This window comes from Colias philodice, chromosome 15, assembly GCF_061535455.1.
Source record: "Colias philodice isolate Cphi_HAF_F1 chromosome 15, ilColPhil1 Martin Lab GWU primary, whole genome shotgun sequence".
NCBI classification, from domain to species: domain Eukaryota; kingdom Metazoa; phylum Arthropoda; class Insecta; order Lepidoptera; family Pieridae; genus Colias; species Colias philodice.
Genome location: NC_143100.1, coordinates 8378962 through 8451050, shown reverse-complemented (window position 1 = coordinate 8451050; position 72089 = coordinate 8378962). Strand labels below are relative to the sequence as shown.

The following is a 72089-nucleotide window of genomic DNA, read 5'->3' as shown; positions in this document are numbered from 1 at the left end:
TCTGTGCTTTAGCTAGGTAATTTCAGTAGGTAGGAACTTGTAACATCTATTGAAAATGAAAGTTTTCATAAATTCAATGGAATTATCTAAATATATATAACTCAAAGGTGACTGATATAGTGATCTATCAACGCACAGCCCAAACCACTGGACGTATCGGGCTGAAATTTGGCATGCAGGTAGATGTTAGGACGTAGGCATCCGCTAAGAAAGGATTTCCCGAAATTCTTGCGGGAACGGGGAAAAACGGGGATGCACGTACAAAGTCGTGGGCGGAAGCTAGTTTATAATAAAAGTATCAACATAATCGCAAATGGTATAAGAGAAAATATAGGAACCAACGTGTATTCTGGAAAATATTTTATACTTTCTCGTGCAGTTTTAACCAAAAGGGTTGTGATTTATAGAGAAGGCAAATACATTTATTTCAGTTAATTACGAGCCAGCTGACAGTGAACTTGCGTGATATAGGAATATCAAAAAAGTTATAAGAAAATAATCTATGGAATTATGAGACAGAAAATATAGAAAAAAAAACATTGCTTTATGATAGGTTCTTAATGTATGAAAATACGGTATCAATAATTATAATATGAAATCTCTACTACTATACTAATATTAAAACCCACTGTTGTTTGTTATCTTGTTCCAAAATATACCATATTTTAATCATGAGTAAAATAATATGGACTTACATTAGGATACAAGCTACGGCCTATGGGTAATTTCACATGTTTCTCAAAGTATAATAATTTCAGTAGTAAATTTTCAAAAAAAAATAAATAGATAAAAGCTATGCAATAGCTTAAAAACTGTCCTAAGTTTGAAAATAATTGCTCCTTTAAGAATGTACAGAATCTTATAAAAATATCAATGATTGTAAAGGACCTAACAATAAAAAGTAAAGCTACGCACTATAACCTAATTACTCTATTTGCTAAAAAGATATGGGAATAAAGGGCCGTAAATAAACCGTCGCCAAGGCAATGAAACAAAACGTTTAATATCCCCATAACACAAATTTGTCACGAGCATAATAGCTTGTTATAACTAGAAACTCCGTATCTAACCACAACAAAAATATTGTCCCAACTAAGGCAATAAGGGGCCGTTAGTTAGAACTTTCCGAACTTTGCCCGACAATTTTTGTCCATCATAATAGCACAGATAATAGCTTAAGTTTGCGACGCCGAGACATACAATCTGTTTCTATTTTCAATGGCGATATCTTCAGTCTACAGCAGTAATAGGCGAGCTTTATAGGCATATTTATCTCGTGTCTAGGTATGTATTTATTTAATTTTATTTGCAGTTTTTAACTGAGGCTCCTACCAATTTTAAATGTAATAAGAAAAATACCGTTACATTTTTAAGGTGTATAACAAATGATGTAAATGTTATAGGTACATAGGTACTCGTTTATTATAAAACTCTTATTAATGGTCTAACGGTACCGTAACGATAATAAAAACAAAACAAAACCCAAAAAGTCTATTACCTTCGATTTCCTTCCATACAATTGAACATAGAAGTTAGGAAATCTATAAAAATTGCACAATGTCGTCTTTCCGCAGTCCACAATCGTGAATGGCTTCTTAGCCATAACCGTTCCGCTTTCTTCTATTGGAAGCAATCAAATAAAGATTTACTTGACCGAACATATTACTCGATATTTATTTTCAATTATTATTAGGGATTTCATTTATCCATCCGTGATTTATAGTTTTGTGGCTTTTGTTTTATAATGAATGAATACAAGACGTTGAAAGATAGGATTAGAACCTACCTACAACCTGAAAGATAGGATTAGAACCTACCTTCAACGCATATTTACTTTTAGTTTACTTAATGCAATTTGTCATTATTGAAGAGTCATTGAATCAACACCTAACTTTCTTCCTATTTCTAGATGTTTCTATTTTAACTAGGATTCAATATCACAACACATTACCAAATTATAAATTACCTAATCTTCTAAATGGAAAGCATAAAATTGTTAAAGAGCTTTCGCTATCATCCCAAAGCCCTTCATTAGAGGATTAAAATATATGTCATCCATCACAAAATTTAGTTGTAAGAATAATAATTGTGTCTACTGTTAAATCCAAGCTCTTGATTTATCGCACAGAATCCTTTTTCGACCCGCGTCACTCAATTTGTACTATAAATAATCGCTCACAGCGTAGCAGCCATCGCTCTCCGGATATTTGCTTATGTGACTCGAATATATTATTAGACAAAATAAACGTAGTATTTTCCCAACTTTCTATTGCGTAATTCTATTTCTATTGTAGGGCAGGAACAACACAGGCAAAGGTAATAGAGACCGTTTTATATCATATCTAAAGCAATTTTAGAAGTTAATTTTTATACACGATCTCGACCACTATCTCGTTATTCTGCCCTAGATAGAATCTAGCCGGAGTTATCTATATTCTTTATAGATTGCTCTTGTGCTCGAAAACATGGAAAGCTTTGAAATTAAAAGATAAACGCAACAGTATTCAGAATTTTTATTTATATTTACGAAGAGTTTAATAATAATTTAGCTGTGTGTAGATAATATTTATATAATTTACCTGTGTGAAAATAATCAAGTATGTTTCTTATATTAACTAAGTCTAAGCTGTATATAAGAGTCTTATCTTGTATCGATTCTTCAAAATAAAGCGATTGCACAGAAACATCACGTCTCGCAAATTAATCAATTACGAATAGTCACAAAACTGCAAAGTCAAAGTCAAGTGCTCTCCACCGTTTTCACTGTTTCCACGTTTTATGCTTAAGCACGTTCCTCTCCCATTATAATCTCTTTAAGACAATACACAAACACAACTGCTTCATCCCTTGATGAATAAATAAGTATGCCATCTCCATATTTCTACCGCATGGTAAAGAACGCAATGCTAATCCCTCCGCCGCTATTATTTTCTCATTGTGAACCGTTTTTGCTTATTTCTTCTCGTATATCGATAGATAATTAAAATGCTCGCAATAGCAGACTGACGTCAGACAGGCAAAAAGTTCCTTTGCGTTTTAATGGGTGTTTTTATTGGAAGGACTTTTCAACTGTGATTGTAAATTGGTCCAAACCTAGCTATAGATGGTAGATATAACAGCATCTTTTGAAATCCTTCTCACAATGCGGCAACGACGTGCTTTGTTGAATTTGCCAAGAGTTTATCATGCATCTGTAATTTCGCACATACGAATTTTTGAGATCTCTTTGTAGGAAAGAATAAAGTTATTCAAATAAAACAATCAAACTTCTTGTAATTTAATTTTTATTGAAAAAAAAGATGTTCGAATGCCAATATTACAAGATATTTTGTTTCATTTAAGACATAGAAAAAGTCCATATTCTTACTCCTCCGAAATATTGATTTAAGTAAAACTGACGTCACTAAACACATTGCTTGTTGGGTAGGTATATGAGTTGGTAACACAGCAAAGTAAAGAAGAAAAGCAATCGCAGAAGTTTTACCAATTTGCTAGAATAAAGCGAGTTTCAATCAAAGTTACTGGCAACACAAACTAAAAGAGTTGCGGCACACCTTCGGCAAACACTGTCGCACTCCTGCCGAAGATTGGCGTGTTCCAGGCCGAACTTCTGACAGCTTTATACGGCTTGTAATTTTTTACTGAAATCAACAAGTAACTTTCGATAGCGTGTTTTACATTTTATTGCACTTTACAACTAAGTATATAATTATGTAGTAGATATCAAAATGTTCTTATCTTCCATTCAAACAAGAGATGGCAATCTGTAACGTATAAATCAATAAAATATTAATGTGCTACGACAGGTTTTGAAATGTTATCAGTCTATTTGTTTTTTTTTAATAAAATGTATATGTTACCGGAAATGTATGTAATCCGTCATTGTATACAATTCCTAGGAAATGTATATAATTCCTAAAATCGCACGGAAATGTGTGAAATAAATTATTTTATACACATTTCCTAGGAAATCTATACGTTTCCTAAATAGCTATCGGAAATGTAAAACATTTTAGATATTGATATGTCGCAGGCAAATTATATTATATATAATCTGGCCGTTTACAAACGGTCGGCATTTTGTAGTAACTATGCCGATAATTCGTAATCAGAAATTTTTGGTTTGGATAAGGGGGTGTTCGTGTTTTTTAAAACTACACAGAAATAGGAGCCCCACGAAGTGGGGTACCGTCGGCTCGCGACCGTCTTTTTGTAGAATTTTGGAAAAAGACGAATTTTCGGCATATTAAAACAGCTAGCCGTAATATAATACGGCGGATTATACAATCCGACTGCGCCAAATATACGCGGGGACAGCGGGACGAGGGGACTGATTACTTGCCAAATGAAAATTTGATTTTATAAGAATAAATATAAGTTGATTTTGTGATATTTGCGTTAAAAGTTAGATACTTAGTTGATTTTTAAAATGTTAATTACATAGTAAGATAATAATATGAATATAATATTATTACAATTTTACGGTATCACTGTTACCCGATTGTATCAATAAGAGCTATAATTAAAAAAAAATAACAACGTGCTTAATTACAGAATTTACTTTACACATTTCCTAATACTATATTGGAATTGTATACAATTCCTAGGAAGATTATACATTTCCTAGGATATGCATGCATTAAATAGTTTTTTAAACAATATTTTATACATTTCCTAAATGGTATCGGAATTGTACACATTTCCTAGGAATTGTATACAATTCCTTGATTTCATACATAAGGCCTTTGTATCCACAAGGATTTTAGGTATTTCACGAAATTCTCTTTGAAATGATCTCATCCTACATTGATGAAAACCAATTAAACGCCTAATTAATCTTACCATCTAATGAAATTTCATTCAAACGAAGAGCTATGCATATTCAGCTACTCAAGGATACGCATAAGCATATTTTAGGTATCTATTATGTCTAATTTGTAACATATATGATCGAATCAATTAATCGAGATCTCTTATCAAAGCGACTAGCGTGTATTCACGTCAAAAGCAATTAATTACATCGATTACTCGATTGATTACGGACGTACGGTTTGTAACCGATATTAAATTAATTAAGGTATTTCATGTGATACTAAGACGTATGGGATGTTTCCCTGGCATGTCTTATATATCGGTATGAGAGTTTGAACTGTAGACTGTAATCAATTAGCTCTTATAGAACATTTATTAGACTTCCTTTGTTTGAATTCTAAACATACAATAACAATTAATTTGCTTCTTTAGTTTTTGCTAAAAATTTTAAAGTTACTTATACAGTTTCTTTATTCGTTACAAACAAATATTCTCGATAAGATTTATTTAACAATATATAATTATTATAAGGAAAATCCAAGATGGCTCAAGCCTCTTACGTGCCTCCAGGCTCCATGCCTGCTTGCTTATTAAAAAAATAGGTAGGTATTGTATCGAAAAATATCGCATTCGATCATCTAGTACTTAAGCAGATACTAATGTTACATAAGCCAGTATAATATATCATTAAATCCCATTCATCTACCTAAACGTACAGACACATTGATTATCACCGGTGTTCAGAGTTCGCTCGATTTGCCGTTTATTACCCTGGCAATACAGCTCCATACTCATATACTGAACGCACAGGCTAGTCGCGCCAGTCTTCATTTTCCGCGGCCGGCGCCACGCGACGCCCGGAAGTGTTTATTTTTCATTTCCTCCCGCTCTGACCGACGCCCGAGGGTTCCGAGCCAGACCAAGTAACACGCAATAGCGTTCCGCTCGTTATAAACTCGTAAATTACTAGCGGAGATAATTGGTAGTTTATAAGAACGTAATAATGTACCAATTTTCTCCAAAATACGATAATAAGGTGTGAGTATAACACCATATTCGATTGAAATTGAATTTCATAAAACTCGAAAAAATCATGATATTATTTAGCTATCAATTGTTACCTTTGAAAAAATGTAGGTAGGTATATTTGTCTTAAAAATCTTCATTTTCTTGCATAAATTAAATCAAAGCAAATAATTAATGAAATCAATAAACATAATATTAATTAAAAATACCCTGATAGCCCCCGAACCTCGTAGATAACGCGTTTTGCTTCTACACGGTCCCCTTTTAGCGTTTATTTGTTTACGCCGACGTTGTTTGTGGGATGTTATCAATTATTTTTAAACCTACCCTCTTCATCACTCGTTAAAGGCGAAATTAATTGCTGATATCCCGCTATCTTTAAAAATACGGATGATTATTTTTCCTTCCCTTTTTTAAACGTTCAATTAATTAAATGTGCTTAATATTTTCTTTTGGTTTGGCGTCTATTATACGCTCATAAAAAATCTAATGACGAAGTAATTGGCGGTGGTAATTTTTTTTTTCATAAATGACTAATAGTTAACTTACAGTACAATTGCAACTTAAAACTAATATTTCATCACATCGTACACTACCTACCTATAAAGATTTTATGGACGAGCTGCGCGACACATCTGCGAACTGTGAAAAATTAAAGTCCTCGGAGTGTCGAAGCAAACTTTGTTATTCAACACATAACTTGGTATCTGCAGTGCAAAAGGAAATGGAATACAAAAACATTGCAAAGTTAATCTCTTTGAACGTTTTTTCAATCTGAATTTAATCTAGAAAATTATTAGGTACTGAATACTAATAAGGAAAGTTTTACAGTCTAATATGTTACCTGTAGGAACAAACATAAATTCCGTACATTTACCCATAGGTACTCCCCTATTGCACCTGAAAACAGTTCAATTTTCCAATAACTACAGCCCCAAATTTTTTTTTCCTGTAGGTAAATAACTTTTAATATAAAATTTAGGTTTTGGTACTTACCTATCTCCCACTCCAAATAACAAATCCCTAAGCTCTACCGAAAAAATAAAATAACAATATCACCCTCAAAATAAAGATTTCCTATAAGATTTTTCTTTGATTAATACGTCGTACGTAGGTACATCTGTGTACGAGATAGAATAATAGGTAGGTGCTAGGAATTTTATTGGAATGTGACGGTTCGTTTATCTCAATATCTCAGACGGACCGTACGTGCGACCCCTGAAATAAATGTTAGCCTCCGAGCAGACTGTACACGTATGCAATAATCTTTGTGTCTAAGGTTTATTTTGTACATCGACGCTATGGATTTTCTTGTTTTGGTATTTAGTTTCCAAATGTATCCTATCCATGAATAAATTAATAAAATGTATATGAATACAATGAACTAAATAAAAATTGTGTGTTGTCGTGATTTTCTTGTAAATCTGCATTTATGCAATTTATCATATTGCAATGTTGTAACATCAGCCTACTATTAAATAGGTATACAAATCATAATAATTGTAAATACTTACCTAATTATAGATGGTTACTATCGCGAATAAAACGAGCCTTCAATAGCAGTTATGTCATATAAGATCGCGGTTTATAATCGTGAAATAAATAATATCGTACTAATGGTAATAGCGCTTAAATAATTTTATTTAAATTACGCATGATTTGCGCTGATAAAAAAACCAACTGAATAGCATATGTACGAAATAAAACAAAACAAGCTTTAAAATATCGTCTTTATTCACATAGAAACAGCCTTAAAACTACAGTTAACAGATTTGGGCTTAGAAGATAAGGAATGAGAATCTACGTCATCGTCCGAATGACACGCAAAATAAAATTCTTTAGGAAATGTTTTTGTACAATTATTACGTAGACTCCCATCTACTATCACAGTCCAAAAGCTTATGTTATATTGATAGTGAGATAATGTCAGGAAGAAATTTCACTACCGAAATTAAAGCAGTCAAGGAAATCGCTTATTTATATTAAAATAATACACTTCTTGTACACTTTTCAATAGCATTTGGAAAAAAAATCTTTTAAAGTTTATGAATGTGATGGAATGTTAAACAAATATTTGGTCATGTATGGAGATTATCACTTTCGCTGTACCTTATTTTAGACTCATTAAGTTATAAACATTATCATTTAATATTAAAATCAAATAACTAGTCAGCACTTGCCAGCAATGCATATAAAGTAACAGGAAGTAGTAAATCTTCTTGTGTGTATTGTATTCGTGTATTTTCACTTTTTCTGATTTACAACAAATATGTCTTTGTTTTATATACTGATGTTAGAGTTTTTCTTTATTTTTCCACAATCCTATCCAAAATATTATATTGTTTAGCTAACCACTGAGCCACAACACATTATTGCTTTAACAAAAAACATTGTTTTTGTTTTGTGATCATATCATATTGTGAAGATATTTAACAATATTAATTTTGTGAAAAAAAAATAATATGTTCATATTATGTTTGTTACAATTATTTCCAGAAAATTATTAATATTATATAAAATATTTGTAATCTTGTATGATTTTTACCTTAAATATTATTTTAGCATATTATTACTATTTCGAACAAATAAAAAAATATATTCTATATCACTCAAAGCAAACTAATCATCAGAGACTCAATATTAGAATATTTTTAAATAAAATTTATCAAATTACTGGAAAATTACTTAAACTAAATTTGTAAACAAAAATGAGAGAGAGTGTATGCCGAGCACACGTGTCAGAAGTGAAACTTCTTTAGCAAGATTCAAAAGATACCAAAATCGTCAAATCACTCCTTGACGTGACAGTATTGCCATGACGCGACCTAGAAATTTTACTCTCAACGCGTCTTTAGAAGTTTCACATTAAAATCAAAGTATTTTATTATAAATGTATCTAATGCTTTGAGTGAAATATTTGAATTGAAATATTGTAAAGTAATTTTTTTGAATACAAACATTTTTTCGCAAGACTTAATTAACTAATGCCATATTATAAATTAGTTATTAAAAACACAACACAAATAAATACAACAAAAGATTATAAGCTTTTTAAATGCAATAGTATTGTTAAGAATGTCAACTTAAATAGTTTTGGTATCAACCGTAAGTATAAGTAAGTATTTGAGAGCATTTTACACATAGTGCACTTTTAACAAAAATAATGATAAAAAATAATTTAGTCCGTTACAATAACTGCAGTTATATTTATTTATGTATTTGCAAATGACTAGAATTTTTAGCCACTGGTATGCAATTTTTTCAACAACACATTATGGATACAAAGCTCTCAAATTCAATTTCAAATCATAAAATGACGAATTTTTTTACTACAAAAGTTGAAAAAAAAATGGTATTTGTTGACTCGATCAACGAAATGATTAAGTTAACTCAGTATATCAAACTAAAAATGTTCAATTACAAATACATAAGTCTCTTAGGCTATACTTAATTCATAGCATAAAATTCGTTAGCGATAGAATAGGCTTTTAAGAAATACAAAATATTAAGCTTTTCTGTAATTATTTCTATCAGTGTGAATTAGAAAAATATGTATATGTATGTACTCATAATATTCATGCCATTTTCTGAATTCTTGATCATCAAAACATTGGGCTTCGTTCTAAAAATAACATGTTCTTACAGGCTTAAAATTGTTTAACAAAATAGTTCTGGAACCTACCTTTTTAAATATTGCTTGAATGTTGAGAAACTCAATATTTAATATGAGTTTTTACACATTGCAAAAATAAGGGAGTTTCTTACAATGTTTTTCCATACTTTGTGCCTCACTTTAAATCCTTCAAAAATTGTATTTTGATCTGTTTGCGTGATATATTACAGTATAGACTTACTTCCACTACTTGACCAATTAATGAGCTGATCTGGCGAGCCATCTTCTATATCTAGTAACAAGTTGTTCTTAGATTCGTCTTTAGACGAACGTAAAACAATATCTTCGTCGTTTGTTTGAAGATTTACATATGACAGAGATTTCCTTTTCTGTTCCAGGTCGAATATTTCAAGGTCTTCATCATCGTCATCATCGGATTCCATTGTGAGCGGTATTCTAGAGAGTTCCAGATTCTCCCGTCGGTCATCGGAATGAAGAACACCGTATCTGAATTGGTTTGATTCACCGGTACCATGGTTGTTACTGGCGTCAAACTTTTTGTGCTTGTTTCTGGAAAATAGGGATTATGTATTATTGAATGTTACATGTTTATGTAAATAGGCTTAAATAGTATGTATTATTGTTGTTTTACATGAATTAAAAAATAATTTGGAAAATCCAAAAGGGCACGCCTCATAATTTTTTTTTAATAAATATTTATTAATTATTATTTTTGTTTATTTAATAACAATTAAACCACATCGAATCAGACCCTGAAAAATGAAAGGGTTCTATTCCTGAGCATACTCAAGCGTAAGAGAAAAAAAAAGACTCGATTAGTAAAGTATTTCGGTCGCTATCGTGTTAACAAGAAAAAGGATCCGCACATACAGACACACGGACGTCCAAGACAGAACTTTTTTAAACTGTTTTTTAACTAGTTTAAATAACAAAAATGACATCAAAAATATCATGAACGTTAAAAATAGTGTTTTTTCTTAATATGTGTGTGTATGTATTATCTTACAAGTGCAATGTATGATACATAAAGACATTTTAAGTTTGAAAAATCAGATGTTTCGCGCGAAGTGACAGTAGTACCCACCTCAACGCTTCGCTTATGAGGCGTGCAAAATAGGATGTTCTCAATCCAACTGTTCTTTTTAAGAATTTGTTACTTGAGCATCATTTAAAATGTTGATTTAGCTACAAAATTACAAATATATTTTATTGTATTATAATTCAACATTTTCCTTAAGTTTGCCATTAGTTTTGAGTGTGTAATGTTAATAAGAATATTTTATTGTAACCCCAATAATATGGATACTATATATTTTAAAAAAAGGCAAGAGCTGGATGTTTTCTTTGATTTTTGCATATAGGATCTCATTAACATGGGGCTTCAAAAGAAGGAAATGAAAAGAAGTTCCCTTGATAATATTTCCTTCATCTTAAAACTTCCATTTGAAAAATTTATCATTAATAGAAATTTTTCAATGCAAATAAATACTTGCATAATCATTGTGTAATGAGGATATCAATTTCATACATTATGAAGATATTAGCTTTCCACCCGCAGCTTCATTCGCGTTTTAAAGAAAAACCCGCATAGTTCCCGTTCCCATGGGATTTCCGGGATAAAACCTATCCTATGTGTTAATCCAAGTTACCCTCTATATGCATGCTAAATTTCATTGTAATCGGTTCAGTTGTATTTGTGTGAAAGAGTAATAAACATACAGATACACATCCATCCTCACAAACTTTGGCATTTAAAATATTAGTAGGATAGGATAGGATTAGTAGGAAGTAGCATACACATATACAGAGATTAGAATGTAATACTTCATTTAGTGACATAATGTACAAATTATCAGTGATATATACCTGTAAAATATAAGGTAAGCCACAGCAAGCAGCGTCAAGCCTCCAAATACTATTAAGGCTCTCTTGATAACACCAGGGCTGTTAACATCAATAGTTGTCGAGTCATCTTTTGTATTATTCTTGCTTGGGGCTGGATCACTGAGCTTTGAAATTGTTGGTGCTATGGTTGTGACATTTTCTTTTGCTTTATCAGGAATATCTGAAACATTGAAATAATATTTAAATAAATACAGATATAAATGCACCGTTATACAGCATTAATTCAATAAAATAGAAACTTACTTTTTACAGGAATTGTATTTGTTTTATTACTTTGCTCTTGCTTATCATTATGGTTAATATTGATTGGAACTGGTGCAGGAACCGAATTATTTTGAGATGATGCAACTTCTTGCTTTACACTTCCGCCTTCACTTTGTGCAATAATTGTTTGTTCTGGTTCATCCTTTTTAACAGATTGTTGAGGTTCGTTATCACTTGTTAACTGTTCAGATACAACTTTAGATAAAATTCCATCAGCTTCACGTTTCTTAACCCCCATAAAGTGCGGCACATTATGTACGTATGGTATAACACGATACCCGTTGTCTAACTTAAAATAATTGAATTCATCTTGTAAATAATTCGACTTTTCTTCAATTGTTCGTACACAGTTCACAAATAGAATTAACAGCACACACCGCACAATCATGATTGAACGTAATTTCTAATACAAAGAACTACTGTTTGTTATTATTACACTCTAGTCTCTATCATATTTTAAAACAATTTTCCTCGTTCACTTTGTACTCTTCCCGTGATAGCATGAATGTATGATGAGTTTGGAAAAGAAATCAGATATTTTAGACGTCTTAGTAATTCTTCTCTGAAGTATGATCTAACGCTAGTTAAATTTCAACAATTTTTAACTAAAATATTGCAAATCGCTATCGCAAACAATTCAACTTTTTATTTTTTAGTTATGTATATGTCACGATTGTGACGTTTGACAGTCTATGACATTTGATTTATTTTGTCTATGGTATGTTAAGCACAGACTGAATATAAAATTATTATAGTTATCAGTAATGCCTAGCATTCACTACAATAATTGTCCGTATTTATCACAGAACAGTAAAGTAGATAGAAGTGTGATGTGGGCGTGGCCCACGTGTCACTTGTAAGGTAAGATCACCTAACTTGCTCTCAGTTGTGCGCAGAAAAATATTCGAGTCGGTTGTCAGCTGTCAAACCTTTTTTCCGTATTTATTCATTAATTAGGACGTGTTGTTCGGTATAAGAGTGCAAAAATGATAGCAGACGAAATAATATCAGCAATGGAGGCATTTCATACCATCGGTAAGTCTTATTTTTATTTATTTTACATATAATATTTTATGTTATATCTTCGCTTGTAATATGTCAAAATTGTATACAAATATCTAGTCAAAATGAACCTTAATCCGTAAGAAATTAGTACTATTATAGATTGAACAGCAAACAAGAATTTCTGGAATATTATTGCAATAAACAAACGAATGTCGCTTTAGTGATGCTTGTGGCGCATATCGACAGTATCGATACTTTAGAAAAGACAAACATTATAAATATTAAATTTTATTTTATTTTTCCTTAGCTTTCATTTGTCCAATTTATTTACAGATTTCCCAAAGAGGCTAATTTAAAAGAGAAATGGATAAATGCAACGTGACGAGTTAACTGAATGCCGAACAGCACTAAGCAGTCTAACAAAGGCCATCGATACAGCAAACCTACGGCAGTTCCAAGATTTAAAATAATGTATATAATTTTCTGTTTGTATTTTGTAAATATAGATTAATACTATTCTATTCCGTTTTTTATTTAATAATAATAATATAAAAAGACGTACTTAGTAGTAATAAACATACTCCAAAATGTGACACATTATACTATACTCGTTAGAAAGAAAAAAAAATACACAAAAAATATTTATTTTTGAATTATCGATATCTCGATATCGATAACAAGGCTGACATCCCTCAGGGCATAGCATCAGATAAATATCAAGTTAATGTCATTAATGTTGAGTGACACAAATTTCAACCTTATCTCTATGTGTTGAGGTTCAAAGTTATATCTATCGAAAACTAACGCCCTCTGTTGTGGAGTAGCTGAATGTTTTTCGAATTTGGAATTTCTGTGCAATGAGAAACAAAACAGCTAATATACCTAGAGATGTTATACTAAAATAAACCGTAACATGGTGCGTTAGGGTACATATTGAAATGCTGAATTTATAACCTAAGTCAGTTTTTACTCAAATTAAGCTGTCCAATCAAAGGCATAGTTTACTTGTAGTGTACTGTATAACTATCGGTTTAAATGTGTGGGTTTGGCGACACTGGTTTTCATACTAATTATGACATTATCGCACTTCTATTTGTTTTTATTGTTCTGTGGTATTTATGCAAAATGGAACCACTCGACAAATTTCGTTTTTTACTTTTATTGAAGAATACTCATTCAAAAGTGGTCTAAATTCTTATACAAACAAGAACCACATGATTTTTACGTTGGAAACAAGGTATACTAAAAGCAGAAAGGAACCACCAGCAACAACGAATAATACCATATTAAGCAAAACCGAACCACAGCACCACGGGACTGCTTTGTTCAAACAAATAAACGATATTACTATCATGTCATTTTATACAAAACAGATCCACACCTACTTGGTACCATTATACATTACACATATTTCTATTAATAACAATTATTTTTAATACACAAAATGGAACCAGGTTTCTGTGGTATGGTTATGCGTAAAATAAATACATAATTTAATTGTAATTTTTTATTGCAAAATAAAACCACAAGCATTCGGTTCTATTATGCATAAATAAATATTGTAAAACATTCTGAAACCCATCATCGCTATATGGAACCAAATGCCTTGACTTGTTACAATGCTTCTCATCTTTAAACAACGTATTTCATTACTTAAGTGCAAAACTCCAATTTTTTAAGTAAAACGTCGAACATCTGTCAATATAGGTGACATTCAGCGAAGTAGTTCGAATACGTGACGGTGTTTTTTTCCTCCGCGAAGTAAGTTCTATTGTTTTTGTTAATTATCTTTAAAATTAAATGTGAAAATGTTTAGTAATAAATAAATAAGCAAGCAATTGGTAAGAAAAGCATTGGAGACGAACACCGAAGATAATAATGAAGATACAACGGGTAAGTAGTTTTATTTAATGCATTTAAGTACATACTTATTGAATCTGAGATTAGCAGGTACGCTTTATCCACTTTTGATTCATTCCCGATTGTGGTGTGATTTTAAGAAGATAGTTCATTAATGTAAGTACAAGAGGAATCCTCTGTGGATTTACGAATTTTAACGACAATGTCGTTGTTCACGAAGGCGCGGCGAGTCGAATTAAGAGATCATTTTGTTACGATTCATCTGTCATTGTGAGATAAAACTACTAAAGTCTAAACCCTGTTTTAAAAATAACTGTCGATGATCTAGGTACCTACCTACTATTTTGGTAAAATACGTTTAGATTCAGATTTAGTACAGTACATTCAGCCACATCATTCAGCGCATATAATTATTTGTTTGATTTTAAAACTCGCGCGGCTACTTTTTTGACCGGAACAAGGCCCTAGCCTGCGAAATTCAAAATTTTAACAAGTTTATTTAATTTTTTGCTAGGGTTGCCACTGTTGCGTATGATTTTTAGGGTTCCGTACCCAAAGGGTAAAACGAGACCCTATTACTAAGACTCCGCTGTCCATCTGTCTATCCCTCTGTCTCATGAACCGTGACAGTTAGATAGTCGAAATTTCATATGATGTATTTCTGATGCCGCTGTAACAACAAATACTAAAAAACAGAATAAAAAAGACGTGTGGCACTCGGGGACTGCCGCGGTAAAGCTATTGCATAGCATGCCTTCAAGCCACACCTCCAAGCCCGTCGGAGTGGAGAGCGTGAGGTTTTTTCGTAACGGAATTTCTCGATTCGGTCCCCGCGCTCAAGGCCCGCGATAGAAGCTATGCAATAGCTTAATAAATATTTAAGAAGCTCCCATACAATAAGCCGTGATTTTTTTGGCGGTTTTATAGACAATGGTACGGAACTCTTCGTTGCGCGAGTCCGACTCGCACTTAGCCAGTTTTTTTGTACATGGCGCATGTACATACAACATACTTAGTCGTCTAGTAGGGACACGGCTTTATAAGAACTAATAATATTTTGCTGTCGCCATATACCTACCTACGTATAAAAGCTACGCGGCTTTATTATTTTGATTTAAAGCTTTTTTCTTTTTATTACAGAAGATAACGAAGAACCTTATACGTCGCTGCCTCTGAAGAAGCTTTCTTCACCTTCTAGCGATATTCAGTCCATATTACATCTCATTCCACAAGATGCACAGTTTTTATAACGGTCTCATTAGTGATGATGCAATAGAAGACCACATAGATGGACTAGACACGGTGGATTTCGAAATCCAATTTGATGATAACGTCGAATAAACGTCCTATATAAGTATTATTTTATATATTTTATTAATTAAAGCTTTAATTACGATATTATAAATACATAGTTTCATTTATATCATTAAATCCCTGGGATGTGGTTCCTTTTTGTATAAGAGAAAACCTATCAATTGATAAATGTTAAAAGGAACCACATGCACATTTTCTTAATTATCTAGAAAGTTTAAGAATATTCAGAGCAAATTTATATACACATACTTAAATAAGTAATTTATCAATGAATTTAAATAAAATAAATTTTAATTTTACTTCATCTAACAGAGCTGCAAATGTTTTTGTAAATCCTTTGATATCTCAGAAGTGCGTTTTTGCTGGGTGGTTCCTTTTTGCTTAAATACGGACAATTATGGTACGGGAGCTATTAACGTTAAAAAAAAAGTCATTTTAGTATAGTTGGTTTTTTGATATACTGTTCCTCTTGCTATTTCGGTTAGAGTCCGGGCTGTCTGGCTGGTCGCAGTGGTTGCGTTTTTTAGTGCGCATCTCATCTGCACAGGATAATTTCCTTAACCTCGTAACGCCCAGGCTATTTTTACCAAACATTGGCTTGCAGCCCAAGTACCTTTTAAAAGGTTCACATGGTGCGGACCCGGAGGTAATGAAATCTAAAAAAAGTGCCTTATTATTTCCGTATGAGCGTGGGATTTTTTCTGCATGTAAATGTATGTCAGTGGAAGGTTTTGAGACGTGACATATCACACTAGCGGATTGCGAGCGGTTTCAAAGCGGAGCGGGTGCGCAACGAATACGTTGCGGTTGCGCAGCGAATTCGTTGCGGACGCGTGGCAGATGCGCAACGTTTACGTCGCAGTCATGTACACTCATTAACAAAATGGAATCCGTGCTGGTTGTTACTTATAACTTGTGATAGTATAATAATTATGAGATCATTATTTTTTACGAGTTTCATAACATGTTAATGTTTAGGGTATTGTTTTATCTATTAAATCTTGGTCGAAATGCAATCAGATAACTTAATTGCTCATTAAGAAAGTTCATTAGTGAAATAAATGTTAAAGCTCCTTAACTAAAACAGGGCTATCTTATTATTAGATAAATAGCAGTGAATAGAAAATTTTATCAAGCAACCAGCAACTCACTATCACTTTGCTCATAATTAGGTTCACAAAATCTCTTTATAACATACGTTGCTATGGGAGAGATTATACTGGTCAGTCGTTACATACTTTTGGAATGTATGGTACATTCTAAAAGTCCTAGTAATTCAATTTTATAGCACCTTTTTTTAACAACTCCAGTTGTTATTACATCTTTAGTTAACTGTTAAGTAAGTGCATTTCCACAGTACGGTTAAAAAATTGAGTGCTACAGAAACGATGGAAATATTGAATGGAAGTTAGGCAAGGCGGAAGGGCTGGCTTTTGTGCGAGAGTATACAAAATGACGCGTCCGCAACGAATTCGCTGCGCAACCGCGGCGTGTTCGTTGCGCGCCCGCAACGTATTCGTTGCGCACCCGCTCCGCTTTGAAACCGCTCGCAATCCGCTAGTGTGATATGTCACTAAATAACCCCAAATTCGTTATTCTTTATTTAGGCATATGGGCTTTAATGTATTACAAAACCCGATTTCGCAAAATTCGTATTTTTTAAATTATTGATTAGCGGTAGACAATATAGGGTTTATTTTATATTACAAAAAACAATGAACATAAATATTTGGATTAATACATGTCTTCCAAAATTTTAATGACCAAAAAGATATCTCACACTAACAATCTGAGAAAAAAATATCAATTTTTGAACAATATGATCATTATTTTCTGTACTTATTATTTTTAAAGGCTAGTTTATCACGTGTTTTAGGATTTCTATCAGAAGAAATCCACTTCCAACAGATGACAGAAGCAAAAATTAGCAAGTTTCTAAATTGGACCCAAAAACACTATATAATAGCAACCCATATACCTTTTAAAATCAGAATGATAGTAGGTAAATTGATATATTTCTATAGAAATTTTAAATAATTTCGCAAATAAGAGTTGGTTTTTAATAAAAAAATATTATTTTCAGATTCTTCAGAACTGGAAGAGCTTTCTTGGTTTTGGTTTATATGTTGTAATCCTCATCTCCAAATAGTTCATACTCTTCTATATCTGACTGATTTAATACTTCTAAAGCTTCTTCGATTTGCTCATCTCTCATTGGGTTACCTGATAAGGATAGGTACTAAAATATTCTGTAACAGACTAAATAATTTACTTTATATTATGAAGGAGAAAACGGTCTAAATCATAAGTTTCAAAGGCAAATCAAATTGATTAGTGGTTTATTCCCTTATACCTTTTAAAATCCAATAATATGTTAATACTCTTATACCTTCTAAAAGGTATCCAGATTTTACGAGGTTATTTTACACGCATATTCTTTATTTTCGCGTAAATCTAAATGTAATTATAATATTTACTTATTTGTCAACAAGCAGAGTAAGATACTCTCAGTTAAAAACCTAAGATTGCATCAATAATCATGGATTGAACTTACCACGTCCTCTAGTCAGTCAAGATGGCCAGACTTTTCGCCGGAAATTACATATATTTTATTTTTCTATTGGCACTATTGCTTAACCATAGACAAAAACATACTTTCCAGTAGCCGGATAAAAAACAGTAATTAGATTTGGCGCGTAATTTAAAATGTTACGGCGTTTTCAAATCAGATACTGTCAGATACCTTTAAAAAGGTACCGTGGGCGTTTATGTCATAAAGTTGGATAACAGCTTGGGCCGGTACCACTATCGAGCTGCTTGCCTTTTCATAGGTATCTGGGCGTTACGAGGTTAATTTAAAGTCATTTTTTAACGCGTAATTTTTAATATTTTGCCTTTAGATAGATCCATCAGACATAATTTTTTTATTGCAAGACGTTTTTTTCGTTGTTAAATAGGTGCCAGACGCAATTTTTTATTTCGTTTTTATAAAAAATTCAAATTATTTTAGAATGTCTGTAAATTTCATATTATGTTCTTCAAACATAATATAATCTAAAATTAATTAGCCAGACGCTAATTCGATTGTTAAGTATTAAATACGTACAAATAAAAACGTAGTGAAAGTAGGTAAGTATAACAATTTGATGATTGTGTATATGGAGAGATAGTTTAAAGTGCAAGAGAGATAGAAAGGGTCGGCCGCGAAAATTAAATAACAATAAAAAATAACTTTTTTTTTCGAAAATATAAAGATACATAGAAATTGAATTGTTCCTACTCTAGGATTCCCTGTGTTGTGGGAACAAGTACCTTCCATTGGTACATTTTATTCCTTAGGCTAAAAAATAAACTATTAGGGTACATCAACAATCTTCTATACAAAACAATTTTTTTATTACTTAACTATTAAGTTATGGGTTAAATGAAAACAGCGATTACATAAACTTATTTATATTGTTTCCAATAGCACATTGCCTAATACCACACATTACACACCGCGTACAAGAAGAAAAAGAACCACAGACAAAATACAGTGTTGCCAATACAAGTTAAATTTTCTAATATATATCTAATATTAACTAGCGACCCGCCCGGCCCTGGCTTCGCACAGGTGCAATGCTGATACTAAATACACTACAGAAAAACTGTGAACGTTGAATATAAAAACATAGCGGCCCGCTCCGGCTTCGCACGGGTATAAAATATATAGCCGGGCGGCCGGCCGGTACCGCCGCAAACGCTACGTCCCGCAATTTTTAAATCTGTAATATCTTCGAAAATATTCACTTAAATCATACGGTGTAAAAGGCCATATAGATCTATATTAAATGAACAATGTATTCAAGGTCTTTAATTGGTTAAGGATTAATGCTGTATTCGCTTCGAAAATTAGCCATTATTTGTCGTAAAAAGTAAATGACAAAAAAAGTTATTGTGGGTTATCCATAAGAGATAGACATATACCATCACGGACTTTTCTGTAGACCTTTTCAATGTGTACTATAGTTATTACATTATTTTGATAAAACTCGTAGGGTGCCTGCGTTTGCACTGTAAGTGGAAAAAATGTAATTATTTACGAAATCACATTAGAAACCTCAAAAATAACAGTACTTCTCCACTATTTAATGGATGTTATTATACATATAAACCCCCCACTTGAATCACTCTATCTATTTAAAAAAACCACATCAAAATCCGTTGCGTAGTTTCAAAAATTTAAAGAGACATAGGGACAGAGAAAGCGACTTTGTTTTATACTATGTAGTGATGATGATAACAATATTAATTCATTAATCTTAATTCATAATATATATATGTACATAAATCTCGTGTCATAATGTTAATTGTCCTCAATGGACTCCTAAACCACTTAACCGATTATAATAAAATTCGCACACCATGTGCAGTTCGATCCAACTTGAGAGATAGGATAGTTTATACATGTAGGTACCATACGGGCGAAGCCGGGGCGGACCGCTAATATACCTATATAAATTCATGCTAACTACTTTAGTTAAATTCAATACAAACTTAAACATGCGAGTGTGTGTGTGTTCACGTGTGTGTGTCGTGTGTGGTGTGGTGTGTGTGTGTTGTGTGTGTGTATATGTGTACATCAATATTGAAACAAACTTTCTAGTTGTTTACAGATGATGGAATATTGGAAAACAATAACAATTCCTTAGACGATAACCTAAATAATTATGACAGTGTGAGGAAAGATGATGATGATGATGATTATGAAGATGGCTTTTTAAATTTAACAATGTAATTGTTTAACCTTCATTGATAAAGTTTTTATTCCATTCTTTTCAATGTATGGTAACTTTAATTTATTTTTCACTTTTATGTTTATTTTTTTTTCATTTTAGCTTTTATTTATAAGAACAAGTGTAAATAATATTGTATTCTTGCAATTATTTCCTGTCGCATAGTTAAAATACACTAGCTGATGAGCTGCATGCTTCATTACTTTTTTTTATTTATACACATTATTTAATACTTAACAATCGAATTAGCGTCTGGCTAATTAATTTTAGATTATATTATGTTTGAAGAACATAATATGAAATTTACAGACATTCTAAAATAATTTGAATTTTTTATAAAAACGAAATAAAAAATTGCGTCTGGCACCTATTTAACAACGAAAAAAACGTCTTGCAATAAAAAAATTATGTCTAATGGATCTATCTAAAGGTAAAATATTAAAAATTACGCGTTAAAAAATGACTTTAAATTATGGAAATTATCCTGTGCAGATGAGATGCGCACTAAAAAACGCAACCACTGCGACCAGCCAGACAGCCCGGACTCTAACCGAAATAGCAAGAGGAACAGTATATCAAAGAACCAACTATACTAAAATGCTCACTTGTCAACGTTGGTAGCTCCTATACGATTATATACCGTGATCAACGTTTGGATCGCATTGATAAGCTGGACATGTACAACAACGTTGTACAACAACCACCACACCGCTACCACTGAAAAACCTGTGTGAAACACATTAGCTTCTCTAGTGACTTACAATGTCAAGAACTGATATAAATACAAATACAGCAGTCACATAGCAGTAGAGCGTAGACAGAAAATGTTGTTAAACAAATAATCCGCGCTTATTTTCAACAAGGTCTACATGTTGGTCCACATCATGTTGTACAACAATATAATATTATCGCGTGACATAATATATTGCCTTCTAGGAACTTCGGCTTTTATATTATGATCAATTGCACCTTCTGAAGGAAGGTCAGAATTGGGTATGAAAGATGAAACCGACAATAAACAAAACCGTCGCCTGATGTAATAATGTATTGTTTACCCAACTTCCATAAGTCACTCTTAAGTCCTGTGCCAGGCGCGCGTCCTGGTACATTTAATTTTTTGTACTAATTAGTATAGCTAATAGCTATCAAACATGAACATGACGATTTTCTCAGAGAACGTATGATTCTTTGTTTAGTTGGTTTGCTCATAGCTCAAAAATAGTTTTCAGAATATTATACCCTTGTTATACCTAACAAAGTAAATAGAAGTGCCGACAGTAATCAAACCATATTCCATACACATATATTAATCCTTATCCCATTAAATGATGTTTTATTATAGACTGTTTCAATACCAGCAAAATACTTTTTAAATTAAAATAAAACCGGCCAAGTGCGAGTCGGGCTCGCGCACAAAGGGTTCCGTAGCAGCAAATATAATAAATTACAGTTAAATCAACCTATCTCAAAAACTATAAGAGATACTTTGATCAAACCAAAAATCGTTGAAAGAGTTAATTAGCATGCATCACCTCTATTTTTTTTAGAATTTTATACCCCGTAGTTATAAAAATAGAGGGGGGGGGACATACTTTTTACGACTTTGAGAGCTGATATCTCAAAAACCGTTCACTTTAAGAAAAATGTTTTTTAGAAAACTTTATATCATTTTAAAAGACCTTTCCATTGATACCCCACACGGGTATGTACATCGAAAAAAAAAATTTCATCCCTCAGTTACATGTATGGGGGGCCCCACCCCCAATTCTTTTTTTTACTATTTAGTGTCATATTTTTGTAGCGGTTCATACAACACATATTCCCATCAAATTTCATCACTGTAGTACTTATAGTTTCCGAGTAAATCGGCTGTGACAGACGGACAGACGGACAGACGGACAGACGGACATGACGAAACTATAAGGGTTCCGTTTTTGCCATTTTGGCTACGGAACCCTAAAAAAGACGGGTTGCACTCAGTTCTTCTCAGTCAAAGTCAAGAGTGGAAGATATCACTAATACAGTAAAACTGATGCGAAACTTTGGATGTTAATTTGTATATTTTTTTGTTAGTTGTTACTTAATCACGTCAAGACTACATTACCAATTTTGATAAAATATAGCTAATTGCCTGGATTTACACATAGGATACTTTTTATCCGAACTGAACACTTCTGTGGGATAAGACAGGATTCACGATATAATCTAATTCCACGCGGGCAAAGCCGCGGTCGGAATGATATTTTTTTAAATAAAAAAATTGTTTAAAAAAAACACAAAATATATTGACGCATGTATTTATTTTTTGCACTCTATTATAATTGTAATTATTCATTACAAATAATCAAAATAAAATAGCCAGAACAAAGTTAGGCCCTGGTAGGGTAGGTAGGCAGGTACAGCAATGTGAGACGAACACTGGCTTATTTATACCAATAATAATGTATTATAAACATTAAATTAAATTTACTTTCTAACAACAAAAATACATAATATTAGCTAATGTGAAAGCGAATCAACCAATCATCCCACAAAAATGAAATGTGCACACAAATATTCATCCAAATCGGTTCATGTCATTAGGAGGAGTGACTGCAGCGCCATCTTCCGGGCCCAATTGTGTTTCCAGATCACCCAGGAACTCAATTTAATATACTTACACAAAATTTTTCGAAATGAAAACTCACATTACTATGTAAATATGAATATAAACCTGTTTTATTACTAAGCAATTTCCCGCACAGGTGTAGTAAGTATAAATGAAATAAATATCAACATCAAATTCTTTATACAACATACTTATCTACCACCTTCTAAGAAATGTAATTCTTGAAATTATTTCGTATTTTTTTTAAATATAATACTACTCCAATGAGCTCCTGTTCCATATTATGTCCGCCATACTTCCACTAAGTTCACCATGATTTTTTATTTCTTTGCACTTTGTTGCTTTTTGCTAAAAATGGAATCATGCGATAAAACCAGTAGAGCTTTGATAACATACATTTTTGACTGAATAAAGGTACTTACGAAGGAGTGGATTCACATTGTGAACAATCAGTGGGTTTATTTTCCTTCTGGATTCCGGATTTCTGAACAGATTATTTATGCTATAAATGAAAAAATCTTACACATTCGTTATGTACTTAAAACAGGGGTACATATCAAACATCGTCTATAATACAATTATCATCAAATTTAAAATAAAACCAACTTACTTCATTAATTTGTTCCAATTGTAAGCATTCTTTTTCCTCCAACCTTTATGTTTCTTCTTCTTATTTTCTTTATTGTCCCCATTTGTCTTATCGTGTTGTCACCCTTTTTTACGATTGCGCGAGCGACACAAGTTCCCCGTGTGACGGCCGTAGCGGGAATGACTCGTGCAGCGATCGGGGTAGGAAGGTACAGGGCGGCTCTCGCTATATTGGCTGGTCGCGCGCTAATTTCAAGTATTTCTTGTTTATTTCAAAACCATCGCATATTTCAAAATTCTAACACGGTAGACGTATAGGTTGTATATTTTATAGTTAATATCCAAAAAGTCGTAACTTTACGTTTGTTATTTTGAAGATGCCAGAGATTAAAAAAAAATAACAATGATAACTTTGTATTTTTTTTCTATCGAGAAAATATCATGGAATCATGTTTCTAAAACGGTAGACGTATTGTGTTACTATTGAACTTTCTTGTCAAGAATTTTCATCACGACAACTTTAATAATATAAAAATTACGAAGGTTTGAAAAGGGCCGTAAATGTTAGAAAAAATTAATTCATCACCTTAACGTTGAGTATGTTTGATATCCATCCGTCTTTACGCTTTTTCGATCAGGTCACGTGTCCTGAAGCGAGTTTAAGATTTTATACCCATTACAGAAAAAGTGCTCAACGCCGCTAAAGAAGTTTTCACTTCAAAAATTGGATATTCCATTCAAAAGATATTATAATGAATTTTTAAAAGTGTCAATCTACAGAAAATATTATATTGTTTAATACAATGAGCAGGCGTAGTGCGGGACGGGGTGAAGGTGATTTTCATGTGACCTATAGTCCGACCTAGACTTTTCACTGTCACGATATGGCTATCTATGCGGGTGAAACCGCAGGGCATTGCTAGTACCTAATAAAAAGGATAGAGGTCAAATTCTTATAACCACAACCTTTTTTGTTCTACAAGGTTCACTATTACCTACAGCTAAATACCTACAACAATAACGTTAACAATGTTATATTTAAGTATATCTATCTACTTATAGTCCATTGAATGAGTCCCTCCAAGGGGGGTCTAGAGTGCGTGAGTTAGTAACGTAAGATGTTTCTTCGGAAACATGTCAAGAGTCCCTAGGTAATAAACATACTAAAACCCCGGGCCACTAGGAGGAGCCCCGGAGTGGGGGGAGGGGGGAAATGGGTCCATTTTTTCATTTTTCACTTAAATCTCAAAAACGGTACATGTTAGAGAAAAACTTTCAAGGAAAAGTTGAAAGGCCATAAAATTATCTACAAGTTGTACCTGAATCATTTTTTCCTATATCTTACCGTTTCTGAGTTATACGCAGTAAAACATGATTTTGGCTCAAACAATTTCCACATCAATCGATCAAAAAATATTTCTTTCTTCCAAAAAACTCAAATGTGCAACTTGTGACCAGTACTGATAGATTGCTCTTAATTAGGTCTATAATTGGTAAAATAAACACATTCCTCCATGGAAGCCTTTAGGAGGAATCGATTGTAAAAATATTATATTAGGGCAGTTTGAGTTACTGAACTTGATCTTTTTATTTTTTTCTTCCAAAAAACTCAAAAGTGCAACTTGTGACCAGTACAGATAGATTGCTCATAATTAGGTCTATCATTGCTAAAAATACCAGATTCCACCACGGAGGCGTTTACGGGGAATCGAATTTTATCAGGGTAGTTACGATACATGAACTTTTTATTTTTTTTCTTCCAAAAAGCTCAAAAGTGCAACTTGTGACCGGTACAGATAGATTGCTCATAATTAGGTCTATCATTGATAAAAATACCAGATTCCACCATGGAGGCGTTTACGGGGAATTGAATTTTATTAGGGTAGTTAGTTAAAAAGTTCATGTATCGTAACTACCCTAATAAAATTCAATACCTCCTAAACGCCTCCATGGTGGAATCTGGTTTTTTTATCAATGATAGACCTAATTATGAGCAATCTATCGGTACCGGTCACAAGTTGCACTTTTGAGTTTTTTTGGAAGAAAAAAAATAAAAAGTTCAAGTTCAGTAACTCAAACTACCCTAATATAGTATTTTGACAATCGATTCCTCCTAAAGGCTTCCATGGAGGAATGTGTTTATTTTACCAATTATAGACTTAATTAAGAGCAATCTAACAGTACCGGTCACAAGTTGCACTTTTGAGTTTTTTGGAAGAAAAAAATAAAAAGATCAAGTTCAGTAACTCAAACTACCCTAATATAGTATTTTGACAATCGATTCCTCCTAAAGGCTTCCATGGAGGAATGTGTTTATTTTACCAATTATAGACCTAATTAAGAGCAATCTATCAGTATCGGTTACAAGTTGCACTTTTGAGTTTTTTTGGAGAAAAAAAATAAAAAGTTCAAGTATCGTATCTACCCTAATAAAATTCAATTCCCCGTAAACGCCTCCGTGGTGGAATCTAGTATTTTTATCAATGATAGACCTTATTATGAGCAATCTATCTATACCGGTCACAAGTTGCACTTTTGAGTTTTTTGGAAGAAAAAAATAAAAAGATCAAGTTCAGTAACTCAAACTACCCTAATATAGTATTTTGACAATCGATTCCTCCTAAAGGCTTCCATGGAGGAATGTGTTTATTTTACCAATTATAGACTTAATTAAGAGCAATCTAACAGTACCGGTCACAAGTTGCACTTTTGAGTTTTTTGGAAGAAAAAAATAAAAAGATCAAGTTCAGTAACTCAAACTACCCTAATATAGTATTTTGACAATCGATTCCTCCTAAAGGCTTCCATGGAGGAATGTGTTTATTTTACCAATTATAGACCTAATTAAGAGCAATCTATCAGTATCGGTCACAAGTTGCACTTTTGAGTTTTTTTGGAGAAAAAAAATAAAAAGTTCAAGTATCGTAACTACGCTAATAAAATTCAATTCCCCGTAAACGCCTCCGTGGTGGAATCTGGTATTTTTATCAATGATAGACCCAATTATGAGCAATCTATCTGTACCGGTCACAAGTTGCACTTTTGAGTTTTTTGGAAGAAAAAAATAAAAAGATCAAGTTCAGTAACTCAAACTACCATAATATAATATTTTGACAATGGATTCCTCCTAAAGGCTTCCATGGAGGAATGTGTTTATTTTACCAATTATAGACCTAATTAAGAGCAATCTATCAGTACCGGTCACAAGTTGCACATTTGAGTTTTTTGGAAGAAAGAAATATTTTTTGATCGATTGATGTGGAAATTGTTTGAGCCAAAATCATGTTTTACTGCGTATAACTCAGAAACGGTAGGATATATGAAAAAATGATTCAGGTACAACTTGTAGATAATTTTATGGCCTTTCAACTTTTCCTTGAAAGTTTTTTTCTAACATGTACCGTTTTTGAGATTTAAGCGAAAAATGAAAAAATGGACCCATTTCCCCCCTCCCCCCACTCCGGGGCTCCTCCTAGTGTCCCGGGGTTTTAGTATGTTTATTACCTAGGGACTCTTGACATGTTTCCGAAGAAACATCTTACGTTACTAACTCACGCACTCTAGAACTTTTTATTCAATGGACTATTAAGTATATATAAAATTCTCGTGTCACAATGTTAGTCTGCATACTCCTCCAAAACGGGTGGACCGATTCTCATGAAATTTTCTGTGCATATCGGGTAAGTCTGAGAATCGGCCAACATCTATTTTTCATATGTACCACGGGCGAAGCCGGGGCGGGCCGCTAGTCTACTTATAATATTATTATCTATAGTCTATATTATCTATTCCGTAGTTATTAAAAAATAATGGAGCATATTTTAGAAATTACACAATATCAATATTGAAGTTTTCAGTAAGCATGAATAGTATTTATATTGACAACATTTTCGTTTAGGCAAAAAATAAAACAAACAATCTCTTAAGTATTTAAAGGTAATTTATTCAAATAGACATTTATATTATATACTTTAAAGTAGAGATTCCAAACATTTAAATTTTTTGGTATCTAATTTAACATCGAGAAAACCACATATCCGATAAATAAACCTAAAGATACAAATGTCGGTACATTTTCCAAACGTTAGGTACACAGTAAATATCATCTACAAAATTGAATAAGTTAGAAATAGTATAGAATTATAAAAGGGCTTACTAATAAGTGTTTAAAATTATCGGCAGTGATAAACCAAGCCAAACACGCATCGATTTTAGAATCGATTTTTATCAAGTAGCCTTCACAGAAACAAATGCGATCGGGCTCTAAAAATTTTAACTAATTGAAAATTTTCTTCTTTTTGTGTATCACTTAAAATAACTACATTCACTCGCATCTCACAAAGTGAGCACACATCACTCTCCGAAACTATAGCAATCAAATACTAAAATTAGAAACAATAAATATAGTATAAATAATGTTTTATGAGCTATTTTTACAGAATCCGTAACATAACTATTATAATTATTAATGATATCGGGCATACATAACGCCTTCGTTCATAATATCGTAATAAATATTAAATAGGTACCTATAGGTATGACACCTATGTGTAAATAATATAGACAGCTTATAAAAATAGATTGCACTTATAGATCGTTACGAAAATATTATTTAGGTCAAATTATTTCCGATGCAACGCAATTTTACATAACATTCTCAAACATCACAAATTTAGTTAAACACATTAGCGGAGATTGAACGCAATAAGGAGAACTCTTTCAGCAAATACAATAAACACTTCATTTTCTTTATTTAGGTATATATCAAATCTCAACACGCTAAATATAGTGCTTATAAAAGATGAGCGTTGTATTAAAAAAATTGTTCTTTTTATGGCCCCTTGCAATCAAAATATTTTTAATTAACTTTCAACTTGGTAAAGCAGATTTTGTAATACCTTCATACTGCAATCCGCGTCATGTTTTGGTGTTTCTATATTTAAGTACTTACTTAGATTAAGACAATTATTTCGATACATCATCTAATCCATATAACTATATTTTCGTACGTAACATTTATAACTCTACGAGCTTATCCCAAATATTATGTTGGCTAATAAATTTTTGAAACATTAATATATCAATAATTACTATATTTTTATCCTTATATATTTACTACAGTGTTTTAAAATGGAGAACGTCTCGAGAATCATTTTTATTGTTAGCATTGACGGCCTTTGTTTTTCTTATTGGATGAAATACCATAATTCTAGTAAATAGAATAGTGTAATTCGATTCCACTTGTTTCATTATTTTATCAAGTTTGCATTCTTAATATTATCCTTAATTCTTTTCTTTCCTTTTGCAATTAGCAGCAAAAACCTGTTTATTTTATTTAACCGCATGAATTCATAATAATTATTCCTTAGACATAGAATTATCGTAACTCCACGTCATAACATTTAGATGTACAATTAGTTGTAGTCAATGATTTCTTAAATGAGCCTTTTAGTTTTACGTAATTTAATTTTAACGACATGAAATTTTGGCCATCTGTGTCGGTAAAGACAAGTGTATAACCTCTCTAACATTTCTCAAAACAAAATATTGTCAAATTTGATATAATTTTTACCCATGGCACTCAAACGAAGGAGGGAACTTTTCACAACAGGTTGTACAAAATTTTGTATTTTAATAATAAATCGCGCTAATTTTAATATTTTAATTGTACAAGAATGAGCAACGTACGTATATTTTGTCGTGTTAACAATTCTCATCAGTCTTGAAAAGTAAATATTGCAACAGTAAAGATAGTGGAATGTAAAAGAAAGTGAAACACACTGTAGGTAAATATGAGAAATGAAAAAATGCGTGGATACAAAAAGGTATAACTATTCTAAGCCACAATAAAGTTTTTATTGAAAGTCTATTCCTTGACGAATTTATTGAACCCTTTTAAGTAGGCGGCAAATGGAACACCGTAAAAATTATTCATACATGTCAAGTTTGTTAGTCATTTTATTCATTCATTCATGACAGAAATATGACTGTCCCATTCATGATTATGCTTTTATTATCGTAGTGTCTCTTCAATACATTGTACCGATCATTTCCATTGATAAATCCAAATTAAGATTTCCGCTGCATTGATTAATTCTTAACAGCTCCTGACGAATTATCCCTTCTCTAACATGTCTTACTCCACGCTAAATTGATATTCGAAAACATTCAGAAATCCGGGATTACGATTAAAGTCATACTCTAAAGCTGACACTCTACCTGCGCTACGATATCCAAATACTAGTAAGATTGAAAGTTGAAATTTAAATCTAACTACAATATTGCTGTCCCGGATTAGGACGAAATCGGTACGAAACCCTATTTTTACGGGCATAAGATCACTTTCACATTGGCAATAACAATTGGACATAATCGTTGTAAGGGTGAGTTCAAAATCGTGAAATTCTGAACTACTTTTACTCTACTTTTACTTTTTGCTTGGTATCGTCAATATGAAAGTGTGTTTGAACTAAATCCATATTAAATGGATGTTAGGTTAATTCATTCAAGACGAGCTTTGTAGCTTGTCTTCCAGATTTCGGCTAGAGTTACGGCCGAGTGGAAACGATGGAAAATGCAGAGCGGTAGAGTGAAACGTTGGACCAAAGACCAGGCGACGAAGCCGTAGAAGTCGAGTTGAACCTGTAACGTAAAGATGCTGTAATTAGTAACTACTTACTATAAAATGTAGGGTGTAAGGAAAATACATGTTTTATGTATTTTATGTTTTTCAAATAGAGTTTCTGATTATAGACTATATTATTTGCAATGTGAAAGACGGTATTTCTAAATGATGACTCAAACTTGTTTGCAGACGGAAGTTCATGTCATCTCTATTCTTAATGTTTGTAGTAAATGGTAAAAAAGTAAAAACTGGAAACACCACATCGACACGTCCGCTATGAGCAGCGGCTGCGGGTCGACTGCAAGCTACACACTCACCGGGTTGGCCAGCACCTTCTGCGCCTCCACCGTGTAGATGAGCCACATGGTGACGTTGCATATCAGCAGGAAGGTGACCGCCTGGCGCGCGGGCTTGCTGCGCTCCTGCTCGGGCAGGTGCACGCGCCGCCGCGACACGTCCGCTATGAACAGCAGCTGCAGGATCACCTACAAGCGAGAAAAAGATTTCAAATAAATTTAGAAAAACATAATCGAATTTTAGGCGATGTCTTTAAAAAGAATGCTTGAAACGAAGAATTTACGAGAGTAGGAGAAATTCATTCACAAAGCACAATATTTTGCCTTAGAAGTGAACTTAATAAGAGGTCAGGTATAGCAATTGCAATAGACACAAGAACACAGTAAAAACCAAGAGAATCAATAAAATATAACAGAAATGAATAGTCAAAATTATGCCATAAATCGTTTATTTCTTGTTTTAAAAACTCTTATTTTTATATGCAATATTAATATTTTCAAAATGCGATAGTAAAGTAACTCACCTGCAGAACGCTTAAGCATCCGGTAATCATCACAAGCAAGTTAGGTTCGTGTGTGAAGGCTCCCATCCCTCCAGCGATGATGCTGAACACGGCGTAGGTAAATAGTCCAAACGCGGAGACACGCAGTAGTATGTCATTCAAGTCCGATTGTTCCTCAGAACGGAACTTCAACGATTGTACCCTGCGAAGAGGCTCGGTACAGGAGGGAGGATCTGAGCTCCATTTCATTACTCTACCACTAATTCCAATAAGGTGCAACCAAACATGGTTAAAATTGAACACGGGAATTTGTTAATCACAAAAGTGACGATGTGAACGATTGTGTGGCGATTGAAGTTAAAATTGGAGCCGTGTTACAAGGATTCAGGATCAGGTTAGAATGGGAGAGGAGGGGAAGAACAAAAAAAAACAATGAACTAAAGAAACTAAAGAAACGTAAAAATATAAACAAATAAAATTTTATAAATAAAAGAAACACTTTATCCAAAACATGTTGGGGTACCACATGCAAGTAATTAATTAAATTAAGTTAAAAAATGTATGACTTCTATTGACTTGGGTAATTTATGGTCACGTAACACGTTTAAAAAGTATTAAATTTAAAATGATGAAATATTTAGTATACTTAATTCAAAAACTTAAACTAAAATACTACTTACCGAATAAATCCAATCAAAATGGCCAAAATCGAGAGCACCATCAGCGCGCAATGCGACACATCTGCTAAGTAAATCGACAAGCGCTTCAACTCCTGGTGTCTAATTAGTACGAAGAACAGAATCAGGCAGATTAGAGACGCGACGAGAAGAAGAAGACCACAGAAAAGACCCTTGGATGCTCCAGCGCAATCTACTCGGTTGCCTCTCTGAGCCGCCGCCAACGCCGCCGCCCTGCGGGACAGAACAGCTTCCAGACGTCTTTCCAGATCTTCGTCGTTGGCGACGCTGCAACCAAACGTGTATTGTCATGTGCTATTTGGGTGACATTTTTAATACTTGATGAAGATTTGATTTTAAATTTCGACTGACATTCAAACAATGAATAGAGTTAGTGCGTGGATGATTTAACTACTATGAATTTATATGATGTACAACTTATTTTTTTTAATGTAGACAAAGTGTTGTTTTGGAATTTTGAAGGAAGTTCATGAAGTTTAAGCTCGAAGTAATTAATGCCAGAATGAAAACATAAGAGATAGAATATAGAGATATTAGCAGATATTCCAGAATCGTTTCATTAGAATATTTTATTCCGTTATGATGTCTATTTTTTCGTTTTATAGAAATTTAAATACGAACTATATGGAAACTTGTTAATGGATCTACTACATCTACGAAGTTAATCAGGTCAGTCTTAATCTACATTAATGGTTACTTAAATACTAAGATACAGGTTTGGTTGCATTAGTCACAAAGAAAATTTATGTCAGTTTATTCACACTAGGTCACATTAACCTTAACATTTATGTTTTTAGAGTTTATATAAATTTAAGCAAGTAGGTATCAATGTTTTTGGAATGTATCCTATTGTGAATGCATATTATGAAATGAGGATGAATTTAATCTATTTTACTAACCTAGGATAGCGGCCAATATGCTTCCACATGACGTAAATAACAGCAGCTCCAATAAGCGAATATTCAATGATGAAAGGGTAAAGATAAGGTGCGGAGTCGGTAACAATTGTTCCCATTATTGGATTCCTTCCACATACCGTTGTGTTATCAATATTGGCTATCAAAGCCGCTGGATTCAGACTATCGAAAGATTCAAATATCTCCGTAGCGTTGTTGGCTGAAAACAAAAAGTATCCATTGTACGTCTATAATAAGTTCTAAGATGGCGCATTAAACTACTTTGAGCATAATATAAATGCTTAACATAGATTACAATGAAAATAGCCTATCCACGTTTAGAAGTTCGATGATAGCTTAAAGTTCAATAAAATCTTCACATAACCCTTTTCTTCTTAGTCCTTGATAATACCATCCATGCCACTTCATTTTACAGTCGAGGCCAACATAAACATGCTAAACGAAATGAAAATATCTACAATGAATAACGTGCTAATAATATACGTGAACAATAGCTGAAACCGCAAATAAAAAGTGCTACTGCGTGGAACCAAATGTTAGACCGGAGACCGACAAACCTGGTGAATGTGGTGGTTCATCGACTCGATACGTTTCAACACTATTGCCCCATTCATCTTTATCATATACCGGTCCTGGAGTCGAAGCCACAATACTTGAAACCGTACTAACAATAGGTTTCACAGTTGATGAATAAAGCCATTGGAATACTTCCAACATGGCAGTTTGGGTCGGAGTAGGCTTCGTCTCAGCAGTTATCGGTGTATACGTAGTTGTAAACGGATTATCATTCGGCCAGGACCCTCTGACCCCGTGGTTTTGGTTCTCGTATCCTATTGTGCTCTTAATAGTGTCGATGAATTTTGATTTGGGAACGAACCCACCAGCAAAATTGTTATATGGAGAATGAGTTGCTGAAAATTGTTAGTTCATATTTTATTTATGTTAATGTATCGTCATGCATGTTAATATGAGTGGGTGGTTGATTAGGTTAATTGGGTGGTAGTTAAGCTCACTTGTGGTAGGTGTCGTTGTTGGTGCAGAAGTGGTTGAGGTGACCGCGTTAAGCATTTGTTCACCAGCATTTTTAGCAACTGTTGTTGCTGTTGAAGCCACTGTCGTAGCCACCGTAGATACAGCACCAATCACTTTGCCCGAATGTCTCAAGGTATGCTTTCGAATGACTTCTGCAAAGTTCAGAACAGTTTTTACTGTAAGTTTGGATTTAAAAGAGCAGAATGTTTTAAGGAGTAATGTTTGAAATTTGAATAATATATTACTTCCAAGTACGCCTTCTCCAGGTAGTCCAAAAGGATTCTTGACGTGGTAATCGGTTATTTCCTTCAGAGACTCTAACACTAGTGTGCGTATCCATACACAAATATTTGTCGCCACCACGTGCATAAGGCCAAAACGAGCGATGACTTTAAATCGGTGTATATTCAACTGAAAATCAAATTAAATATCTATTAAGATACTTATCTATTTAAAAATATTGTTTATACAGATTAAATATATAAGTTTATACCAACCCGTGAATTCATGAAAATGAAATACATTTGCATGAAGGTGAAAACCATTTGTAAGACCGGGTTTACTCCTTTCAAGATAAGGTAGCATGGTGAGTCCAAAGGCAACTCGAAGAAAGTTCCAAACTCCAAACCGTTGTAGATCATTGTCCCCAAACCAAAAGCTGCAAGTTAAAATATAAAATTTATATAATTACTTATGTGTTCATTGTGACTTATAACTTTTAAGTAGTTACTATAACTTTTAAATAAATATATATAATCAAATATTTTATATTCTTACCAATAGCTCCAATTCTCAAGAAGAAACTTCCGTGGCTATGATCATTCTGCGATGTTTTGCGCCTGCGTACTGGACGAGCGACGGGCCCTGCCTCCAACTCCACAACGTCTTGTTGCTATGTCAGAAAGCAATACATTGTATAAAGCATCTAAATCTATAAAGCTTTGATACAAGGACAATAAGAACAAAATATATAATTATTGAATTTAATATTCCATCACTTTTAAATACGGGGAAGATACCGTTATAACCTATTTCCGATCTGATATAGAAATTGTTATTCATAAAATATTAATATTGAAGTCATGAAAAAGTAGGTTATGCAGCGTGCTTGTATAATAATGCAAGATTCGTTTCGCTCTATTCAAAGACTAACAAAAGAGGAAATTTATGTTTAAATCACGTTAATGTTTTCCTATTGTAAAATGGCAAGTAAATGCAACGTTTAAATGCAAATCGCTGGATAACGGTAACTTTAATTCATTATAAACTGTATTAGTATAGTAAAATTTATGTTAACGTTTTAATTTCACAGGAACAATAGTGGGTACATTGTCGTATTTGATAAACGTATTTTGATTTTGGAAGCAAAGGGGAAATAGCAGATAAAACACACAAGCTATGCATGATTGCGGACGAACTACACAGCACATCCAAAGCGAACCAAATGATACACGACAATTCAAGCAGGATTCTTCAACCAAACCTCACCTGTTCGGTGGTATACAATTGCGCCATTTGCATTTGTAATTGTTGTTGTCGAACTTTATCACGCATCTTACGGGGATACACCTCCTGCCCAAATCATATGGAAAAAACAAAAGAATAGGCAGCGTAAACAAAAACAGGGATCATGCGGCCACATCCTATCGAAGCTCTATGTCTTTGTGTGAGTAAAAATTGCAAAAGTGCGAAAACAAAAGATTATTTACAAAATCACAATACTTTAAAATTTTACTTTAATAACAACAAATGAAATGGGATAGGGCGTAATTTATAACTATGGGTATAAGTGGATGTGCTTATGATGTGCTGTGTATGATGTTATTACTAATAAATTCTTACCTGGAAGCTCTGTTTCTTGGTTTCTTTGGCAGATTTGTCTTTTCCATCCATGTCTTTGTCCTTGGACTTTCCATCTTTCTTGCCGTCTTTTTTCCCATCCTTGCCATCTTTACTTTCTTTATCTTTGGTTTTCTTTTCTTTTTCTTTCTTCGGCTTCTTTTCCTTTGGTGGTGGCTTCGGTTTCGGAGGACTGCCGTTGCAGCATGAGCTCTCTATGGATAAAAATATTTTCTACTTCATATCGATGACCGGTACTACGATATTTCTTATGATGTCTGATAAAACAAATAACAAACCTTGTAGAAGGAAGCAGAAGACGTACAGCAGGAACAAGATGCTCATGCCGTAGAGATATGTGAAGAAACCCTCATAGTAGTAGAGGGGCAAGTTGTGTGTTATGACATCGCTGATAACGTACGCGATGCACACAACGACCAAAAGTTTCGCATAGATGAAACTTGAAATGATGAAAAGTGAGGTCCTGAAAAAAGAATAAAACAATTGTTTAACAAAACAGTCACGGACTTTTTAAAAACTTTAAATAACTTCGTCAGTTTATTAAAATAATCTTAATCGTTTCATTCATTCAAATTTCCCTTTTTTTTCGGAAAGTGAATTAAATTTCCGCCTTCCGGGCTGATATAAAATTCATTACTGCATCAAAGGACACCGGTAGTAAATGAAATATTGTATGTACATTTCAGATTTCGTTTCACAATTTCGCAATGAAAGTAAAATTCAGAAAGTTTTCAGATAAGTTCAGTGCTTATAACTGTCCTGTTTTTGTATAAATTTACGCCCGACTGTTGACCTAGTTGCACGCGCGCGCTTTTATGTAGAGTAGGTAACTATATATTTTGTTTGTTTTTATTATTATTATATAAATATTTTATACATTGCGGCTAATTTTAATGCATGTTCATGAATAGGAATTTTGGAACATGTCTGTTATAAAACGTTCTACAAAGTTTCATGAATGCTCTATTGTTTTAATTATTTAAGAATTTAAAGGAATTTATATAAAACTGTTATTTTAATAGTTATGGAATTGTCACCAGTTTATTATGTGTTAAAAATGAAGGGTTATAATATTATGACGATGAGTAAAAAAAATAACAAAAGTCTCATTTTAAGTATACGTCGCCTTCTGTGAGTAGGTAGGCAGGACCTATTTTTTTTTTAAATAATGTGTTTTTTACATAAATGAATTTCAAAAAATATTTAGGATAGTTTTATCAAGGAAATATTATGAATACTAAATTTTTATATTATATTATTATAGTTTTAGTTAGTAGTTTACTCTTCTAGAAATACTCAACTTTAATCATCCCTTTATTTTTCATCACATAACTTGAAAATTAACCAACCATTTTTTTAATACAATACTACCAAAGAGTGAAAATTACTAATTACTAGTACTAAAAAGAATAATGAAAAAACTAATCGTAAGCCCCAATCAGCACGTACTTCTTAGACGGCTTCGGTTGAACGCACTTCAGTTCCATCTCTTTGTTAGCGGTATTATGCTTTTCGGCGATCGCGATATCGCTGCCTTGCTGGCGGTGCTGCCCCACAGGCAACGTTGCCATATTATCCACGGATTCCAGTTCCACCGTCGCCACTTTCACCTCAGCCTCCGTAGGCTGATGCTTATCCTTACCCATCGCGAACGGTAACGAGCACTTCACGAGATTACGGACATCTTAAGTGTGTTCAGGATTAAGGACAAGGTAAGGGTGGGATTCGCGAGGAGCACTTCGATATAAAAAGGCTCCGGAAGCAAGAAGGTGCGGCTTCGACTCGCTACCCGCGGGTCGAGTGTGCCGAGAGTTGCGCAGTAATGGATGCTGCGCGCATAGAGCTCCCGTAGGGGCGGCAAACACGGACGCACCCTTTTGCGATATTGCACTCTTAATATCGGAGGGTCGTATTACACGGTGGCAACTGGGGGACAATATAATAAAGGGACGTAGTGCTTAATGCAATGATGTCTAGAAAAGATTTAATCAACTGTACTTTTTGTTTCAAGGTTTTCATAATTTAAAAAAAATATATAATAGACTCTTCTAGTTGCATTGGAAATGTTATGATAACTCAAAATTGATAAACAATTTTATCAGTTGTATCGTAAATATGAATAGTTCTTAAAAATGTATTGTTGACAACCCTAAAGCCGGGCGTTACGCGGTCGATAGAGGCGCGTCTCTCCCGGTAACTTTGGGAGGCTGCGCGAGCGACCCAGTGACCCGGCCTTTACTATGAATACTTCTAACAAAAACCTCCATTACTTAAGTGCCATACCACGTCTGCGATGCAACCCTAATGATTCATAATATAATGCATACGCACGTGTGTCATATAGGACGCTGGTCGAGAAAAAAAGCAGGTCTCAAAGGATGAAAGGCGATGCGCATGCCCGGTCCTGATTGAATAGTAACTGTGAAAGGTCGCTGAACTTCAATACAAACACAACATAATAGTGTTATTGTACTCACTTAAAATTGGCACACTATCTTCAATACCTAAATTAGGACCACAGAATACGAATACCAATATTGAACGAGTAATTTACTAACTTAAGTTTAATGAAATAAATATTAAATGTTGAATAGTTAATGTTAATGCAATCGCGGTGTCCCGGTGGCCTGTTTTACCTTTTCAAAGCTAATATGCAACGAAGACAACCTATATTTTTTCCTGTTTATAAATGGATTATCAATATTTTCTTGATTTCTATTTTTACTAGCATGTAAAAAATATCCAGATACACATGTAACCAAATATCACCTACTTCTTACCACAGTTTTTATACTTAATTAGTAGTTCTTAGCAGACTTCAACACACGTTAAATTCGTCGCAAACATTCTAAGTAGCCGTTGCGACATTGTAAGACTTATTAGTGTTTATATGTGACCAGATTTCATAATTAGGTTTATTTTTAATTACTACCTGGGTTATGACTTCACAATGAGCAATAAATTCTACTCAGGTCCAAGGATTAAAACCTTTGTATAATGTGTTAAGATCATCACTTCAATGACCTTCATTTCTGCCAATGTCGAAGTATTAAATGACATGCATCATACATATAAAACAATGCAATTGCGTAATGTTTTTAATAATGCGAACGTTTAAGTTATCTTTAAGTGGGCAGCGATGTAAACGTCCTACGATTGTCCCATTTACATAATTAAAGTACTAACGTGTAATTATATGACTATTATACTTTTATTTTAATAAACTGTTTTTGAATTGTTCAATCCTCAAACTCATGTTTTCTTAATCAAGTACCTACAATTATTTAAACTTGAATCTCTTAAAGACGCTCAATCTTATGGCGTATCAATAAGATACCATATTTTTGAAAAGCGGTTTAAAGAAATCTTTAATCGTTTCGCAACATGCACAAACGATACTTTTAATAATATTTTCTGCGCCCTAAAACTATTTATTTATTACTCTTTAATAAAACTATACATGGGAAACTTACTGCTAATATAAGTATACAAAACAAAAACAGAACCTATAGTTTATTAGACGGCCTTATCACGAAGTATGACACATCCAACTTTAAAATTACAACTTTATAGCTCTGGGTTGTAACAGAAGGGTGCTTATTATGACCATAATTGTAACAAGAGCAATAGATTACAGAGACACTTAAAATAATTTTCCTCGTTCATATTCCTTTTGAACACGCGAGAACAACTTAATTATCCGACCATCGAACGGTGGCCGCTTTGATTGCAGCTTCCTGTCCTTTATTTACATTTAAATTGTCTGTAAAGACTTTTGTGATGTCATGGACTCATGGCTACTTTAATTTATCCCCTATGAATTTATAGGTCAATTTATGACGGGAATTATGTCCAGTTTTTCGTGTCAAGTTTATATTAGGGGCGACAATTCTAGCCACAAAGAGGGGACATAATTTGATTAGTTTAGACTAGCTATAATAAGCTTACGAGCCTTCAAAGCATGATAAAGTATGTTACTTCAATTATTCACCTTTTGCAAATATTTGCAAAAGGTAAATAAAAAGAAAAATCTTTTTTTATATTTTTTAAATATTTCTGATTTTCGGCATTAGATAAAAAACAATATAAACTCACTTAGCATTTTTAGGTCTGGTATCTGGCGTGCAGCAGGCCCTGTATCTCAGTATCGCGTCAGTAGGCGTCAGCGCGTCAGTCTCGTCCGCCGGCGCGTCACACTCGTCAGTGACGAGTGGAGCTCGCGCCGGCGACGTGTGGGACCCGTACCCGTCGGAATTCAGCTACAATAATTCATTATAATTAATATAAAAGGACTCAATTGTGGAATTATAATGTAAGATATGCATCGATTGTATGAAAAATACAAACGTTGAATGAACTCAAATTTAAGCTCTACATAGTTATACTAGACGCACAATGTATTTTTGAAAATATTGATTAAAATGAGGGTTAAATGGAACTCGTATTTGAAAATATTATAATGTACTTCGTTCAAAATTATATACTTAGTTTGAAATTTATGGAGATTGAAATAAAAGGTTTTTATTTCAATCTCTATATACAAATTTCAATTTATTAATTGTAGCATGTAACTCAATCTTTAAGTTTATTACAGAATACCTACTTTAAAATCTAATGTGAATGGTTAAAGAAAAATAACTTATAATATCACCATATTTAAAACAAATAATTTATTCTAAAATGCGTACATAGGTACATTATGCATATCCTACACAATATGTTCCCGCCTAAATTAGCATCACCAAATTAACCGTGCCATTTAGAATCAATCGTTTAGCCTAAGAAAACATGTTGGACAATTATAGCAGGCAAAAATTAAGCAATATCACACCTACGAAACATTTTTGCACGCCTCATAAGCGAAGCGTTGAGGTGGGTACTACTGTCACTTCGCGCAAAACATCTGATTTTTCAAACTTAAAATGTCTTTATGTATCATACATTGCACTTGTAAGATAATACATACACACACATATTAAGAAAAAACACTATTTTTAACGTTCATGATATTTTTGATGTCATTTTTGTTATTTAAACTAGTTAAAAAACAGTTTAAAAAAGTTCTGTCTTGGACGTCCGTGTGTCTGTATGTGCGGATCCTTTTTCTTGTTAACACGATAGCGACCGAAATACTTTACTAATCGAGTCTTTTTTTTTCTCTTACGCTTGAGTATGCTCAGGAATAGAACCCTTTCATTTTTCAGGGTCTGATTCGATGTGGTTTAATTGTTATTAAATAAACAAAAATAATAATTAATAAATATTTATTAAAAAAAAATTATGAGGCGTGCACTTTTGGATTTTCCAAATTATTTTTAAAATAAAATCACACTTTGTTTTTTTTAATTTTGATTATCGATTGATTAATGCATAAAATTATATTTTTATATTATTCCTTTTCGCTGTGAACCATGTATGAAATTCATGACACAGATAACACAGAACTTTGAAATTAAAATTTTTAAAAATTAGAATAAACAGTGAATGACGATGGATGATCTTACTTTGACGATGGTGCCGACCTGCGTGTCTATGGGCGGCGGCGGCGGCTCGCTCTGCTCTCTCTGGTCGCGTTCGCGTTCAACCCCGTCTGTTGGCGCGCCAAGCAGCCGCTCCTTCATCTCGTGGATGTAAGGGCAACGCTGCATCGCGATGTAGAACTCGCGGACGCGCACCTGGATAAACATTTAAGAACACTTTTATTTAAAGAAAAATAAAATCATCTCAGAGAAAAATGCTATGTCGAGTATCAAGTAGCTTCGGTCAGTGAAAATAGATGTCGCTACACGCTGTTGAGTCGAATTGAATCGCACTAGCAAAGTTTTTTTGTTGTATATTGATATAACTTTCGAATGGCCGGGCACGATGTTGAACACAGGAGTTCAACTATCCCAATTCCCACTTCTGATAGTTAGGAAATTTTTGGAAAATCTGACATTTAGTTAGATTTTATTTATCTACCTATTTTATTTATCTACCTAAGTACCTAGTACCTACACGTTTCTATAAGTATATTGTATGTAATTAGTATTTACTAAGTAATATATGAAGTATATATTTTATTTGTCTATTTGTATTTGTTTGTAGTTTACATTTAACTGCATACGATTTTCGCATAATATGTAATTTATTTTCATATTTTAAGATTGGGTTGATGATCGTAAGTTTAGTATCTGAGTATGCACTATTCCCAAAAAAAATGTACGTGTAATATACAGGGTGTCCCAAGAAGTAGTGAGTGGTAGTGATGACCTGGGAGGACCTAGAGGGCTTTCCGAATCACCCCTATGTATTTTATGCGATTTTTCGTATTTTAGGAGTTATGACGTTTTTTAAATTTTTACCTATCGCCGAGTACGATGAGATTTTTATTTATGGTGACGTGAATTATTGCGGTTTTAACTTGCTTTTGAGATGAATACTGCAGTACGTCGCACTAACCAACTAGGGCTAGGTATAGGGATATTATTGCGCGTATTGCCGCGCTTTACCATTATAATACATGTAGCTTCTAAACTTCTGCGATGACTACCTACTCTAGAACTTGGCATGAAGTTTAAGCATAATATAAGCCATTTATTTAATAATCTTCAAAATATGCTGTTCGTAAAAAATTAAAAATAAAAATATTTTTTAACGTGATAACGTTTTTAAAATCGTTTTAGTCAGGTGACATGTTCAGAAACTTGTGTCACACCAAAACCTCACGAGCGCGATCGCAGGTAGGTACAACGAGAGAGAGATGGACCGATCTCCCGGCTCATCTCGAGCGCTGCCACCAATAAGACGTTATCACGTAAACATCTCGATCGTAAACCTACTTTACAAACAACCAATTTTTTATTATTTTTCTTAGGGATTTAAAAATAAATTCGAAATTCAAAAATATGAGGATAAAAAGGTTATTTAACGGGGATTATTATTCAGTCATCAATTTATTTAAAAATTGCTTTTCTTGAACTGATAATTACATTCGAAGTCGCGCATGCCTCGCGCTTGCCGACATCTTCAAAGACCTGTATTTTGAAAACTAAGCTTCTAAATGCAAAAATATTACGTTAATATACCGCGGATATAAACAGGTGTAACATACTAAAATATAACCGAAATCTGAATACTGACCCTGAAATGTGTGTCCGCTTCGCGTGATATGCCCCATGTACATGTATATAAGTTTTGGGTGGTAAATAAAGAGGAATTGGTACTTAGTTACTAAATATCATACATAATTTAGTAAAAAGGTTTGTTGGTTAAAGTTGAAGGTGCGCTAATTCGCTAACGATCTGTCTTCTCGTTACTACTAGGTACTCTTTTCACTAATTTAACGGCTTTTTTATAAATTCATGGCAGCGATCGAAATCGATATATCGAAAAATTTACAAATAAAATAAATTATTAAACTAAACACACCCAACGCAAAACATGCTCTTGATAAAAGAAGAGTTTTTTGTTGCGAATACATTAATAGTCAGCAATATAGATACTAATTAAGCTATAGGTAGTTACATTGATCTGTTTTATAATTCTAGATATCACGTTCCAAGAATAATATTTTGGCAGCAAGCGTGATCACTTTTTGGTCAGGCCAATGCACTGCCAAACGAGTTCCGAATAATAGCTATAGTTTCAGACAGGCTACAGGCGTTACCACGTACGGTATATCTATGTTCAGGTACCTACATTAAAGCTTGGAAGCTAATTTATAATCGTGCTCTACTATTTTTTTTTTTATATGTTAGAATATTTACCACGCAATGTAATTGTAAGAAATATAACAAGATTAATTTCTTATTCGATCATTTCATACCTACATTGAATTTAAAATTAATTGAGGAATTACAAAGACAAACAGTCTTTTGCTATCATTGAAGTATGAAGTATCTATTCAAAATTGTGTATTTGGTTTAAGCAGATAAAATATTTAAATACTTCTAGTTCGAATATAGATCTCTCCCAATTCCAAAGTTCATTATACCTTGCAATTAGAGCTATGGTATACTTAATAACCTTTTTTACTAGCAAGTTTTAATTACTTCTTGGTATCCGATACTAAATCAAATCGATATTATATATTATTCTCTTTCGTGGACTAACACGCGGGCAAGTATTTCTAAAGCTTATACGTGATATTTTGGTACATAAAGTACATCACTGCCAATTATCATCAATATCGGTTAAGTGAATTTCGCGAGAAAAATTAACATATCCACATAATTATTAGGTACATACAAGTACAATCATCCATACTCAAAAACTTTCACTTCTAGATTCTTAGTAAGAAATATTAGAGCGTGTTTGGGCCAAAGTTTTGTTTTGGGGACAACAAGCTTGTCAACTTGTTGATTGGCAGGAGAATGGATGGTAGAGGCTTCGACGGCAAGTTGTTTGTATAAACTATAATGTACTGTTACGGCAAGCGTGTTTTGGAATATTATTTCGATATTGCTGTTACTTTTTATTTAAAAGATAAGAGATACTTCACAAATAGACAAATATTTTGTGCCATTCATTCCAATTTATTTTAGTGGAATTGAGCGGAAGCAGAATTAAAACACTCTTAATTTAGCGATAGTTAATCTTAAAACTTAAGGTTTTATAATAATGCTGTTTCTTTTTTACTTCGTAGATGTAGAATTGTAGATGTAGATTTTCCTAGTATTCTTTTTATAACCGAGGTCGAGATATTTAAGTTTTTGGGAGAATAAAGCGCGCTAATTAATTTTATATGTATATCGTATATATAAAAATGAATCGCAAAATGTGTTGGTAAGCGCATAACTCGAGAACGGCTGAACCGATTTCGATAATTGAAGTACGAGGATGGTTCTTATGTAGAGAAAACGTTAACATGTACCACGGGCGAAGCCGGGGCGGACCGCTAGTACTATAAATATTTTAAAGTTGATAGACCGGTTTAACTGTCTATTTAATCACACTTCGAAGACTAGACTAATATAAAGTATGAAATTGTGCATATTAGGCAATATCTATGCAAAATTTCATGCACTTTAAAATAATATGATGTTATTAAATTATTTTCTTTTGAATCTTTATATTTAAAGATATAATTAAAACTAATTAGGTAGACTGTCTCGTCAATTAACTTGGTTTGATATATAAGATAAGAATCGAAATAAGGTCAGGTGGGGTAAGAGGGTCACTGGGGGAAGAGGGCCTAGAGACCATAACTAGTAAACCGAAGCGTTTATGACTATGTACTTTCCGTCGATAAAAAAGTGAAGGCGAATTAGTTTGAGCGGTTTTGAGTAGATGTCGCTACGTAGCACAGACATCACAAAAAATGTAAACAAATTTGACAGTTGCGAATTCGGCTAACACCAAGTTGGCTCGTTTTTTTGCGAACCCATATTTTAGTGATAAAAGTGTGCTAGAAATATTTTAAATATCCTGATACACGGAGAAAACTGTAAGTATTTCTTTTATTAATCATTTTAGTTAAGAAACAACTAAATATTGTGAGTTTCTTTCGCTTGAAAATCCTAGACTTCAAAAACAATAGCTGGGGTAAGAGGCTCACTGTTGACGGTGAAAGAGGAACATATGTTTCTCTTCCCCCGTGTGAGGGGTGACCAACATTTTGATTAATTTATAATTATATGTGGATAAAATGAAAAGAAGTGACTGACTGTTCTGTACCTATTACAATTTTAAATTATAACTAAAAATTTCTCGCTCATGTGTTTTTTTTATATTTTTTTTTTATTTAATAGGTGGGCAAACGAGCATACGGATCACCTGATGTTAAGCGATTTCCGCCGCCCATGGACATTCGCAACTCCAGAGGAGTCACAAGTGCGTTGCCGGCCTAAAGGATTATGCCTCCTGTGCCAGTAATTACTTCAGGGCCTCATCTCACCACCAAACCGGAACACAGTGATGCAAGCACCACTATTCGCCAAGTTTCGCCAATTTTGCCTGTCTCAAAATTCCAGAAATTCCAAAGAATTTCTTTTGGATCAAGAAGATCATTTATATTTTTAACTGACTTCTTAAAAAGGAGAAGGTTCTTAATAGATGAATTAAAATACTGATTCGCAATATTGATCTCATCACATAGTGCCATTGTTATTTTTAAAGAGTAACTAACTAGGAAAACTAGTTAGGGACAGACTGTTTACCATTACTATGTATGATTAAATAAAAATAGAATTATAACTAGTCGACTTCTTTTTAGTTTGCCACCCCTGATCGAACCTGTATGTCCCTCTTACCCTGAATTGATGTATTCTTGTTTTTTATTCCAAATTATACCTTATTTCATCGACATTAAGATCTAATATTGACCAAAGACATTCTATCTACAAATTAACGAACATTTAGCAACGAATATTTTAATTCAAACTCCAATCTTAGGAAATACAATGACTGTCCCTCTTACCCCTTGTAAGGGGGAAGAGGAACGATTACTCAATCTTGACATTAATGTCAATATCTTCGTAAGAACTGTTATTAGAGTAATGACATTTAGCCTACGGGAAGCTAATACATAAAGGTAAGTTCTGTGTGTTTCAAACATCTTAAAAAGCTATAAATGTTGTTCCTAGCAGTCAAAATATTTTACTGAAAATGAAATATGTTCCTCTTACCCCACCTGACCTTAGTACAAGAAAAAAAGTTCTATTCTCATAACATAAAACATCATTTTATCGTACAGCGAAAGCTACTATTTAAGTCGTTTTCAAACCACGAAATTGCGTATACAATACAAATGAGGTTGATGAAAAGCAGTCCTGGCCTATAGCATTTATTTTCTACTTCTACGACGGTTTTTGTGAGGTGAAACGATTGTATTACTGGCAAATACTGGCACAGTATCATCCGCTTGCATGTGGGTGGCATACAATACTATACATGGCATAATTGTTCCTACACCTTTATGTAATTTCTTCATAGTGGAAGTAGGTGGAATATGATACATTATGACGCTATATGTCTCTATGAGATGGGCGATTTACGATTTTGACCTTTAACTTTTTCGTAGTTATTTCGCAACATAGGTAAAAAAGTCTTGTTTTGAAACAAATCAAATAAAACAACGAACTATAATAATTATTGACTGGTTGACTAAACATTGAAAGTTGAATACACTAGGTACTAATTTAAATATTGGACTAATTTATTTAAAGCAACAAAGAGCAATTATGGAAATGACTACCACGAAGTACAACTGGACACCATCGATTGAACAAAACGAGGCCAGTAGGCCATTCTGTTGCACGAAACTCAATACTAATAGATTCCGTATGATAGTCAACAAATTATGGTCACACTGTATGAAGACATGATATAGTCCAAGATCTAGTAGTGGTATTGTACTTTTTACTTTTTTAATTATTTTGCTTTAGAACAGATTTTTCTCAACTGCTACGACTATATCTTCAAAACGAATGCTTTATGAAGCTGAATTTTAGGTTTGTAAATTGTAATACATAGTAGTTATAATATAGAATTATATGATCAATTCTTTATGCATTAAATTTAACTTGCATGTATACTTGATTTTAATAACATAATACAACTTATGATTTCAAGGGAAACATTGTACATAATTAAAAATGGTAAATAACAAATAAGTAACGATATAAGATCCTTTATAAATCCTGTCGTCGTTCCCTAGACTATGCTATTAAACATACGTTAGCCAAGGTTAGTAACTTTATATCCGCGGACAAAGAAGTCTTCAATTAATCCATCACATCTATTGACTGTCATTGATTAAGAACATTCATAAATTCTTAGTAGTTGAATAGAATGATTACGTCTATAATAGTAAACCGCAAACACATATATGCAAATACACATACAGGACATATATGTATTCTTTATTATCATCTAACCGCTAACGTGTAAGATATTATGATACTAGCTTTACATACTTAACTTTTATCGATTTAAAAACTGACAGACAAATTTATCTCCATGCACTATAATACCTACTAATCCTACATCTATAGGCAAGTTGTTTTCTGTATGTAGCTCATTTTTTCTTATTATACAAAGTTCAATAATAAAAACTTAAACCTCATTACCAGTAATTCCTAGTAAATCTAGTTTAACAAATCACATTAGTTTCTCTACGCTGTCTGCCTAAAGTTTAAAATCGGATTAAACAAACATTGAACATTGCAACTTGCAACCTCGAAAGGGTAACAAAATTAAAGTACGATTTGTCTTACGTAATAATGAATCATAATACATTTGCATAATTAATAATGTAAAGCCTTATATAATAATGACAGTAATAATAATTGAATGATAGTAAGGCAAAATGACATCGATTGCTGTTAATCGCAAGATAATTTAACATTGATTTAGGAGTGGTCATAACTTATAAGTATTATTTAGTTCGTGTTGAAGTCGTCACAATAGAATACTTCATTGTAATTTGTAGTCTACAAAAACTGGTTTTCTCTTTTCAACATTTTACAAAATTGAGTACTGAAAAATAAAGTAAAATGAAAAACCTGTTCCTTCTTATCAACATTTTATAACGCACCAGTAAACACATAAGTATTTAAACTTATTTCAATGAAATTCGCATCCGAACGATATTACAAACACAATCCAGGCCAAGTAGGCCTTTAACATGGATCCTGTCATCCCAAAAGGTATGGAATTTTTAGTTTATTCGCCGTTCATTTTGTGCCCATTCATTCACAAGGTAAGTGCTTTATTTTTTGCGTAGTACGGCGAAGGAAATATTTAGGTCAGTATTACTTTCAAATCGTTAAACTCAATTAGTACTGCATTCGGCAAACTTTTACAACCCTTTTGTCAACTTGATGGCTTGGAGGCGCAATATACAGGGTGTCCCACTGTTGGTATACTAAGCTCAAAGGAGGTTATAGTTTTGAATACGCTGAGTACGTAAAAAATAATTAAAAAATTCCAGACGCATTTTTTTTTCAAAAAGATGAATTCTTAAAACTCTATGTGTACACCCATAACAAGCAACCCACCCAACTTTGCCACCAGCACGTGAGCTATCGTTTAAGATTATGTTTTCATAGACAAAATGCTCACATTAGAGGAGCGGTATATGCCGGCTGCGCGAAGCTAGAGAAGAAAACATAGATTTTCAGGAAAAATTTAGCAAAAAATTTTTGATGTAATTTTGTTTTTTAAGTATTTTTTACGTGATCAGTGTATGCAAAACTACAAGTCCCTTCGCGCTTAGTATACCAATAGTGGGACACCCTGTATATTTCGTATAGGTATGTAAAATTAAAAGTAGGTAGGTATATGGAACTTGGAAGATTTCATGCTTCGGAGGAAGAAAAGTTTATTTTATAGGCCTTGAATATAAAGACAAAATTTGTCAGAGAGAAAGTGCATAGTAAAGAGAAACAATACACAGTAAAGGAGCATTTTAAAATAAAAAGTTTATTATCTATAATTAACTAAGAAATTAGTTAAGAAAATTCTTTAGCAGGTAGATGGTTATTTCTTAGGCAGAAGCTCTACTTAATTGCCTTTGTTTTCTGAGGTCAACAGTCACTTGATTCTGAAGGTGAGATAATTAAACACTGATATGGAATAAAATCTGCCAAGATTTTAATATTTAAAAATTCATTATCTCGACAAAAACTTATGCATAATTTTACTGCCCTTGCGAAAAATATTATATACATCATAAATATTTTCTTTTAATTATTATTTTATTGAAACTCGTTTACTTTAATTCATATACAATTTTTAATGGTTATTCTTATATAATAATAAAATTTGATAATACTTATATTTATTATTATTAAAGAAGGGATGCGTGACTTGTAGGTCTTTATATTAAGTCTAAGGAAATACTGAACTATGTTATTGTTCCACCTGGGTAGAGCGAACCACACGCGCAAAATTAAGATGCCATAACTATCGCACGTTGTATTAAAACATCTTCATTTAACGACTTGCAAACCTACACCTATTAAATTTTTAAGGTTTTACGATAAGCGCACATAAAACTGTTATAAAATACAAGAATGATTGAGAAATTGGGTCGGATGCGAGTAATAGCCCATTTATAACTTACAGTTTTAATGATTTGGCGTAAACTAGTCTATAGTCGCTTTTTAGACTTTGCTATAATGGTTCTGCAATGTCTGTCAACAAGTGAAAATACTATGTGGCGAGAGATATATTATTATATTTACGCTACATCTATTTTGGTAGTAAACAGAGTGTTTCACGAGCTATTACTATTAATAACTAGATTCTTGTAGGTGTATGCCTAGAATGTTTTCTTCTTTTGAAGTAAAGCGTAAAGTTACTTTGGTTTCTTGAGTGATCATTGAATGATAATTTATTTAGTAAATAAGTGAAATCTATAAGACTCCAAACTCAAAAAGAAGTACTACATAGTTATATACCTTACCAACTCTACATAATATTGATTAATTTTACGCTGCAATACAAAATCTATAGTCTATATATATATATACATTTTAAGACAATGAACCACTACTATTGAATTTATATCGGGCATTATCGGTCACTAACAATAGGTAAACTTAATCCCTTGAATGAACCATTCAAGAAGCTGCCTACTGTCAGACAACTTGACTTAAAACGAGACCCACTTCTTATGTACCGACAGACACAAAAGAATTCAAATATTACTAAAGAGAACATAAAAGAATGCTGAGTTAGATTTATAAAACTTGAACATTTTTCTTCGCTTTATCATATTTTATTTGAACGGAAATTCAATGCTGAAAAATCCTTATAAAATTATTGTGTTTTCATCATTAAGTAGAACATAAACGAAGCCTTTAATAAAATACTAGCTTACCGCCCGCGGCTTCGCCCGCTTTATCACAAACCTAATAAATTATACACTAAAACCTTCCTATTGAATCACTCTATGTATTAAAAAAAACCGCATCAAAATCCGTTCCGTAGTTTTAAAGATTTAAGCATACAAAGGGATATAGGGACAGAAAAAGCGACTTTGTTTTATACTATGTAGTGATGTACAATGGTACAATATATCACAGAAATCACTACATAGTATAAAGCAAAGTCGCTTTCCCTGTCCCTATGTCCCTATGTCCCTTTGTACGCTTAAATCTTTGAAACTACGCAACGGATTTTGATGTGGTTTTTTTTAATAAATAGAGTGATTCAAGAGGAAGGTTTATATGTATAATAACATCCATTAAATAGTGGAGAAGTACTGTTATTTTTGAGGTTTCTAATGTGAGGTCGTAAAAAATTACATTTTTTCCGCTTACATTGCAAACGCAGGCTGAACCCTACGAGTTTTATCAAAATAATGTACTAAGTATTATACACATTGAAAAGGTCTACAGAAAAGTCCGCGATGGTATATGTCTATCTCTTATGGATAACCCACAATAACTTTTTTTGTCATTTACTTTTTACGACAAATAATGGCTAATTTTCGATGCGATTTTAACCAATACAGCATTAATCCTTAACCAATTAAATACCTTGAATACAATGTTCATTTAATATAGATCTATATGGCCATTTACACCGTATGATTTAAGTGAATATTTTCGAAGATATTACAGATTTAAAAATTGCGGGACGTAGCGTTTGCGGCGGTACCGTCCGGCCGCGGCCCGGCTATCTATTTTATACCCGTGCGAAGCCGGAGCGGGCCGCTATGTTTTTATATATGTACTACGTTCACAGTTTTTCTGTAGTGTTTTCAGTATCAGCATTGCACCCGTGCGAAGCCGGGGCGGGTCGCTAGTATATTATAAAATCGAGTTCTTCAATAAAAGAACACATAAAAATACGTATGTAAACATCTTCACCCCAATCGTTCCCATTAAAACATTTCAAACAATGAAAATTTGGTTTACAATAACACTAAGGTGTTGATATAAGACTTGGCTCAAAAGTATAACAGAACATTTTATAGGAAAGACAAAAGAAAAAGTAGGACATGAAAATTCAGATCAAAGAAGTTGGAATTGATGGAAGCGTGTTATTTCGATATTACCGCTTTCAAGCCCCGGACAAATGCTGAAAGGGGTTCGATTTCAAAAGAATACCTAATGTACATATTTTTTTAAAACATAGTAAAAATGTGCATTTTGGGAACTTATTTTTTTAAAAAATAAGCGTGTTTAGTAAGGTTATAAGAAACGTGTGGATACTTAATATTATGTAGATAACAATGAACAAGATAATATGAATTTAATTTTGCCAAACTTAACCTGAAACGTTATAGCTATATTATTGTTAAATTGAAAATACATAATATCTTAATATATATCAATCTCGTGTCACAATGTTTGTCCTCAATGGACTCCTAAACCACTTAACCGATTATAATAAAATTCGCACACCATGTGTAGTTCGATCCAACTTGAGAGATAGGATAGTTTAAACATGTAGGTACCACGGGCGAAGCCGGGGCGGACCGCTAGTTCATTTATAGGAAAAAAACATTAACTGCACTTTAATATGCCACAAAGCTTTAAATTACTAGTCTAGATTCTAGAAAGCTGAAATCAATAAACAACCGTTTCAGGTGCCTACATTTTTAATTAAACCTTCTGAATATGTGCTTCAATTGAAACTAGGTCGATGTGTTCAAAACCTTCAGATATTTTTTAAATTAAAGATACCTACTATTTTTACTAAGATACCACTTTAACTGGGTTACTGGTTGTAATTAGTGTCCGACCGAACTTTCGGTTTCGGTTTCGGTTTCGGTTTCGGTTTCGGCCGAGTTTCGGCCAAAAATCAAGTTTCGGCCGCAGTTTCGGTTTCGGCCAAAATCGGCCGAAACTTTTGCCGAAACCGAAACTTATTTCGCAAGTTCAGTGAACTTAGTTCACACACGTTCACGCTCGCCTAACTTAGTTTTCCTCGGCAACGCTTTGACGGACGCTGTCAAAGCGTTGGTTGACCCACGCTGATTTATTTATTTATTTATTTATTCTTTATTGCTCTTAGATAACTTAAATATGAACTTAATCTAATTATAAATTAAAACAAATGGCGGTCTTATCGCTAAATAGCGATTTCTTCCAGACAACCGGAGTACGGAAGGAAATTAGTTAGAGGAGAGGAATAGGGCAGAGCATAAATATAATATTAAGATAATATGTATAAATATAATATTTATTCACAAAAGTATAGGAAGGAATAATTAAAGCCATAAAAACATAAATATTTAAAGCGACAAAGATATAATACAATATAGATTATTAAGTACGACAAGAAGAATGATAGTTATCGCGTACCATTATTTTAAACTTATTCAATGACTGTGCCTTTTTTATTGGCTCAGGTAAAGCGTTCCACAATTTAATAGCCTGAACAGTGAATGGAGTATCGTAGAAACAAGTAAGATGTTGAGGCATTCGTAAACGATACATTTCAGTGGAGCGAACTGGTTCATCATTGTTTCCCATGAAGACAAATTTTTCTTTTAGGTATTTCGGCATCTTTGGGTTAAACATAACCTGATAGAGAAGATGCAGCACATGCGCATCCCGGCGAAATCGGATCGGTAGCCATTTGAGTTTAGACCGGAACTCAGATACATGGTCATATTTCCGTAGACCATATATTATCCATATGTTGAGATTGGAACTGGGTGTATTAGTAATTAATAATTATTATTTTTATATAAGAGGTACCTAAAAGAGACTTATTACTCTACTAAGTACAAATACCAATCCAAAGTATTAAAGACTCTTTAATAAAGAGAAAGATCTCAAAATACCAAAACCTAGTATTTAAATTTAAAGTAACAGTAACAATTACTGATTTGATTTAGATGACTGATACGACACAATAGATTTTCTATTGTGTCTGTGATTCCGGGGGCTGAGGCATTAAAATAAAAATATTATTTTTTATTTTATATTAAATAAATGATTACAACAAATTTAATATACTGTGTTTTCATTTCATGCCCTAATTATTAAGGCAAAATAATAGGTAAAGTGCACCAAAGTTCAGTATTTTTAGAAATTTCATACCAGACCACGTGAGTTTCGGTTTCGGTTTCGGTTTCGGCCGAAACTGAAGCCACGGCCGAACATTCGGTTTCGGTTTCGGTTTCGGCCTGGAAACCAGTTTCGGTCGGACACTAGTTGTAATACCTAAATAAATAATTGTAGTACTTTTTTTGTAAACGTTTATTAACTTACAGAATTCTTCACGTTACCTTCCTATTTACGGCATTGAAACGATTAATAAAGGATATCTATAGAAATGGCCCCTTGCTAAGAACGTTTATTAAACCAAGATTTAGTTCTCCTTTTAAGATAATCGATGTTCAAAGATATAATGAATGCTCGGTCACGCTCCACTCTGTAGCTAACGTGGGAATTATTATGATTTATGCTACAGTCTACACCTTACTACATTTCATAGAGATTACTTGCAGACAAAAGCAATTTATGACCTTACTTACGATTTTCTTTGTTCATTTTCAAGTGTTTAGTTATAATTTGATCATTTATATGATAAATCCTTACATTAATAATAATATAACTGCATTTACTTATTAATTCAAGTTTTAAGAGTTAAAAGCTCATATTTAAGGCATAAAAATACCTATAATAACCTACCTAAGATATAATTATTGAAAGGATAATTTTACCAAGAAAAGGTGTTCTTTACACAACTTCATCTAAGTAATATATATTTTTAACAAAATTAACAAAAGCTCTATCTCAATAATGTTATTTATGAATACGATTATTAAAACTGTTTTGATATCAACTCATTGATTTAATCAGTACCAATACAGTGAATTATTTCAAGCTAACAATATGTTTACGGAAACTTCATTCACAATAATTTAAAACTATTTATTTGTTTACTAAAGTTAGAAGACTGCTTTTCAGACGTAAATAACTGAGCTTATTTTGGTGCAGAGTTCAGTGACTGTGATGTTTGATAACACAATCTTGGTACTCAATTGATTTATGATCTTTACGATGTCCCAATATAAAACTTTCTTTATGGATTTTGAAGTTATAAGTTGCTTTGCAGTCAAAGTCACAGTACTCACATTTATTTAACGACTGCCGCTTTTAAAATAGACGTAGAATAAAATTATATTTTCTCTTAATGAGTGAATACTTCAATGTTCTGTTGTAATTCTTAATTTTTACAAATATTTTTACAATATTTTAATTTGAGATTTTTTTAAATAATAGGAACAATTCGTTAACGAGGCGGGATTTCTATCCTTAAGTTTTTTAACGATTTTAATTAATTTGAATGCCAAACCAAATATCAAATTTTAATTTTATAAAAAATTTAACTAATTTAATTTTATAAAAAATTTTCAAATGTCGTGTGATAAAAAAAATTCTACCCTACATACATACTCAAACACTTCCTTTCAAAAAGTTTTTCGATTCCTTTAAATTGAATTACCGTTTCGGAAGCTCTTTCATGATATGATTCCCATGCAACGTTTATTGATCCAGATTTATAAATAGAATCTCTCCGGGTCCTTTATCACTAGGACAGGAAAATCAACCATCCTTGAATAGGTATCTACAGTTTAAAAAAAACGTGGTTTATTTCAGTAAAAACCATAGAAACATGGAGGTTTTTTCATGCATCTTTAGAAAAATATGAGGTAATTATAAACTTGAAGTAATTTCCATCACTTTATTACGTAGGTGATTACCTACTTCATTTAGCCTTCACTTTATTATAATACTAACTACTTCTATAAAAAATATGAGCATTTATAAGTGTTTCCTTTATACATTATAATCGGAATAATTATTCTAATTAAAACGGAAAGGTACAATTAATTATTAAATAGACTCTACAACACAAGAAACTGAATCCTTATCTTAATGGCTTTGACAAAACAAAAAATAGCGAATGTAAATCGTAATTATATTTAACAATAATACAATTGCGTCGTTATTAAGGTATAAAGCGTTTTAATTATAAAATAAAGTATTAATAATTTTAATCTCGAGCGAATTCGAAGCGCGTCTATTTGACGCAATAGAACCATATAAGTTTTGACATGCTGAATTGAGTTACCAATGCCTACAAAATATATACCCACACAGAAACCACAAGGTAAGAAGGGTATCTTATAAGTATAATTAATACATAGTGACGTAATATAATCATGTACTAATGATAAAGGTTTCATAACACAAAGCTTATATTATATTTTGTCAAATATGCATACAATATGGTAACCATACAATATGTACCTGCAGTAAATGCTTCTGTGAAAATGTTTATGCGTCTGTCTTACCAGGTAAACTCTATTACGACGATTCCAATATAGACGTCCTAATATTATCTGATTTTAAATATCGAATATTCTCTCATAAAAATTGGGATTAACATGCACGATTCGCTAGCGTGAACAAAGTCGTTCCTAAGAAGCATATTAATTTACTGTTAATTAATTTTTCGTCAAACTACATTTTTCGATTAGTAAGCTCTCTACTTTAGACACTTATTGTTTAAGAACATATTTTTTTCGTTTATTTTAGAGATTCTAAACTAAATATTTTCGCTTAGTAAAATTTAGGTCACACATATATTTTTTATTTCCATTATCTAGTCATTGGTGTCTTCAATGCAAACGGTCTTTTAAAACTTTTATAAAAAACTCGATAAGCAAGAATTAATTACGCCAGCTACTTGTCAATTTAGCACTTACTGCCTGTCGCTTATCATAGCGTTAAATTATTTAAGTTTTGAAAGGTTCAATTAAGCAAAGAGCAACCAGAATTATTACTCAATTTGTATGACTATCTTTTAATAAAATATTTCCTCATGTTTTCTATTAAAATGAAATATGTACTATGATGATCCACATTTTAAACAGGTCAAGGTAATCTGTAAATTAGTTAGTTTATTAAATCTTTTGAGAAAAATCTTGTAACATCTATCTTGTGACTATGATCTCACTGCTGAATGCAGACTGAAAATGAATTCCTTCAATGGCGAATTTTCATCCTGTTAGACTCACAGATATAGTGTATCTTTTTGGTCGAATCTAAATTGAATTGCCTTGGCAAAAACTTGGATATGTAGTTGATAATTTGTCTAGAGATTATTACCCTCGTATTGGCATAATTGGTTGGATATTAACTAACTTTGTATTAGAATTATAAGATTTTCGCATTATTTGAAAGAACACATTCACAATCACAATACAAAAGATGTCCAAAACTTCAGTCACTTCTCGCAAAAAAACGTTTATTTATCGACCACGTGTTGCTTACCATTAGCAAACACTTAACGAACGTAGAGTTATTCATTTTTCAGACATACAATAAATATTATCAATAATATAACTTCGTAATACGGAATTCTGCCGCACAAATGTGTGTACAAATCTTATATATAAAATTCTCGTGTCACAATGTTAGTCTGCATACTCCTCCGAAACGGGTGGACCGATTCTCATGAAATTTTCTGTGCATATCGGGTAAGTCTGAGAATCGGCCAACATCTATTTTTCATATGTACCACGGGCGAAGCCGGGGCGGACCGCTAGTTTAAGTATAAATTTTGAACCACAACCGTGCGTTTTTGGGTTTTTATGTTTCGTTTGGAATTTTAAGTGGCCATTAATTTACGTAATTGGCGAGTTATATTTTAATGAGTTGATTTCATGCTGAACTTACGTTTATAGAAATATTACATATCTACAAGTGTTATAGTTGTACAAGCGTAAAATTAAGAATTGAATATTTCAGTATTGATACCTACTTTAAAGCATTTACACACATTACCTTAATTTAATAAAATATAGATTAGTTTGCGTTTTAATATAAATTCAATGATAATCCTATTAAATTGACACAGGATTTTAATCATTAACGTTTATTATGATTTCAATAATACACCTTTACATATTTCCAACCTTACGCCAGTGTTTGTGTGAAATATACCAAGAGGGTCTGATAAACTCACGAATAAAAAATTCTTATGAAAAATAATCACATTAAAATTAGCCTTAAAATAAACTGTAACGCTCATGAAGCTTTGCTCATTAGTGCGTCATAAACAGCTTACTTCCGCTCTCTAATTTTCCGCCCTATAACCTCCCTGCTTGGACCATCGACCGAGGTCCTAGGTAGGACAATTGACACCTTACGTTATCTTGATATTAATTAATAAAAAGGTTCAGGCTGTCGTCCACACGAAATTATATAATCCTGAGTTTTGTCGAAAAAGAAACAACTTTTAATGCAAAGTTGAAAGAAGCTTTAGTTTCGAACTTTAGTTTTCTTAGGTACCGCTCGTTTCATAAAATGACTCAACTTTTAAATATTATAAACTTTAATGTATTTGCTCGAAATACGAATATAAAGATCACAGCAGGAATATTTACTTCCTTTTAATTCATGTTTTAGAAAGACTGAAGTTGAAATTGGAGATTAATATGTACCTACTTACTGTGAAATAACTACCCAAGCATATTTGCATAACATATTGTAACTATAAATCATAAAATAGCTTCCCCTAAAAATTATGATTTCCAAACGAATAATTACGATCACATACAATAGTATCACGTTACACTGCTTAGTAATTAAATTAAAATAACTCTTTAAAACTTAATGACGCGAAATAGGTTAAAGTAACAGGTACCTCGTTAATACAAAGCCAGCTCCTGACCTAGTTTTATTTGCGACGGAAAAATCGAAGGGCGCAGATGCAACAAATGGCATTCATTCTGAATCTCTCGCATTGTAAGAATTGCAATTCCTTTTTAAATTAAAAATTTTCACTCGCGTGACTAGCGTTGTGTAAATTGCTAGTTTTCCAGTTTAAATACGTTTTGTTTTTAAATTTAATCGTGGATTAGGGTCCATTTTTTATGTAAGACTTATTCAACGTATAATTGGATGGAATGATGTTGAAATAATATTATATTATGTAAAACCAATGAGCCCACATTTTGGAACGGATTTGAAACTATTAAATTGGTTTATAGGATAAATACATATCAATCCTATGGAATATAGACTAAGTTACGAATACATTTTAACCTGAATGTTTACAGAGCAAATTGTATAGGCAATTCAGGACATAAATAAAACATAGCGGAATTTTTGTACGCCCGTGCTTTTCCAGACATGGTCATGAATACCTTAGTACTCTAAGTGATTTCAATGCCTGGTACAGCACCTCATTTCGTAAACAAATTAGATGCTGTCTGGCTTTAAGGCTGCTTATTATATAAGACGGTATATTGTAAGCAAAAAATCTGAAGCTGTTTCTAAGACTTTAGTTTTAAAAACGGAAAGATCTTAGGAAGTAATTGTATACTTTCTATATAACAATAGATCAGAAATAAATTGAAATTCTACATCGTCAGTCGGTTAATCGTTGATTACTTCCACTTATAAAGATACGCCCAGTTACGCCTTGTTTCCGACTTCGCTGAACGATTATCTACGGTACATTTTTCCCGATACAGATGTGATCTCATCAATTCACATTGAAATCTATTATATGTATTTCTGGGACATGACATATCCCTTGGCGTGATTTAGTTAGAACATACGGGGCGCAATCTAATTCTGTGGAAGACGCAATAAATGTACTCGTATGTGGGTCATAGTTCCTCATCCTAAATTTTATTTGTGTTTTGTGATATCATCGTAGAAAATGTTTCAAAAAATTTCACATTACATTCAAAGGATGTGAAATGTGCGATACATGGGGAAGATGTAGCTCAATGACATACAAAGGAACTATGGAAGTTGGAACGATGATGTCACCGAGAATTATTTATTTCTATATGAGGGGAATACTATAATACAAAATTTTGTCCACTTCGATAAACTTTAGCTATATTTTATCCAAGTTAAAAGCTTCTTATATCTTGTTAATATTTATAGAGTATGTATGTAAATACGGAATTATAATAATTGCTTGATAATTTTAAAAACACTATTTGATTATACGTAAAATAATTACAAAATTGCTTGACAATTTTATGCCGTTAGCATGTTGACACACTTATTACCTGCTTATTAGGGTTGTCTTTAAGATTACTTCCACAATCGAAGCGCACGAGGAAATTACGACGTTCGCGTCGGTTATCAGAGCGGATGTGGTGTTATCTCGGGGTGCAATCAGCGACTTTAGTGTTATAGGGTGAGGGTTGATTTTTGGTCGCAAGAAGAAAGGGTCACCAACCTTTTGACACTGAAATTCAGTCACGGTGGCCGTGTTTTCTGCGGTCGATTCGGAAAACGTGACGCCGCGTCGAGCGCGGCGTACGTCGTGCGCCAGGGCGCAAGCGTGGTGCTTATGTTTCGGCGCGCGACCACTTGCGCTCGCGGGCCGAGACTGGCGTACGGTTCGCGCGTTTTCCCTCCCGCGCTTTCCCTCAGCATGCGCACATCAAGCCTGCATTGTTCTGCAAATAGCGATGCGAGGGCTGGGCCACTATTCGAGCGTGCTCCTTTCAGCGGCCGATACTGGACTGTTGCTACTGGAGCACACCGGCCCGCTCAAAAAACCGTTTAACCTCGCTCGTTACACAATCTCCGTTGCTGAGTGCAATAGCGCATGCACGTATGTGTTAACTTCTCCATAAAGAATCAACACGTACCGCGGCGCTATGATGTTGTTTATCTATCATCTACCTACTTAACATTATCAAAACTAGTTTGATATTAACCGTTAAATTGTCGAATAGTCAAATCTAAATTTAGAATTTTATAAATATTATTTAATAACACTTTTATACAAGCTGTCCTTTTATTCTAGACATGGCTAGCGTAGCCAATAAAAACTGAACCTTATCTAGCGAAGTGTGTCGTATGTGACCCAGTTCGTAGTAGAACGTAATACGATGGAAACTGTCCCCGCAGCTATTTCAAGAACACATAAAGAGCGAAGCGGTTTACAGTGGGAGTATAAACAGCGATCCACATCAACTGTCGAATGTCGGTAAACAATATGTTTCTAAGTAAAACTGCCCCCATTGTGGCCTAATGCCTTCACTTCGGCACGCGAACATGTTACTCGATTGAAAGTTACATTTTAGGGCATTGTGGTAACGTTTATATTACTTCACTCACGAACTTCGTAATTTAATTGGGCTGTGTGATGGTAAATATATTAATAACCTATGTCACTGCTATGTACTCAATTAATTTAGATAGGTATCTATCAAATATCCTTAAGCTTTTAAAAAGCTTATTCTAATAATTAATGTAACGGAAAAATACCTTGGACACGCAAACAGTAACATTCCAACTAATATGATTTCATTTATTATCAAAAAACCAACTAACCTTCTCCGGCCAATCAGACATTGTTTTCTTAGTTGATCACCTCTCAGATAAAGTATATTACGTCAACAACTACAATTCAAAAGCACTCGCAAATTATTAACAAACTGTATAGTATTTCATAACCGATTAACAAAACGCGATTGACTTCCTATCATGTGGTCAGAGTGTTGGCGTTCCTCCAACCACTGCAATCATTGCATTGGCACTGGGTATCAACAGTCGCGGTTGAAATACTCAACTTGACCTTAGATATAAAAATACACGTTTTGCATAATGAGGCAATCAATGAATGAATACACGATACGGCGTAGAACATGATCATTTGTGTACATACATATTTATGTAGTAATCTTTATGTATGTGTAGTTGCAGCTATTTTATCGCAGTACTTCGTTCATGACAAAATAAAACATTGTGCTCTACATTTAAGTAAGTCTGAAACAAGAGTCTTACTATGAGCAACACATAAAAGTTTATTCAAATTATCAATGTGGGTTTGACCGTAATCAGAACTCTTTTCTATACTCCATAATCTCCTTTCATTTATTTTCTTTCTTTTCATTCATGTAGAGTTGCAGAAACATGTCTGTAGTATTATTTTAAGTAATTCATAAATTTAATTTTATACAGCACTTAAGAATTTCAATTGATAAACGGTTATAAATTTCTTCAAAATTATATATTTATAAAGCATTTGAATGCTATAAAACTAAAATATCTGACTCATGAATATGTCTTGATAGCAGGACATACCGTTTAGCAGTTTTAGCGACCGTGCCAAAGGAGCATTACTGTTACAAATTGTTCGCAAGCTTTGCTATACTTACAGCACATAAATCACGATATCATCAATCCCTGAAGGAGCGAAGCTAAACAACATTTGGTGGAATTTTAAAGGAAATTCGTTCGTTGTCTACATTATCTTTGAGCAGCTGGTGAACGTGTACTAGTAAAACGAGTAAACGAAACCTAAGCTTTTAACGAAATTGAAATAAACTGTCCAAGTCATGTCGCTGTAAATTTAAGGTTAAAATCTATATTATATATATGTATTTTTTAATACAAACTAGTTATTACAGAGCCTTTTGCAGTAACGTATCTGAATGAATATTGTTTAGGCTAGAACAAGGAGGATACTTCTAGCAGCCCAATTGCCCGATGCCATTCATTGTATTATCGAGATATGAATTTTAATTAAGCGTACGTGTCAATATTTCATAATTTGATTCATTCATTTTAATATACCTAATCAAAATCTTCTTACCGTTTTCAAGTTAATTATAATAAGCTTTACTGATATAAAATTATTTTAGATTATATGACCAAAAATTGTTATATAAAGACATTATATAAATATATATTATGTACTAATTACATATAACTTATAACATTTCAACTGAAAGTTTAATTACACATTTATTTAAATTTTAAACGATAATTAAAAGCTCGCGCAAAAGCTCATACAGCTACTCAATATGATAGATATACCTATTCATTTTTATAAATTCATTGATATCGGAAAGTTTTTAATATAATTAATATATAAAAAACCTCTCTCTAAGGGCTGATTTTTCAATCCTTGGATAAAACTTATTCGTCGAATAATGTATAAAACTACCATTTTAAAAACGTATTCTAATTGTCCGTATTTGACAGTTTAGGTACGTGACATTTTAATATTATCGTGTAATAATTTATTGGACTGATAAGTTTTAACCAAGCATTGAAAAATCGGCCCTAAAAATAGCTAATCTCTAGTAATAGTTTAATATTGGTATAATTAATCATCTTTTTATTTTTAATAGTTAGCCGGAGAAAATAATTTTCTTGAAAACTAAATAGTTAGGTAATCATAGGTACTAACAAACGTAATATTAACAAAATATATCAAACGGAAACTAGGTATTTCTTCAATATAATATTATAAATAACTGTACATCAATACGATAAAATGAATAACAACAAACTTACATTATTGCAAACACCGCCAATTCGTTTCCAATGGAATTCTACAAATTTTCTTCACACCACCATAAACAATATTCTATAAACATTCTAAACTATATTGGTTACACAAACAAATCGCAACATTGTTCAAACATATAGGAAGAACTTAGAACACGTTCGATTCGTACCGGCCCATGTTTGTAAAGCTTACAAACTAAATGATGTTTTTGTTTGAGTGAGAGAGATAGACAACTTTCGGCTGACGTCGGTTCCTTCCGGGTACAGTCGCGTACTCATGTAAGCATAGCGTGGATTTAGCTTAGCGAAGCTTCAACTTGGCTACGAACTATTTGTATCGGATTACTTTGGCTTATGTTAAGACTATTTGGAGTTTCTCATTTTCCACGTGAATGTATTGTATGTGTACGACATTTCAAGTTTCAGCTATTTTATTTATTATGTTTGGCTTAAATATTTAACCGAATAAAATACTAATTAATCTCGAAATAAAACACAGAAAATTCAACTGAGCAAATAAGTTCATTCTCAACAAAAATAAAGTTATAATTAAATCTTAATTACGTGTTAAAAAGACATCCATAATAGCCTGTCGGTAAACTAATGGCTGTAGAAAACAGATGGGGAGAGCGCGGGGTAAAAGCTGTCCTATAGTGCTGTACCTAATGGCTTTATGTCATACGCCAGGAAATGAATAGTCACAGAGCATGATGTGAAAGAAATCTCGTATGATTCTCACCATATTACACACTTGTAACGTCTCTTTTGTTTTCTCCTCTTTTTAACGAGTGAAATGAACATTCTGACTGTAGTTTACACGTGCGTATACGTTTCTATTTTGATTATTTTTTTGTATCCTTATCGGGTTTGCTAGAAATATTAAACATCTATTTCATTAGTTAAGAGTTAACTAATTAAAAAAAATCGTAATATAAAAAGTTGAGTCCTCAGAAATCAAAATATGAAGCTTTCGTTAAACACTCTTTTCACGCACACTAAACGAGTACATACGATAAAAATCGTAAAATAACATCCAAATATAGCATAATCGAGTAACTAAGAAGCTTTAAATCGGCGACGGATGGATCAGATATAACCAACGAAATGTTTATCTTTGTGAAATGGCTCACAAACACGTTTCCTTCCATTATACTCATGAAATGTACATTATCTCTTGGCTAACGATTCTTTGGTTCTGGGAATATAGCTTACCCATTGACCGACGTCGGCAGATAAACAAACAAACTGAGACATAAGTGCATAACTAGACAAGACTATCATAACAGTAAGTATAGCTACGTGATATCTCTTTATACTATGGTAGCTATGTGAATATGAAATGCGTGGATTTTGCATTCATAAGACGTTGTGAATGAAAATATGTCAATGGTAGCGTTTGTAGATCAACTTGGTTTTTATTGTGGTTTTATGCTCATTCATGAGAATTAATGGTATGATATTATAATAATGCAATACGCAATAATAAGTTAATATATAATTTTTTGTTAGATAAGAAGTTCACATTGGTATGTGTGACTTGCAAGCTTTAGATTTCAAAAGACCTCTTTATTTTTAATTTATTTTCATTCATAATCTCCATAACTATCTATTGCTTTTGATTAACTATCGCGAGACAGTTACACGCTTCGGACACTTATCAACCAATTGCCCTTTTAGTATTGTGAAACCATCGATATACAGTATTGAGTCTCGAAATATCTATACTGTTAAATTCTCTGATATAATAAAGATTAAAGTGAATCTCTTTTAGTAAAAAAAAAACAACAAATAATGTGTTTTTATTAAATAAAGGTACCTAACATTTTTCTGTCAGGTACCTTTATTTAATGTTTAGATTTATTAATATCTATCTCGTTGCTATCGACAAGGCAGAAAGCTCTTCATATAATCCATACGCACTTTGGTCCAAAAACTAAATCAAATACGAAAGAATAGATCTCCAATACATCGTTGGTCGTTAACATAACACTACAAAGCATTATGTTCATCCTAAATCATGTAAACCAATACTACGACATGTCGAATGTAGTCCGGAAATAAGTTCAACGGCCGCTTTATATAATCATATGCAACTTGACTGTAAAGTGTAACGTCGATAACATCTTTCATTTAAAGAATATCCATCACGATAATTATAATGTACATACATTGTACGTGTTATATTATTAAGCCGTAATACACGGATGGTTGTTACTTGTTACACCTCGATTCTTTATAATGATTTACTTGTAGGTACTACGGTGAAAGTCTATTTAGCACCTAGAATTACTTACAGCTACATCTGAAACTCAATATGCAACAAAAGCGTACAGAAATTATCTCTTTCGTTAGTCCGTATTCTCGACATTTATAACAATTGAACCCAACAAGAAGAAAGGATTAAGGGGGCGCATAAAGCAAAATAACCAATCTTCTATTAGATGATACGTGTAATATGCAAGACCAAATCTAAAAAATAAAATATATATCAAACTAGATGATATGTTCAACGATTCTGTTTAATCAAAAACATAAAATATTAAAATTTACTCGATAAAAAAAAATCACCAAGTTAGCTCTAATTTTCACACTTAAATTACGTTTTCTACTTGACATGGTAATACTTATTATGATTTTTTTTTCATAAACAATTATATTAAAACATTTGCAAGATATTTGTCAGAGCATTTTGTGTAATTACTTTTAGTTTTGGTTTTATCTGCGATAAACCACTTTTGGCGCTCTTTTTTTCTCGAGATAAACGTTTGGTTTTGTCACGATAAAAGTGGTTTATCGCAGATAAAACCAAAACTAAAAGTAATTACACAAAATGCTCTGACAAATATCTTGCAAATGTTTTAATATAATTGTTTATGAAAAAAAAAATCATAATAAGTATTACCATGTCAAGTAGAAAACGTAAAAGTGTGAAAATTAGAGCTAACTTGGTGATTTTTTTTTATCGAGTAAATTTTAATATTTTATGTTTTTGATTAAACAGAATCGTTGAACATATCATCTAGTTTGATATATATTTTATTTTTTAGATTTGGTCTTGCATATTACACGTATCATCTAATAGAAGATTGGTTATTTTGCTTTATGCGCCCCCTTAAATGACGTCATAGTCCTTCAATCTATTGTCAATGCAACTTATTATGCAACGAAGCAAAGTCACGCCCCTAACGGAAATTGCTAAGAAAAGCAATCCGCCCACGGCATACATACCATTCACCTGTCTAACATGTAGGCTGTAAAAGAAATTCGAGTACACATCAATATATTTATTGCTCTTATTATAATGTTTTATTTACATGTATAAAGATGTAGATTGTAGGCGTTTGAGCAAATAAATATCAATGACATACACAAACATTCCCATATATCGTAGTTAAGCATCCTAAAGCCGAATTTTGTTATTCAATCCATTGTCATCTATTTATATAAAAATGACATGCGTTTTCCTTGGTCACGGCATCACGCGTTCCGGGTAGACCGATTTCGATAATTCTTTTTTTTATTATATTCCTTGAAGTTCGAGGATGGTTCTTATGTAGAGAAAACGTAAATATGTACCACGGGCGAAGCCGGGGCGGACCGCTAGTACATTTATAAATTTTGTTATATTATAAGCCAAGTCACATTTTATTTTTACTTGTAGATAAGGTAAATAAATGCAAATTATAGAGCTAATGGAATAGTTATAACTAAGAATAATTCAACGTAGCAACAAAATTTACGAAGTTTTGATAATATCAAACGAAACGACAACCTTTGCACAAAAATGTTGTTCAAGGTGATATTTCAAGTATTCGTATTATTACAAACATTTTTAATTCTCCCAAACAGTTGCATAAGCTTTACAAAAAATAATAAATGACCTTCACCTTGTTCATGCGATTAGCGAATCTATGACATGGTTAAGGCGTTAATAGGGGCTAGCGACCTTGACGACGATTTACAAGGCGGGATCGGGGGACCGGCGCGAATCTACCGTAGTAAAAGTACGTATAAAAATTATTTAAAATGATATTTGGGTATGGAATCAAAATTTAAAACAACCATGCCCTGTGTTTCAATTTCATAAACACACTGTAAAAATACTACAATAATTGACGTTATATTGACTTAGCGTTTTGGTTTAAAGTCCAAAAATCTACCTCAGTTCATGATTTTTTTCCAAAAAACCTGATTGTAAAATATACAAATTAAAACAACCATGCCCTTTATCATATTCGAAACTTTAATATTCATTTTTTTTAGATATGTACATTAAGAATCTAAGAAGAAAAACGGTTATAACTAGAGTTAATTTTCGGTATTAAAAGGTCATTCTACCCGATTCACGCCTTAAATAAGCGTCAATATTTCATGCAGTTTTTGCGTAATGATTGCTAAAACAATGGCTAGGAATCAAGTGTACAAAGGAGTCGCGTATAGTAGTACCACAAATGATATAATACTATACTAGGTAATACTAAATGCGTGGGGTGGCGCCCCTGTGGGGTGAACGTCCTCACCAAAACAAACCCTCGTGCCACCTGTAGGCGAATAATTACGATCAATACTGACGCCGGCGTGGTCATCAAAGCTGCCCTCTCAAATTGCAAATTCTGATAAAAAATTCTATAGCTTCTATTCCGATAAAAGTGGACGACTCATAAGAGCCATTGATCCGAAACGCTAAGTATCCTCTTTCATCGAGAGAGTATTAATTCGACTTTCTTTTAAGGTGGAAATTTTAATTTATCTCTTTCTTAACGAGCTTTCGGCACATATCCTTTTATAGATTAAAAAAAGTTTGGCAGGTAAAACAACCTTATACACAGCAAAAGTACGTGCATTACAAATATTAAAATATTACAATGCAAGATATTTTTCATCACTAAAGTTTAATAGCTGAGATTTACCAACGCGGGCTCCCACTCACGAAATATTCGTCCCGACATAAAACTGCACTCAAACTCAGCCATTTCATGCAAAAACGGTACCGAGCGTCAAAAGCTCTGTTTTTATACGACAACCAAAAGAACAATGCATTTTAACTGCCGGGTATACTGCTAGCAATGGACCCGTATAAACTAATTTTATAATGAAATGAACATGTAAATGCTATGACAAAGTTTTACAATATTCTTCTTAACATTTGCTAATTAAAATAAATATAGGTCGACCTTGTCACTATTCTCGAAAACATCAGAACATTTGTTCCAACTCAATCATTAGTAATTAAACTCTTGAATATTCCACCACACATATCGAATACATAAATCAGCGCTTCTTCGTTGTTTTAATAAAAACAAAACAGATATTTCTCAAGAGAACCCTTCAGGGGCTGATTAATTAGACAGCTCTGATAGTTACGGCGCATGAGCCAACACTAAAAACATGGGGGAGATGCAAATAAATAAAAATATTTTCAATCTTCGTGTGTTGCAATAAGGTCTACTTTGTTTAATTACTTTTAAATTCAATGCTTCCAAATTTGTGCATTGCATACGATTTTGAGCACTTCCCCTTTTAATTGCAATGGTAGTTACGGCTATATTTTCCGGTTATAAATACATATATGATGGAGTCGTTAATGAAAGAGGAAGTATTTGTATACGTACCTTAACTATAGATGAACTAATCTAGATATATTTTATTTAATGATTACGAACAACATGCGCGAAATTAAAACAAAAAATGGAAGTATTATAATATTTTGTAATAAATCGAACAAAACATTGTACTTTACTGGCAACAGACGGCGGATAACAACTGTTCAACAACAGGTTTTTGAAGAACCTAAAAATTTAAAGCTTTAAAATAAATAGGTATTGTAAAGTCTGGGTGAGATTTTTTTACAAAAGGCAAATATATTTTTGTTGTACTATCTATTAAAATGATGCTGTAACTCTAACATTGTAATATTATATTGATGGTCTGTCTAGTTTTTTTACGTTCTACCAAAAGGTAATAAAATAGTTTATTAGGCGTTTTCGTACTGCGTATTTCATCTCATAGAGCCTATTGTATAAGTAGTCTTTAAAATGTATTAATTTTTCTCGTTTTCTCTTATTTTGACCGATTAGAGCTTTGTTAGAGCAATGTTTTATCTACTTATTTGGCATTTATTGATAAAATGTTCCTACAAATACTTCTCATTATAAACTAGAATCTCTTACAAATATTTTCGTATACTCCAATCCAACCCTGAATGTAGTGAACGTAATATTATAATGTTTATTATGTCACAGACAAGCCTTGAACCCGGCGAGGTGAACAAAACGCAATATTGCCAAACCCGTCAAGGCTACTTTTACGGTTAATAATATTGTAGTTTTTGCAACATTAATTCCTATACTAACAAAAAATTGTAATTTTCCTGAATTCATATTTTGATTTTAATATTCTGCATTTTGTAAGGCGTCGTGTTTTGTTTTTGTTAGTAGCGTAGGAGTCTTATTAGGAGTTGGTATTAGTCTAATTAGTCTAATCTGTCCAATTATTATTATAATAATATGTATATCAAAAAACTGTAAATTATTAAGTAGAACCACAAAAATGATAAGTATGTTACAAAATAGTTCTACTACCTATAGTTTTATTTTTTTAAAACGTCTTAATGGTTAGTCGTTTTGTCGAATGTGTACACAAATATTCATGCAAACATAAATAACTAATGTCATCCCTATACTCAATATACATTACACAATCGACTTAAACAACAATAATATCCAAAATTATAATTTCATCACCACATATGCAGTCATATGTACAACATAATATGATGCAAGACTATGTTGAAAAACAATGGTGTTCATGGGTCTGATGTCAACTTACAAGAAAATCGTTTTAACTGTGGGAACCCGGTTGACAATTAGCTGAGCTTGACTTACCAAGACCTTGAAATCAGAACAATGAGGTTTACGTCTTCACGATTTATGCGCAAGTCAATTTAAGCAAGAAACAATCTGTAAAAATTGCATGTTTGTGCATATTTGTAGCCCATTGTTTGAAGTCGAAAAGTATTTGTTTAAACAATTGCATAGTGAGTTTTCCAATTTTAAAAAGCTTTTAGAATTACCTAAGTACTTCCAGACATTTCAAAACTTACAAAATAAACTACCTATGAACATTTTTTACTCGAACAATAAAACAAAAAGGTGCTAGGTAGATACATATACATATTTAAAACGCGATGTTATTAGACTCAAAAATTACCGAATCTATTTATTTGATAAAGCTTAATAGTAGATACAAGATATCTATCCATTTATACATATCTATTAAAGTGAGTAAAGAGTAATTGTAAATTATTAAAACTATGACTCTACATTTTCTGACATTAGGTATTTTAATTGTTTGATAAGTCCAAAATAAATGCAAAATAATTATTATAAAAGTATGAAAATTTACGAGTGATTCAGCGGATTTACTAAAATTAAATTAGGCGTAGGTACCTCCATAAAATATTTTATTAGGTTACATATATTTTCTCATTCGGTTAACACGTACATTTTATAAGGTTTTAAAAGCTTAATTTCACCTTCTGGCTTCCTAGAAACGTGACACAGATAAAATTTCTTCACCCTCAAGATTATCATATTCAATATTCATTATAGATATATTGTACTACATGCATTTTTGCTTGAAAAGAGGTCAAAACTGGAGCGTTATTGGATATTAAGAAATATGTCACATTCTAATAAGCAAATCCTATTAGTAGAGCGGAACAGTTTTCTTCACTTAGGTCATTCTTTATAGCAAAAACTATTATTAATATAGGTATACATAAATAAATATACTTAAATTCATAAAAATAAATCAAGACAATTCAGAAAAGTAAATAAGTACGATAAATAGAGACGCTACTAACGCTACATTTTGAGACGAGAGATTGAGACGCTACATTTTCGTCTCACTTAAAATTGAAATAACTAAGTGTAAATGACAGAATAGTGTTAAATATTTTTAACATATATGTACTTAGATAATAGTCATGCTTAGAACTAAATGAGCGTAACCTAAGGTCGCTATAAAGTAGGTACTATCAATAATTGATAAACAAAACGTCTTTAGACCTTAACAATCATACCCATGTGTATTGTTATGTATTGTTCGAAGAACTATATAATAGAACTAATTTAAATCTTAATTACTAATAGGTATATCCTAACAGTTTATTATATCTACATAGGTATAGGTATTTATATTATTTGTGGTAGGATTTATCTAGTACATCGACCGTCTGTGGACATATATATATGCATGGTATTCGATAGAGTTTTTTTCAATAAACTTTAAATAAAATGTAGAGATAAAATATAGTCTTACAGGTATCATAAACACTTTTATGACCTTCAATACCTACTTCAGAAAATAAATAACCATATTATGTTCTCGTAATATTTGCAATTCTATGTTTTGAATACGTACCGACTTTTTAGTAGAAAAATGTGGTTAACCGTTAAACCAGTTGTCTCTATGATTACCATATAACCTAAAGTATTTTCTAAAAACGTTTAAATAAAATAAAGATCAATTGAACAATACTTACGTTTTCATTTTCCCGACGCGAATATCACTATTGGAAAAGTTTCATTGTTTTCGTTCGAAGTTTATAGCGCGCACTCACAAACACTTCGTCCCAAGCGTTCACAAATATATCACACTGTTAAGCCAATTTCATCGAAACCGAAAGTGACCGTGTATAAATTGTCCTTATTTCGATTAATATGCGCGTATAAATATGTAAGCGAACGCGCGATCAACACCAAAGCTCGACGCAAACTCGCGGCGCGCCCGCGTTGATTCGTAGTATACAGTCATAACTACTAACTACGGGTCTTTTGTGCCATGGAAGCCAGACACGCGATCCCCCTCATATCTAAAGCTATACATTTTTCTTCATTTCCTTATTGATTTTTGGTAACGAGTCATAAAATTCATATTATGCGGTGCGGCTTTCAAATTAAAAGTTTGAACAAAAGATGCATTAGTTGATGCTTATCTGAAAAGATGTAAGTTCTATTGTGGGCAGCGATGTTTCTTTACCATTGTCTACGTGGGTTGATATAGAATTTTGATCGAAATGTTATGTAGGCAGTAATTTATATTCTATCGCTTCAGTTTGTCAATATCACGCG

The 72089-nt window shown here is 32.7% G+C and overlaps 2 protein-coding genes and 2 long non-coding RNA genes across 13 annotated transcripts; all 4 read right to left on the bottom strand.

Annotated features, from left to right (window-relative positions):
* Nucleotides 1-8995: 8995 nt before the first annotated feature.
* LOC149482407 (uncharacterized) lies at nt 8996-12330 on the bottom strand. Its single transcript, XM_089704410.1, has 3 exons — nt 11621-12330; nt 11339-11537; nt 8996-10021 (listed from the first exon to the last, which is right to left on the bottom strand). The coding sequence occupies exons 1-3, from the start codon at nt 12027-12029 to the stop codon at nt 9676-9678; spliced, it is 954 nt and encodes a 317-aa protein (XP_089560536.1). The 5' UTR covers nt 12030-12330; the 3' UTR covers nt 8996-9675.
* Nucleotides 12331-17816: 5486 nt separating this feature from the next.
* LOC149482406 (uncharacterized) lies at nt 17817-18685 on the bottom strand. The gene is made up of 2 exons (XR_016316656.1): nt 18375-18685; nt 17817-18043 (listed from the first exon to the last, which is right to left on the bottom strand). It is a non-coding gene; the product is annotated as an uncharacterized LOC149482406 (long non-coding RNA).
* Nucleotides 18686-22878: 4193 nt separating this feature from the next.
* Nucleotides 22879-24085, bottom strand: LOC149482405 (uncharacterized). The gene is made up of 3 exons (XR_016316736.1): nt 23814-24085; nt 23626-23687; nt 22879-23551 (listed from the first exon to the last, which is right to left on the bottom strand). It is a non-coding gene; the product is annotated as an uncharacterized LOC149482405 (long non-coding RNA).
* Nucleotides 24086-27713: 3628 nt separating this feature from the next.
* Nucleotides 27714-71747, bottom strand: OtopLa (proton channel otopetrin-like a). Of its 10 annotated transcripts, none has more exons than XM_089703715.1 (16): nt 71501-71747; nt 41227-41397; nt 39818-39981; nt 36001-36185; nt 35705-35916; nt 35351-35434; nt 34640-34754; nt 34360-34520; nt 34108-34273; nt 33844-34014; nt 33388-33741; nt 32813-33029; nt 31896-32180; nt 31237-31474; nt 30734-30901; nt 27714-30433 (listed from the first exon to the last, which is right to left on the bottom strand). In XM_089703715.1, exons 2-16 carry the CDS (start codon nt 41368-41370, stop codon nt 30293-30295), a joined length of 2805 nt encoding a protein of 934 aa, XP_089559841.1. In that variant the 5' UTR covers nt 41371-41397; nt 71501-71747; the 3' UTR covers nt 27714-30292. The 10 variants fall into 10 exon arrangements, with proteins under 10 accessions (XP_089559841.1, XP_089559847.1, XP_089559846.1 ...); XM_089703721.1 differs by having other exon boundaries at nt 31237-31417; XM_089703720.1 differs by having other exon boundaries at nt 31896-32126.
* Nucleotides 71748-72089: the final 342 nt, after the last annotated feature.

Coding starts and splice junctions, on each gene's coding strand:
- LOC149482407 (XM_089704410.1), bottom strand. CDS start 12,029: ATGATTGTGCGGTGTGTGCTGTTAATTCTATTTGTGAACTGTGTACGA. Junction 11,538..11,620: donor AAATACAATTCCTGTAAAAA/GTAAGTTTCTAT, acceptor TCAATGTTTCAG/ATATTCCTGATAAAGCAAAA. Junction 10,022..11,338: donor GCTTACCTTATATTTTACAG/GTATATATCACT, acceptor CCTATTTTCCAG/AAACAAGCACAAAAAGTTTG.
- OtopLa (XM_089703715.1), bottom strand. CDS start 41,370: ATGCAGCGTTGCCCTTACATCCACGAGATGAAGGAGCGGCTGCTTGGC. Junction 35,917..36,000: donor CTTCTGCTTCCTTCTACAAG/GTTTGTTATTTG, acceptor TTTTATCCATAG/AGAGCTCATGCTGCAACGGC. Junction 34,521..34,639: donor CTTGAGAATTGGAGCTATTG/GTAAGAATATAA, acceptor TTTAACTTGCAG/CTTTTGGTTTGGGGACAATG.